General features: G+C 44.0%; 1 protein-coding gene across 2 annotated transcripts; it reads left to right on the plus strand.

Moving 5' to 3' along the window:
* The first annotated feature begins 30694 nt into the window (after positions 1–30694).
* Positions 30695–60140, plus strand: RPS27A (ribosomal protein S27a). Of its 2 annotated transcripts, none has more exons than XM_085612604.1 (7): positions 30695–31103; positions 31700–31796; positions 31877–31938; positions 51596–51650; positions 53076–53161; positions 59659–59790; positions 59958–60140. In XM_085612604.1, exons 3-7 carry the CDS (start codon positions 31891–31893, stop codon positions 60105–60107), a joined length of 471 nt encoding a protein of 156 aa, XP_085468730.1. In that variant the 5' UTR covers positions 30695–31103; positions 31700–31796; positions 31877–31890; the 3' UTR covers positions 60108–60140. The 2 variants fall into 2 exon arrangements, with proteins under 2 accessions (XP_085468730.1, XP_085468729.1); XM_085612603.1 differs by lacking the exon at positions 30695–31103 and adding an exon at positions 31480–31549.
* Positions 60141–61103: the final 963 nt, after the last annotated feature.

The following is a 61103-nucleotide window of genomic DNA, read 5'->3' on the forward strand; positions in this document are numbered from 1 at the left end:
TTGTAGGATTTTTGAGTTTACCACCGTAGTGACATTTAAAAATAAAATATTTATAATCTGATGGTAAACAAATTCAGGGTTCAGTCCTGTGCGAAAATGTGTTCACAAAGGCAACACGGAGCGTGGTTGGAAATGGTTGAGCCCCACGTCTGTGGCTCGCTCGCCTTATTTTTCATGAATTGGTCTAGACATGACGTGGTTGCTTGTTGTGCGATGGAGGTGGACCTGGCGAGCAGGGCGCCGCGCTTGTCCTGATCAAACTTCAGCGCTATACAAAACATCTTATATTTTGACACTGCTGTTTTGGGAGGAGAAAACTGACAGCAAAGGCAGATGTCCATACATCATTGATGACAAGGCTTGTGGCGATCAGTAAACAATGTTTGGTGTTGCTGGGAATCAGCAGAAGGGCTTCAGAGGGCCTGAGATGTGAAGAAGAAGAAGCTACGGAGGAAGAGAAGGAACAGTGTAAAATATATGGGTGTCAGGATGCAACAGGATGTTGGATAGATCTGTCAGGAAAGCACAGATGAATGCTTCCAAATTGTTATGTGAATGTTGTTGTTACCATGGCCCACAGTTCAGCCCACATCAGTGCTAAAGGAATAGTGGCCATGTCAGATCATGTATGGTTCAATAATCTGATTCCCAGGGTGGCAGAGTTCTATGACCAGAGGTGCATGATGTGCCATACTTATAGCACAGGAAAAGGTACTCCATTTCAACAGGATATTTTGCACCCCCAGATCTGCCGTTCGAGGTCTTGCAACCAGTTGAGGTGGTTATGTGGAGGCCGGCAAATGTATAGGGTGTACCAAGATCAAGGACAATCTGACTTTACCTTTCTTGTTGATTACTGTGTTGACTAAAGATTTGCATTTGATCCATTCACAGGTGAAGGCCAGTCTCTCTCCCAGTCTCAAAAGTCCAGGTCACAAGTTGAGGCCTATAGACTGTGTCTTTACCCAACAGTTTCAGAGGAATTCCAGCCTTGAGCCATGCTAGAAGGGTCCAGTGCAAGTTCTCTTCACCACTCAGACTGCTGTTAAGTGCACAGGGCACAGACACTGGATCCATGCCAGTGATGTGGAGAATGAAATTGGGGGAAGATTCAATATGGTGTATCAGAGGCTGGAATCTGGACTAACTTTTTACAACATACATTGTGCCTCTGACACCATTGATCACACCGTTTATTTTATCAGCTAGTCTGTTTAATGACTGCGATCTGAAAAATGTTTTTTTCTTTGACTTATCAATTTTTTGGCTGGATCAACACTACTCATTGGTCATACACTTATTTTATACATAATACAGTGACATATATTTACATTTGTACAGTGACTTCATAACATGTCAAAAATAATACTGCAAGAAATTTTGAAAGCAATCAAAAAAGCCTATTTTGGCGTGACAGTAATCATTTGTCCGATACTTTTTGACTTAAAGAACTTAAGCCGGTTGGCTCCTATAGTTCTAGCTATTGTTGCGGTCCTGGGCAGAGTCGGATACTTGTGGCTATAAAGAGTTCAACCAAGCATGTAGGTTATGATCCTTCTGTGTGTTTGCTTGTGTGGAAGAGCTGGTTCTCAATTTGTCTCTCACAGAGGTGTTCACGATCTCTGCTCGTTCGCCGACGCGTTTCGACCTGTGTAGCTAGGGACCTGTGTGATGTTTATGAGGTCGTCTTCAGGGCTGATGTGAAGTTGTGATCGGACTTCTATTCCTGTAATTTAATTACAATAGTGTCTATTTAATTTTTGTGCCGTATTTACAGGATGTGAATGAAAAAAGAGTCATGTGTCAACTTACGCTCGCTCCGCGACAAGATGGCTTGTCTTCTTTTTGCCGTGTTTTATATGGTGCCAACTCTCAGGAAACGACTTGCCTCGTATAAGTCTTGCTCGTTTCTTTCTGGGGGACAAGAAGTTAAAGAGATTGGCATCTCCATCCTAGTGTTGGCGCTGATGCTGTGAAATTGGAAGTGTCAAGAATCACTATGTAATTTCTACATTCGTGGTAATTATTTGCATGGTTTTACTGCTGGTGCACTTTGAATAATCGTTTTCCTTCGTGTTTGTTACTCGTAGCTTTCATTAATTGCACATGCCTTGGAAGTGGTGTTTAGACTGTGGAGCGTGACTCGCCTCTATCGCCTTGCTTAGAAATGCCTTGAATGACATTGTGCCTGTCGGGTTTAAACATCTTAAATTGACCGTTTGTGCATGAAAAATCTCGCATGCATGGACCGGTACCTAGCGTGGCGCTGGGGCGGTTTTTTTCTTTTGCGCGTCTTGCTATTTTCTAGGAGCCCATGTGGGCTTACTGTTTCATACCTCTTTGTTTGTAGATCTTCTAATCTGCTTTTTCGGTGCTCCGTGGTCTCCTCTCTCCTTTCCGGCTGCTGGCACTCTTCTGGCGTTCTCGAAGTACTTAGAAGCGCTCTTAGCATTGGTTGATTTATGTGAATGACGGCGCGTTTGCGTGCTCCGTAATCCTGTATGTCCGTAATCCTGTATGTCACTGTATTATGTATAAAATAAGTGTATGACCAATGAGTAGTGTTGATCCAGCCAAAAAATTGATAAGTCAAAGAAAAAACCATTTTTCAGATCGCAGTCATTAAACAGACTAGCTGATAAAATAAACGGTGTGATCAATGGTGTCAGAGGCACAATGTATGTTGTAAAAAGTTAGTCCAGATTCCAGCCTCTGATACACCATATTGAATCTTCCCCCAATTTCATATCCACGTTTAGAGTGCGCACCAGGCACACGAGGGTAAAGAGGTAGATTAATACTACCTGAGAAAACAAAAATCCCAGTACCTAGAATAAATAAATCTAGGTTCTCAAATTTGACTGAACACTACTCCTTGAAGCACATTAGTCAGATTCACAATACCACAAACAACAAAGCAACAGTCAACCTTACGCTCTCATACCTCAAGATCATACCATTTACGTGTCAACAGTGGAGCAAGCTCATACCAATGACAGAACCCAAAACCTTAAGCTTCAGAGAGGAAGACATCGAAGAACTCCTAAAAAGACCGTCGACGCTTAACCTAGGAAAGAACTCTACCAGTTTTGCCCAGCAAACAGACTTGGAAAGAATAACGAGACTGAAGAAAAAACAGATAAGGACAGCCCTACACGGAGAAGCCCTATTAGAACATCTAAGAGCGGGCACAATACCAACAGGCCTACAAGTTAAGAACATACCCGTGATATTTACAGACCAACCAGAGTACCTCGAAGGTTTCAGCCATATCGGAACAAAATGCTCAAGAGATTGGATGTTCCATTCCATCAAAACTGCTGAACGCTTGAGTATAAAAGAACTGGAACTAATACAAGAGCTGGAAGAAGCCTTCGTAAACAACACAGCAGTAGAGGACGCTAAGAACATCTTATCCAAATTGGAAAAAGAAAATACGACCTTCAAAAAGAACACTGAAGAAGCCAAAAGATTCAAACTACAGAAGGACATAATAAACTTCTCAATATCCAAAGCTTATCCCTATTTGGAAAAAGAATATTACAGCCAGCCCCAAAACACTGGAATACTAAAGGCTTACGGAGGCAGAAGCAAGCGAAGGTTTCTCACCTTCTCAGAACCCTCTTCTTCATCTGGGACATCTAGCGACAGCGAAGGCGCAACAGATACTAGAAACATTCAACAAAGGCCGTTCTACCAGCAGGCACCTTTTTTAGACAGAGGCAACAGCCGACCGAGAGGCCGTCCACGAGCCAACAGATGGTACAACCCTCAATCGAACCAATACCAGGGAGAGATTACAACCAGGAGGAATGTATACCGGTGGTAAGGGAAGAAATTGGCTCCATATACAATCTTTCTAACGAAGTCCTCCTTCCAGCTGAAATCACAGTACTCCAAAAAGGCCTATCATTCATCCCCACGGCAAGACCAGACTTAACCCAAATGAAAATGGAAATAATTCAACTCTTCAGAAAAATGAGACTTAAAGTTTTCTTCCAAGATAGAGAAGAAATTACTTCTCGGAATTTCTCAGGTCTGAAAAACCCATCTTCTTTTTTTCCAAACGCACAAAATATGCCCGTAGAACTCCTAACATTTGAGAAGAACGTCTTAAGAGACCTTGACAACTTAGACAGGAAGAAACCTTTCATGAAATGGAACCTGTCAAAACAAGAAACGGAAGCCTTGGACCACCTGTCACACAACAAAAATCTCATAATCAAACCGGCGGACAAGGGCGGAGGAATAGTCATCTGGCCGAGGGACAAATACGAAGCTGAAGTACAGCGCCAACTAATGGACAAAAAATATTACAGAAAAACCAACGATGACTGGAACTCGAAAATAAAAAGTAAACTTCTTCCCATCATCAACATAGGCAAAGAAGAAGGTTGGCTGACAACAAAGGAATCACACTATTTGATCAACGATAACCCCAGGACACCCATCATGTATGTCCTCCCAAAAGTGCACAAAGACTCCAGGAATCCCCCAGGGAGGCCCATAATTTCAGGAGTTAACTCGATACTGGAGAGACCAGCAAAATATGTGGACACTTTTCTAAAACCATTGATCAAAGATACTCCAAGTTATGTGAAAGACACAATGCAGGCCATCATCATGCTTGAAAATTTTCCCTTCGACAAAGATAATGAATTCCTTGTAACTTTGGACATTGTCAGCCTATATTCAAATATCCCACAAGAAGAAGGCCTAGAAGCGATACAAGCTTTCCTTGATAAAAGAGTTCGACCACACACTGTTCCAACAAACCATCTTGTCCAATTAGCAGAAATTTGTCTCAAAAACAACTTTTTTTCCTTCAACGATACCCAATATCTACAGGTCACGGGAACCGCGATGGGATGTCCCTTCGCCCCAGAAATGGCCATTATGTTTATGGCCTTATACGAAGAAAAATGGGTGTATAACAACAACCCATACGACGGCCACATAAAAATGTGGCGTCGTTACATCGATGATGTTTTCCTACTGTGGAGAGATGAGATACAAGATCTAGAAGCGTTTGTGACATGGCTGAACAACAGGAGTCCAAATATTCAATTTACCATGAACCATCACAGAACTGAAATGAATTTTCTGGACCTCCTCATCAGACACGAGGAGGGTCATCTATATACAACACTGTATACCAAAAAAACTGACAGAAACACATTTCTTCATTTCTCAAGTTTCCACCAACGGAACCTACGTGAAAATCTCCCATACAGTCAATTCCTGAGAATTAGGAGAAACTGTACAAAAAAAGAAGATTATTTCGAGAACGCTTATTCATTAATGGAAAAACTGCTAAAAAGGAATTACCCCAAAAAACTGCTGAAGAGAGCATTAAAAAGGGCATGGTATACGCCCAGAGATTCTCTCCTATCTTCAAGACCAGACAAAACAAATCCGAAAATGGTATGCGTCACAACTTTTTCAAGTAGAACAACTGAAATGCAAAAGATCATCCGGAAAAATTGGGATACAGTAAAAGGGATTCCATCATTCGCACAGATACCAATTTTCGCTCTTAAAAAAAACACCAGCATAAAAGAAAAATTGGTACGCGCAAATACAAACTACAAACAACCGGCAACATCATTGAGGTCCATGCTTTCACTACCTCCCATAAAAGGCCACAAAAAATGCGGCACATGCGTATCAAAGTTTGTGTATGGGCAAAAATACATGATCCATGAGAATTTCACCAACTGCAATACACACAACGTCATCTATTGCGTTTTATGCCCTTGCCCACTGGCCTACATCGGAAAAACGACACAACCCGTGAAAAATCGCATCTCGCAACACCGATCAAGAATCAAATGCAAAATCCAAAATGCACCAATGGTTTCCCACTGTATTGAGAAAAACCACAGCCCAAATGAACTTAAGTGGACAGTTCTACGCCATATTCAAGGCAAAAATGTAGACGCAATTCTTTCAAAAGTGGAAGCCAAAACGATAATGTTCCTAGGGACCATAGAAAATGGATTAAACGAAATGACGGAAATATCTAACATCACTTGATAGGGGCCTGACATGTCATCCCCTCCGAAAGCCTTTTTTCTGCAACACAACTTCGAGTTTATAAATTATATACGAGTAACTACACCAGCTCAAAAGTGCAAGCGCACCCAATGCCTCTTTATACATTCAGTATTCTGCTCAGTTAACAAATACCTTTGAAATATGACTACCTCATGTTTCAGTAACGCACATAAAAATGAAGCTTCTTTTCATGGAATTTAGTAGACTTCAACAACAGAGTGTCAACTAAAGACACACCCATTCCAAGGTTCACGTGTTTGAATACAAATCAAAGCGTGAGATCGACATCCCAACAACCTAATGGAGAGCAACTACATGACATTTAAACACCCTCATGCACCAAAAAAAAAACCAACTTGCCAGCCAGTAGGCGCGGACCAATAAAGTTTCATCCCGGCAGAGACCACAACCATCGCAATCCGGGAGGAGGACTAACAATCGACATCGCGTGGGATGTCACTGAACGTGTAGCGGCGAAATAAAGCTACATTCAAATCGGTGACTCTGGAAGTGACACTGAACATGTAGCGGCGAAATAAAGTTTTATTCAAATCGGCGTTTTTTGGAAGTGACAACAACCGGGTCACCATGACTACAAGACACACTTTTAAGTCAAAACAGCTGCAACCAGGATTACGGAGCACGCAAACGCGCCGTCTTTCACATACATCAACCAATGCTAAGAGCGCTTCTAAGTACTTCGAGAACGCCACAAGAGTGCCAGCAGCCGGAAAGGAGAGAGGAGACCACGGAGCACCGAAAAAGCAGATTAGAAGATCTACAAACAAAGAGGTATGAAACAGTAAGCCCACATGGGCTCCTAGAAAATAGCAAGACGCGCAAAAGAAAAAAACCGCCCCAGCGCCACGCTAGGAACCGGTCCATGCATGCGAGATTTTTCATGCACAAACGGTCAATTTAAGATGTTTAAACCCGACAGGCACAATGTCATTCAAGGCATTTCTAAGCAAGGCGATAGAGGCGAAGTCACGCTCCACAGTCTAAACACCACTTCCAAGGCATGTGCAATTAATGAAAGCTACGAGTAACAAACACGAAGGAAAACGATTATTCAAAGTGCACCAGCAGTAAAACCATGCAAAAAATTACCACGAATGTAGAAATTACATAGTGATTCTTGACACTTCCAATTTCACAGCATCAGCGCCAACACTAGGATGGAGATGCCAATCTCTTTAACTTCTTGTCCCCCAGAAAGAAACGAGCAAGACTTATACGAGGCAAGTCGTTTCCTGAGAGCTGGCACCATATACAACACGGCAAAAAGAAGACAAGCCATCTTGTCGCGGAGCGAGCGTAAGTTGACACATGACTCTTTTTTCATTCACATCCTGTAAATACGACACAAAAATTAAATAGACACTATTGTAATTAAATTACAGGAATAGAAGTCCGATCACAACTTCACATCAGCCCTGAAGACGACCTCATAAACATCACACAGGTCCCTAGCTACACAGGTCGAAACGCGTCGGCGAACGAGCAGAGATCGTGAACACCTCTGTGAGAGACAAATTGAGAACCAGCTCTTCCACACAAGCAAACACACAGAAGGATCATAACCTACATGCTTGGTTGAACTCTTTATAGCCACAAGTATCCGACTCTGCCCAGGACCGTAACAATAGCTAGAACTATAGGAGCCAACCGGCTTAAGTTCTTTAAGTCAAAAAGTATCGGACAAATGATTACTGTCACGCCAAAATAGGCTTTTTTGATTGCTTTCAAAATTTCTTGCAGTATTATTTTTGACATGTTATGAAGTCACTGTACAAATGTAAATATATGTCACTGTATTATGTATAAAATAAGTGTATGACCAATGAGTAGTGTTGATCCAGCCAAAAAATTGATAAGTCAAAGAAAAAACCATTTTTCAGATCGCAGTCATTAAACAGACTAGCTGATAAAATAAACGGTGTGATCAATGGTGTCAGAGGCACAATGTATGTTGTAAAAAGTGATGTGGAGAAAGCAAGCGCCACTCCCTTTGCCATATGATCAGTGGATAACAAGAGGAATATCTGATTTTGAATATGATCTGATCTCTCAGCAAGTGCCTTTTGGGGATGGTGATCTTTTTGAAACATGGTGAAGTGGTGTCATTGGAACAATAACTTGCTGCCATCATGCCTGACCCAGATGGACAGATTCTGTTTGAACATTCTGACATTGTCCAGCCCTGATACAAAATGCCGCCAAGGGCGGAAAAGAACTATAGACTTTGATTGAAGAAACTATCTCTGGAGAGGTAGCAACCCATGCCGGTGGTCAAGACCGCCAACGTCCGGACCAGTACATAAGGTTGCCAGTGAGGCTTTGAAGCAAAGGACACTTGGGACTTAATGCTCTCTGATAGTGTAGTGAGGGAATTTTGGGAGAATTGAGATTACATTGCTCTGTTTCTTGCTGATCGTTACGCTACTCTTTGTTACCTTGGCAATCAAACAACAAATACTACAGTATGAGGAAGGAAGGTTGAGAAACATACAGGTTGAATATAAAAGATCAGTATAGGGAATAGTGTAAGGTGTTCTTCTGAAATAGGTATTTGTATATAGCTTAGGTTGAAATGGGTTGTCAATCTGCCATTAAGACTCTTTGGGAAGGTGTTTTTATTAGAAGGAATAGAAGTACTTGCCCCGAATGCCCCCGCTAAAAGCTGAAAGTTTTGGATTATAAGGAGAAAAATAGGGATATTTGTATGTTTTCTATTGTTAGTATTGGGATTTTTGGGTCTATTTTGGAGGCTTGAACCATATTACCCTATTCCTAGCCTAGTTCCCCCTACTCCTACCGCATCTGAACATTATCACTTCAACTTGTCCTCTTTTAAGAATTCACACTGCCAAATATATAAACACAATACATTTGTTCAATATTTACATAAAACACCCTTAATGTTAATTAAGCCACACAAAAGCTTCACCAAATAGCTGCAGAAATACATCAGGAAAAAGGAACATGGACTTGGTCAGAATGGTTTTGGGGTATGTTTTCTACTTTGGGCGGGAACATATTGATGGGCATAGTAATTATAGGAGCCATCTTTCTAACTTGCTGCTGCTCCATTCAATGTGCCCCTATGATATGCACCACTTGTATAAATTTTTGCAGTAGTATTAAACCCACCCCAATCAATGTTCATGAATTAAATAGAGAAATGATTATGCACACTGAAATTCATGAATTAATGAATATTAATGTATGCGATTAATACATGTACCCCTTTAGAATAGAATCAGCACAGCTGAAAAGGGAGGACTGTTAAAATGTCAAATCTGAATTCTCTCATCTTTTAATTAAGCTGTGCTTCATCCATTTTCACCCCAGTCCTGTTTACAGCCTGGCTCTATCTGTATAAACATTGGTAAAGAATCTAGGTTGGGGCATTGTAGACTGTGTAAGCATGCAGAGTCAGCGCAAAAGAACAGACTGGCAATCTGCTCGAGGGTTTTCAGGCAACGGTTAATCCTCAAGTAAAGTCTACTCAGATAGCATATCCTGTTGTTCAGCCTTAGAACGTAGCAATTGCACAAGACACTGAGGCTGTCGATTCTTGTCGTTTCCTCATTTGTGTGTTTTTCCCAAACCTCTATTTACCTCTGGGCGTCCCTTGTTTGTGATCTCTTGCTATAAAAACCTACATAACCATCGTTCAGTATGCTCTCTCCTTGGGTATCTTGATGGTACTTGTCGGATGGAGGCCCATTGATGAATGCTTAATAAATGACCTATGGCAGTGGTTCCCAAACTGGGGTCCGCGGACCCACAGGGGTCCTTGACACTTTCCCAGGGGGTCTGCAGGCAGCAGTTTTAAAAGCACTGCAAAGTTCCTTCTATAATCAGCAGTTTTTGGGCAGCAATAGAAGTGTCAAGATAACTCCGGTGATTAATGTACCTGCTGGAGAGAGATGGGGATTTGACCAGTGGCAGCTTTGACTCATCTAAGGAAGCACAGATGGTTAATATGCCTGCTGCAAAAAATGTCTACAATGCATTTCTTTTTAACTGTATTTTGTTTTGTGCATAGCTCAGTGGGTTCCTGCTTTTGCCACAGAGATTATTTTGTTATTGTTCAGTTCACAAGTTCCAATCGCAATATAGTACAGTGAGCTATGAACTGCCACCAAAGAGCTGCATGCAAACTGCATGGTACAAGTTAGTAAGTTATGCTTTTTCTAGTCTTTTATTTTCCAGATGCTGCTAAAAAGGTTTGTTTGGGTAGAAATATATCCTTATTATTAAAGTCAACGCTAACCCCTATGTTATGTTCTGAATCCTGAGTTAGTGCTTCTCCAGACCAAGCACTCTTAAAAAATGCCTACCAGTGTGAATGATATGTGAATCCTACACCTTGTAGTCCTCTTTGCCTTATGGAACATTTTCTATTCACTGATTTACACAGGTATGATTAATTATCTCTGTATGTGTGAGATGTAAAGTGCTCAGACACCCTACAGTGGTATGAGAGGTACTATAAAACAAATTAAATACATGTGACAATGGGGCTATGGAGAGATGAGAGGCACTGTGGGAGGGTAGTAGTGAGGGAATCATTGAAGATTGGCAAAAGACTGTTGAATCCTGGTGCATAATAAGGTCATTATTTACTAAGCTTTAAAAGCAAATACAATTCAATATAGAATGACAAATGTGTCGTCATATGCACCACTTTCCCCCAAATTGTCTTGAGGAAGACCTCCAAAACCTCCCTTTGTAGTGGTCAGGCTCACTCGCTGCACTTGGTGTGCACTGTACGGGGACTAGTCTGACAACATTTGCCAGAGTAGCTTTAGGTTCCCAGTCCAGCCTTGGCAGGAGTAGGAGCCTCGGGCTGCGAAATAAAACCAAACAATGAAAAGTTAGTCGCGAGATGCAGCACCAACATTCCCATTAAGATTTTTCGATGTTTGCAAATATTTTTAATATAAAAATACTAAAACCTTTAGTAATTCAAGTATAGTCTTTGTTTGATGTGCACACTTGTGTGTTTATTTTTTTGAATTACAGTTTTAATGTTTGACATTTAAATCATACAAACTGTTTGGGGGTTCCCGGCTTCCAGTAGTGACTCAATGGGGGTCCTCAGGAATGAAAAGTTTGGGAACCACTGACCTATGGTTTGACTTCGCTCCAGTGTCGATTCCTCCTTACTTGTTAGGAAACCGTGGCGAAGTGGTGACCCTGCACCAGCAGATTATTAATTAATCTGTTCCACAACCTGGCCACCAAAACAACTCTCTTACCCTTCTTTTCATGGCTCGCATGCCAATATGTCCTTTGTGGGCAAACTCTACAACTTTTTTCATTAAAGATATAGGGACTACTAACAAATCCAATCTAAGCAGTAGTCCTCCGACTATTGAAAATTCAGATTACATTTTCCTAAAAGCATCAACATCATCATCTTCAAGTTTTCCTATGGGCCAGCCTTCACTGACATATCTCATAACCTTTATTAAGGTAGCATCTTGACTTTAAGCAATTCACCATTCTGACTCTGAAATGGCATTGGTTGTTTTAAAAGTCAACTCACTAACCACTATATCTTCTTAATCCAACACCCTCATGTCTAAATCTTCGTCATTCAAATTCACTGGTTATCTCGACAGTCTGAGTTCCTGATGCAAGTGTAAGCATTTGCTTGCCCCGCCCGCACTGCTGAGGGTGCAAAGAGCTATTTGCTACATTTTTACAGTGTTTTACTGTCAACAATATATAGATTTTCAAATATGATATTCACACATTGTCTCAAAACAATAGTCTTTTTATGGTGGATTCCTTTCCGTAATCATATCATCATACATTATGCAAAAGATAACATATGATCCCTACAAACATCGTATACACAATATTCACAAAAAACAATGTTTCTGTAGTCGTTTTCCCAATGCATTTCGGGATAACCTTATCCCTTTGTCATGGGAACTAAAAATGAAACATAAATGCCAATGTTAGACATACAGGGAGGACATATTACTCATTTGATTACCAAACATTGTGAGCTTGTACTGACATGTTCATGTGCTTGAATATTAGATATAGAGTCCTCACGTGAAAGATGATAATGAATGTGAACCACCCTTGACCAAAGTATGTGGTCTTCATTGCATGCTGCCAGATGCTTAGCCAAACTCAATGCCAAACTAAAATGCAAAAAGTTAAATCCGCAATGATTTGCACTTTGTCTAGTGCTCGCAGCACTCCTGAATTCTGTCTGTAGGACGACAACCTAAACACATAGAATAAATGCTTACAAACACACTGAACCAACGCACGGTCTGAACATGCACATCTACAATGCTAAAAACCAAAGAATACCTTGAACTTGAGCAGTACACCAGGTATTAAGTGCTGTAATGTCCTGCGCATGAACAGTGACATACTCAGTGAGCTGTAAAACAAATTTGTAATGATGACTAACCAACCGCGTCACAACTGTAAAAGGACCTTCTGGAAAAACACTAGCATCTTACCTAGAGATTCGGATGGTGACGATAGCGTACTCCGTATCAACCGCAACCGGAAGTGAAACTTCCCGGGAACTCAATGTCATTTAAATCCGTCCATGTAACAAAAATCAAAGACGGAGGTATTCAAAAAATGTGAGGCAGTATCCTGCTGACATCGCAGCCATCTTAAGTTGGTCATAGTACAAACTAGTGTGATGCGCAACTAAGTGACCACAATCCGAGTATAAACACCTATAAACTAAAGAAGGCATTCTTGAATGCTAACTAAAATAAAAACTGTCCAGAGCTGAAAACTCCCCGAACCACAATGAAAAAAAATCCTCATTCATGTTTGAACAATAACGAATATTGAATGATGATAATGCATGCTTCTAGTCACAATATGGTAGTCACGTAGTGCGGATAAAAGTGTAAGTAAACTGACCAACTCAGTCACCATAATATAGTAGCTGATTGCAAATAAAAAATGCTGGTATAGAGGCATGAGGTATAGAGGTATTAGTAGTGTGAAAAGAGATAAAAGAATACTGTGACAACTCGTGTCGTTTGTACATGTAACCAAACCATATTTGAGAAATGACATACACATAGACTGAATGTCTAAACAATGCACACAAAATTACTATTGACATCATGTAGATTGAAATTGCCCCATTGAGTTATAATCTGAATGTTGGTATTGAAATGTGAGCTTGATTCTATGAAAGTGGGAATGAAAAAAGGGGAGGAGCAATAATGTCTGTGATCATGTTCGGTAAGAAAACGAGTTCCAATGAAAGAACACATTACAGGTAACAACCCATGTCAATCTTGTCATTTAATCCAACAGGCAACATGGTGTTCAAAAACTTTATCCACAATATTTCTGTTTGTGATAATCACTCTGTGTTATCGTGTTCTGGAATTAGATTTATCTTCTCCAGTACCAGAAATCTCAATTGTGGTATGGTATGGTTAAATTCTGACCAGTGGGTTGCTAGATTGGAGTTGGGATTCTTGTTGCGTATGAGACTTTTGTGCTCGGTGATCTGAATCTTGATTTTTCTTTCCGTTTTGCCCACGTACATTTTGCCGCAGGGACATTTAATACAATAGATGACAAACATACAGTTGCAATCAGCCAAGACACGCAATGTGATGGTCTTTCCAGTTTGGAGATGTGAAATGGTTGTGCCCACCATTATGTTATTACAATGCATGCAATTGTAACATTTTCTTGTGCCAGTTGCCACAGGAACGATGTGTGATGATCTTTTAGTTATTAATTCCTTTAAATTTCTGCTCCTCGTGTATGCAAATAAGGGTCTTTTATCAAACAAGCCTTGGAAATCAGTCTCACATTGAAGCAATTCCCATCAATGGTTCAAGATCTTCTTGATTTGATCAGATTTTGTGGGAAATGTAGACACAAAAAACATCCTGTCCTGGTCTGTTTTGGTTTTCGTTTGTAACAATCCATTTCTGGCTATGTTATTGGCTCTCAACTCAGCTGCAGCAATTACTTGCGGAGGATATGCGCGTGCCAGAAATTTCTTATTTTGTTGATCCATTTCTGTAGAGAGTGCTTGTGGTGATGATGATATACGTTTAGATCTCAACATTTGTAAGGTAAATTGTGCAGAAGAGCCGGTGAGTGGAAACTGGTGTAAAACAAGAAGTTGTTGGAGTCGGTAGGTCTGTGATACACAGAAGTGTCTAATCTGCCTTGTGTGTTAGTAATCAATACATCCAAAAAGAGATATGATCTCTATCTATCTGATAGGTGAAATGGATACGTGGATCTTTTTGATTCAACTCAGAAATGTTATTGATTAATTCCTCTCCAGTGTTAGACCAAATTAGAAAAATTTCATCAATGAAGCGTTGGTAGAATAGTAAATTCTTGTTCCAGCCTGGATCAGTGAGAATGTAGTCATTTTCAAATTTAGCCATGTATGTATTGGCATACACTGGGGCTCCAGAAAAACCCATGGATGTCCCACTGCTTTGCAGATAAAATTCCTTATTCCATTTGAAATATGAATGCTGCAGACAGAATTGCAGTAACTCCAGAATGAGCACTTTATTGGCTGCTACATTGGTTTGTGTTAATATTGCCAATTCACAGGCCTCCATGCCGTCAGCCAATTATATGGATGTGTAAAGTGCTGTCATGTCGCTCGTACACAGAATCATATTGAAAGTGTCTGTATTCTCAATTTGTTTTAACAATTGCAAAGAATGTGTCATGTCCTGAATATACATTGTCCATTGCTGAACAAAGGGTTGCAAAAATCGATCAATAAACTTTCCCAATGGTTCGAATATAGACCCGCATCCGCTCTCTATAGGTCTAACAGGTGGGTTTGTCAATTTTTTGTGAACTTTGGGAAGCATATATAGCTTTAGGCATCTGGGATGATCAGTGGATCGATATTTAATAGTGTAGTTATTAATCCATTTCATTTCAAAGGCATTCTTCAAGATGATGTCCAAACTCTTCTTGATGTCATTGATCAGATCCTGTGTTAGTTTCACATAGGTCGTCTGATCACTCACGTTTTCTTGTACTCTCATTGTGTAGAAGGTGGTGTCCATGACAACCAGTGCTCCTCCCTTATCCACCATTTGAAAAGTTAATGATGTGTCGTCTGCCCGGTCTGCAATTATAAGTTGTTCATGCTTGTTTAAATTGGTTTTGGCTGAAATTCAATTTGTTCAAATCTTGCTTGACCAAAATTTCAAAAACATCAAGTATCTTGTGGGAAATGGGAGCCATAAATGTACTGCAAGGTTTAAACTCTTGGTATTCCTGTGCATCCCTGATCTCTGCTTGAAGGTTACTGTCAGGCAAGGTCGGAACAATGTTGCTGAAGAAATGGCGTAGTCTTAAGTTGCGCATAAATTTGAACACACAAATTTCTGTTTCAATTTTATTGCTGTGGTATGTGGGTACGAAAGAGGTTCCTTTGTTAAGGACATGCAGTTGTTGAGTGTTTAATGTTTTGGATGAAATGTTGATGACTAAGGTTTGGTTTTGCTCCTGAGATTCTGACTGATAGTATCTCTGGCCTTGACGTTTTTTTTTTAGCTGCTTATGTCTGGTGGTCTGTCAGTTGATGGTCTCCTCTCTAAAAAACCTGGTTGTTGTTGGTTCGATGTACCAGGTGTGGCTGAACTTTCTGCGGTTGTTGATTGAGCAGTTTGAGTAGAATCCACATTGATTGGCTGTCTGGTTGATGATAAATCTTGATCCGAGACAACACTTTCCTGGAATGAGGTTGCAAGTTTCAGTGGAGGTACCCTTTGTGTGTACACCTCCGCCCAGGTGTACACTTCATTGAGTTTATAATCGATTGTGTCTCGTTTATATTTGCATAATTTGCATTCTTGTGTGTCTTTTCCGTATCGGTCCAATTTCTCATTTAAATCCTTTAAGGTGATTTGCCAAAATTCCGCTTCACATCTCCTGCCTAAATCTGTTTTGATGGTATCAATTTCTTCTTCCAATTCTTTTATTGTCTTGGATAATTCCTCCACTAGTAACAAGATCAAATCAAGTAAGCATTTATTTAAAATGGCATGCCATTTTTCCATAAAATGTTTGTTGAATTGGAAACAGAATAGCATGGGCTTGATTGGAAGACGTAGTCCGCTCGGAATTCTCTGTACTTTGTGGTACTCGATTAAAGTGGACGCATGGAGTCTTTGATTCAGAGCTCTTCTCGATAAAAATTCCAGTTGTTGTGTAATAGATCCTCCTTGTGTGCTAAACGTTTGAGTCTCCTGTATTAAAGAATACATGTCATTTGCTTGTGCAGAGGTGTAAGTACCGAACATGATCATAGACATTATTGCCCCTCCCCTTTTTTCATTCCCACTTTCATAAAATCAAGCTCACATTTCAATACCAACATTCAGATTATAACTCAATGGGGCGATTTCAATCTACGTGATGTCAGTAGTAATATTGTTTACATTGTTAAGACATTCCATCTATGTGTATGTTATTTCTCATATATTGTTTGATCACATGTACAAACGACACGAGTTGTCACAGTATTCTTTTATCTCTTTTCACACTACTAATACCTCTATACCTCACGAGGTTGTTGTCTACCAGCCTTTTTTATTTAAAATCAGCTACTATATTATGGTGACTGAGTTGGTCAGTTTACCTAGACTTTAATCCCCACTACATGACGACCATATTGTGACTAGAAGCATGCATTATCATCATTCAATAATCGCTATGGTTCAAACGCGAATGAGGTATCTTTTTCATTGTGGTTCGGGGAGTTTTCAGCTCTGGGCAGTTTTTAATTTTAGTTAGCATTCAAGAATGCGTTCTTTAGTTTATACTCGGATCATGGTCACTCAGTCGCGCATCACACTAGTTTGTACAATGAACATCTTAAGATGGCTGCCATGTCAGCAGGATATGGCCTCACATTTTTTTAATACCTCCGTCTTTGATTTTTGTTACATGGACGGATTTAAATAACATTGAGTTCCTGGGAAAATTCCCTTCCGGTTGATGCGGAGTACGCGGCCGTCACCGTCCGAATCTCTAGGTAAGAGGCTAGTGTTTTTCCCGAAGGTACTTTTACAGTTGTGATGCGGTTGGTTAGTCATCGTTACAAATTTGTTTTACAGCTCACTGAGTATGTCACTGTTCATGCGCAGGACATCACAGCACGTAATACCTGGTGTACCACTCTAGTTCAAGGTATTCTTTGGTATTTAGCATTGTAGATGTGCATGTTCAGACCGTGTGTTGGTTCAGTGTGTTTGTAAGCATTAATTCTATGCGTTTAGGTTGTCGTCCTACAGACAGGATTCAAGAGTGCTGCGGGCACTAGACAAAGTGCAAATCATTGCGGCTGTAAGTTTTTGCATTTTAGTTTGCCATTGAGTTTGGCTAAGCGTCTGGCAGCATGCAATTAAGACCATTCACTTTGGTGAAGGGTGGTTCACATTCATTATCATCTTGCACGTGAGGACTCTATATCTAATATTCAAGCACATGATCATGTTGGTACAAGCTCACAATATTTGGTAATCTGGGGCCTCATGTAGGTAGCCAAATACCGGTCGGTAACGGCCGATTTTCGGTAATTATACCGTTTCCGACCGGTATTTAGGCTTTTGGTATGTAGGGGGACAATTTCTGTATTCGGAATTTACCGAATCGGTAAAATTACCGAATCGGTAATTTTACCGAATCGGTAATTTTACCGATTCGGTAAATTCCGAATACAGAAATGAGATGTAGGGGGAGTGTGTGGGTGATGTTTAGAGTCGGTATTTACCACCAACTAATAGTTGGTGGTAAATGAAGAATGGATGTGGAAATGCATTACAAAGCGCCAATGTGCCAAAGCGCCAATGTGGCAGACATACATGCCCTTAGGGCATGTATGTGTGCCACATGTGCACACATGGCCGTTTCAGGGGTGCAACAGGGTGTCATTGTGACACCCTGTCACCCTTGCATGTGTTCCCCCCATTACCGAATCGGTATTTACCGAATCGGTAATGAGGCATACCTTCCCATCAATGGGAAGGTATGCCTCATTACCGAATCGGTAAATACCGATTCGGTAATTACCGAATTTTACCGAATCGGTAATAATTACCGACTCATTACCTACATAGCATTTACCACTTCATAAATACCGAATCGGTATGATTCGGTATTTATGAAGTGGTAAATGCAAGCCCACCTACATAAGGCCCCAAATGAGTAATTTTTCCTCCCTGTATGTCTAACATTGGCATTTATGTTTCATTTTTAGTTCCCCTGACGTAGGGATAAGGTTATCCCGAAATGCATTGGGAAAACGACTACAAAAACTATTGTTTTTTGTGAATATTGTGTATACGATGTTTGTAGGGATCATATGTTATGTTTTGCATATCTTTATGATGATATGATTACAGAAAGGGATCTGTAATAAAAAGACTAATGTTTTGAGACAATGTCTGAATATCATATTTGAAAATCTATATATTGTTGACAGTAAAACACTGTAAAACTTTAGCAAATAGCTCTTTGCACCCTCAGCAGTGCGGGAGGGGCAAGTGAATGCGTACAATTCCATCAGGAACTCAGTTGACAAACAGGGTTTGGCTACCTCTTTCCCACCCAGCACGCTTAATCAATTGACATAGAGTACACAGGATAAATTGGTTTATACACAGAGAGGAGTGCGTGGTCCCACCCATCACTAATGACTATCTCGACAGTCTGTCGTAGCATTCTTTATGACAGGAATGTACTCTATCTTGTAGAAATATTCTTGCATTCTATATTGCCATTTGGATATTCTAGGGTTTGCTTTACCAGCTCCCTTTGTGGTAAACATGTTAATAAGAGGTTTATAAACAACTCTCACAACAAACTCAGTTCCCCATGAATATTGTCGGAAATGGTTTACACTACACCAGCAAGCCAAAGCTTCATGATCCACCACCGAATAAGAGACCTCTGCACCCCCTAAGACCATGACTGGCAAATGCTACCACTTCTCTCCCATTCCGTTTTTGCAGTAACACCGCTCCCAAACCATACTGACAGGCATTAGTTATGCCTATGCTGGGATCCTTAGAGTAAAAAGGTTTGAGGGGAATGGAATTAGCTATCTCTCTTTTCACATCCTCAAACTCCTGCCTACACAAATCACTCCATACTTACTTTTCATTTTTGAACACTGATACATAGGTAAGTTCTTTCAGCTCAATGGGGAATGAAATTGACATAAAAATTCATTAGTCCCATAAATTATCTCAGCTGATCCTTCACTTGGGAAACCGGTGCTTCAACAATCACCTTGACTAAACTCCCTTTGGGTTCTATTCCAAAAACAGATTAAGTTATGGTCCAAATAGTTGACTTCAGTAACACCAAATATACATGTGTCTGCTTTAAGGATGACCCCCTTTTGTTCCAAAACACTCAATATCAGCACTAATCTTCTGTCATGGTTGACTTTATCATTATAAAACACCAACACAGCATCCTGAAAGTATAAAACACCCTCAACATCTTTGAATAAAACTTCCATGAGCCGTTCTAAAACAGCAGACGCAGAGGTCAGTCTGAATGGCATTCTTTTAAAACAAAAAGCTCCCTCTGGAGTAATAAAAAAAGTCAGGTGACACAATTCTGCATGCAAAACTATTTGGTGGTACGCAGAAGCCATATCAAGGGTGGAAAAGCACTTTGCTCCCTTGACTAATGATAAAATTCCCATATTAGGAAGAGGGTGACGATCCACCCAGATCCTGGAATTTAAGTTCCTATAGACGACTCACATTCTCAAACTCCCATTTGATTTCCATGCTATAACAACCGGAGACAACCATTCAGAACTCTCAATAGGCTCTATGATGTCCAGGCTTTGTAACTTATCTAATTCTGTTTGCAATTCTGCTCTTATGGCAAGGAGTACTCTAATCACTTTGTGAACTGCAGGAGCCCCTCCTATCTAAATAGAATCCTGTGTTTGAATCCCACTAACTTTCCAAGATTATCAGTAAACACTTTAGGGAATATCACCTCCCACTCAGAAAATTGGAGCATACACACTTCAGAATATTCCCTTTTAAGCGGAACCTGCGCAGTGCTACTGGGATACAAAATGATCTCCAAATTTCAATGGTCTAACCACCCCAACAACGATGTCTTGCAACATACACCACAGCAGGAGTTGCCTTTAAAAAGATTTGTCTCAAATTCACCCAGGCGCGCAACGCCCATTGGGCTCAAAGGGCTTCAGCCACCCCATCGTGTGTGGCAGCCCGGGCTGAGACAGCTTCCGGGCACACACACAGCTGCACCTGTACTTCACAGGTCTTTAACCCCTTGTGTGCCCATGACGAGCTGGACTCGTCATGGAGCACAGTCGCGCTGTGCCCATGACGAGTCCAGCTCGTCATGAGGCATTCCCTGGGGAATCCCTCTGGTGCGGGCACCAGAGGGATTCCCTTTTACTGCAAATAGCCTCGGGAGCTGGGGAAGAGCTTCCCCAGCTCCCGAGGCCCCCCCCCCCCACACCCCCTTTCACTGTAATGACGATCGGCGCGCACGTCGCGCCGACGTCATTACAGTGAAAGTGAAACTGAAATGAGCCAAGAGGCTCATTTCAGGTTTCACTTTGTACGTGCTCAGGGGGCTATCTCAGCCCCAAGAGCACGTAGAAAGACGGGAGAGGTATCGTTGGAAAGGGGAGAATCTCCCCTTTCCAATGGTACCCCTCCCCAGTGGATCCTTGCTTGGGGATCGCCACAGGAGGGCGATCCCCAAGCAGGGATCCACCCACTAGACACCAGGGAGGGGGGAGCGGCCCCTTGGGCAAGGGCCTTTGCTCCACCCAAATAATTTGGCATTATTTAGTCTTTTTCCCCCCCTGGGGGGCAGATGGGGGCAGTAGCCCCCAATCTGCCCCCCCGGAGGGGCAAAAAGCCCACTAGACACCAGGGAATTTTCAAAAAAATAAAAATAGGGGTGGGGGCTGCCCAAACGGCCCATGCCCCCACCCCACCCCCCAATAATCACAGTCTTTCTGCCCCCCGGGGGGGCAGATGTGGCATTGGCCCCTAATCTGCCCCTTCGGGGGGGCAGAAAGCCCACTATACACCAGGGATTTATTTTCAGTTTTTTTAAGGGTGGGGGCTGCCCGAAAAGGGCACGCCAATGCTCCCGCCCACCCACCACCATTACAGCCTTTCTGCCACCCCTGGGGGGCAGATGGGGCATTGGCCCCCAATCTGCCCCCCCCCCCGGGGGGGGCAAAAAGACCACTAGTCACCAGGGAATTTAAAAAAAACAAAATAGGGGTGGGGGCTGCCCAAAACGGGCAGGCCCATGCCCCCACCCCACCCCCCAATAATCACAGTCTTTCTGCCCCCCCGGGGGGGCAGATGTGGCATTCGCCCCTAATCTGCCCCTTCGGGGGGCAGAAAGCCCACTATACACCAGGGATTTGCTTTCAGGTTTTTTTTAGGGTGGAGGCTGCCCGAAACGGGCACGCCAATGCCCCCACCCACCCGCCACCATTACAGCCTTTCTGCCCCCTCTGCGGGGCAGATGGGGCATTGGCCCCCAATCTGCCCCCCCCGGGGGGGGCAAAAAGACCACTAGTCACCAGGGAATTGTAAAAAAAAACAAAAATAGGGGTGGGGGCTGCCCAAAACGGGCAGGCCCATGCCCCCCCCGGGGGGCAGATGGTGCATTCGCCCCTAATCTGCCCCTTCGGGGGGCAGAAAGCCCACTATACACACCAGGGATTTGTTTTCAGGTTTTTTTAGGGTGGAGGCTGCCCGAAACGGGCACGCCAATGCCCCCACACACCCGCCACCATTACAGCCTTTCTGCCCCCTCTGCGGGGCAGATGGGGCATTGGCCCCCAATCTGCCCCCCGGGGGCAAAAAGACCACTAGACACCAGGCAATTGTAAAAAAAAAACAATAGGCGGCCCAAAACGGGCTGGCCCATGCCGCCACCCCACCCCCCAATTATTACAGTCTTTCTGCCCCCCCGGGGGGCAGATGGGGCATTGGCCCCTAATCTGGCAGAAAGCCCACTAAACACCAGGGATTTTATTTGCGCAATTGTTTTTAGGGTTTGGGCTGCCCGAAACGAGCACGCCAATGCCCCCACCCTCCCCCCAACAAAAATGACAGTCTTTCTGTCCCCCAGGAGGCAGATGGGAGCTGTAGCCCCCAATCTGGCCCCTCCTGGGGGCGCAGAATGCCCACTAGAAACCATGGATTTTCTTGTTTTACTAGTGATGGGGTAGGGGCTCCCCAAAATGGGCATGACAATACCCCACCCCACCCCCAGAGAAATTCCAGTCTTTCTGCCCCCCCCGGGAGGGCAGATGGTGGCAGTGGCCCCTGATTTGAGGTTTGCAGGGCATTCTGGGTAAGGAAACGTTGGGGGATCCACGCAAGCCATACCTCCCTGGAATCCCCCGGGTGTCTAGTTTTCAGAAATGTGTGGGTTTGGTAGGTTCCCCTAGGTGGCCGCCGAGCACCGGGCCAAAAACCCAGGTGACCCCCCTTGCAAAACCACGTCGTTTTGAGGTAAGCAATTTTCATGTCGCCTCACTACGTTGTGGGCCCTTGCCTATCGCGGGTACTTGGGCCTCCCACACGAGTGATGCACCGTTTTTATCGGGAGACCCGGGGGCACGCTGGGTGGTAGGAAATTTGTGTCAGCCCGGTGATTTTTTTTTTTTAACTCTTTTTATTGGCATTTCTGGTAAAAACATTGCATACATTGTCACAGTCGGAATTACAGTAGATATGAGCCCTTGAACCGGAGTGTACAGACGCTGCTTTTTTAGTCAGCGGAGCTTGCAGGCTTATAGTGTTGTGGTCCCTGCCTTGTCTCTGAGTTAGAAACCGGCTATCGAAGCCTATCTCTGGGCCCATCCCACTAATGTGCGCTGTGGATGCCTCACCATGCGGGGGCTGCTACATGTATCCATATCCCCTGTGTGAGTTGTCACATAGGTCGGTGAATTGCAGCCACCTGATTACTATTAACGAACTGGGGATATGAAAACTGGGGAATGCACCATATCGGGGAATAGAAGCATTGTGAGTCTAACGTCGGATAGCAGCGTCCTTGCCTGTCGCAGTGTTAGGGTTTCGCAGGCGCGGGGAAGGGTCGGGGGAGGGGGTGAAGGCGGGAGCATTGGTCCTGTTCCGTGCATGGGCCCAATAGGGTAACAGTTACAGTCTGCATTTAGGAACCGCCGGGTGCCCGGGACTCCTGCTTGCCGCCCTGTGCGGACTCCTGAGTCGCGGAGACCTCCTGAGAGCCGACCGCTCGCGGGCACTCCCCCGGTAATGTTTCCTGTGCGAAGGAGTGCATCAGCATCGCCCAGGGCAGGGAAATCGGGTGTTTGCGGTGTCCCCGGGCCTCCTCCGTTCGAAGTAACGTTTCCTCCGCTTTCCCCCACTTCTTAAGTGCCCCCACCCATGCCGCCAGGGGAGGTCCCTCCGGCGCCTTCCAGTGCATAGTAATGCATCGTTTGGCCAGGATGAGCCTCAGGAAAGCAAAACGCCTCTTCACCTTCTTATTCTTGTGCCGCCCATGTATGCCCAGGGCGCTGGCCTCCCATGTGTATAGGTCCTGCAACCCCGTGACTGCACGAATGGCAATATGTATCGCTCTCCAGTAATTGTGAAGTGTTGGACACTCCCAGAGCATGTGTAGGAAAGAGGCCGCCGGCTCTAGACACCTAGGGCAAGCGAACGTTTTAATAGGAAAGTATTTCTGTAGCTTTTCAGGAGTGAGGTACGCCCTATGTAGGATGTGTAACTGTATATTCTTGAAGCGGTAGTTACGGGACACTTTTTTCGTATATTCAAGGGCCCTGATCCATTCCCTGTCGTGTAGTGGCCTGCGAAACTCATGTTCCCAGTGTTCCCTCAGGGGTGCAAGTGTGGGCTGCCTCAGGGTCCGTACGGCCCTGTATATCCAAGTAACTAGGTGTCGCCCGGGCCCCATCTGTAAGATCGCGTGAATGACCGGGAGCGTGGGGGGTTCCATATCACTCACGCACCACTGTTTGCGACAATCAGTGAGAAGCTGTCTATGTCTTAGGAACTGTCCCCTGGGAAGCCTGAAATCGCCCACCAGTGCGTCAAATGTCTGTAGGCGCCCTTCAAAATATAACATCCCCACCTCCGTCACGGCGTGATCTGTCCAGACTTGTAACATGCTCTCCGTATAATGTGCTTGGCCCCTGGGGAACCCCACCAGCGGCAGAAGCGGAGAATACGGGGGTGCATCCCGGTCCATGCGATGGATACGAGCCAAGCAGGTGCGCGCCGTGTTGACTTGTAGGGGCCCAGCCGGAATCGGCGCTGCACCTGGCAGCAGCATGCGGTGAACCGTGGGAGTGTGTATACGCCCTGTATTGGTGGTCAGCTCTCCCCGTGCCCGGTCCGCTGTCCAGCGTGACACCCATTGCAGCTGGGCGGCCAGGAAATACGCCTCAAATGACGGGGCCGCTAGCCCACCCTGGTCGAGGGGCAGCTGTAATTTTGCCAAAGCAATACGTCTGCGACCAGTGCCCCATATGAGGGACCCTAACAGGGTATCGAGCTCGCAAAAAAAGGAACGTGGGGGAACCACCGGGAGGTTGGAGAAAAGATATAACAGACGCGGCACCAGAATCATTTTCGCGACCGCTATCTTCCCCGTGACCGCCAATGATAAATCTTGCCAAAAGTGAACAGAAGATCGAATGCCGGCCATCACTTTTCGGTAGTTCCCCTCGTATATATCCTTCGGTGTATGGTATAGTCGAACTCCTAAATAGAGTACCGCCTGGGGGCTCCAGGAGAGATCCGCACTCCCCATTCGTACGCGGCATGGGGCCACTGCTTGTGTTAGGGGATAGACCGCGGATTTAGACCAATTGACCCTGAGGCCCGCCACCCCCGCGAAGTCATGCAGGATGCGTGATATTGGAGTCAAGTCGGCTGTGATATCCCGGACCTATATGAGTACATCATCAGCGTAGAGTGATTCCGAGTGGATGGAGTCTCCTATTGGGATGCCCCACTCCTCACCCGCTACACGGAGCGCGGCTGCCAGCGGTTCCATTGCCATAGCGAAGAGCAAGGGGAAGAGTGGGCATCCCTGTCTGGTGCCGCGACGGATCGGGAAAGATTCTGAAATCATGGGACCTATCCGCACTCTAGAACTGGGCGCAGAATATGCAAGCCGAGTATAAGCCTGCAGTCTATGCCCTATGCCCATACGTCACAGGACCTGAAACAAGTAAGCCCATGAAAGAGTGTCGAACGCTTTCTCGAGGTCTAACACCAGACTGTGTCAGCCCGGTGATGCCACAGCTTTCCCACACAAAAATGTGTGAAAAAGGTGATTTTTTCAGCTAAATTTGAGGTTTGCAGGGCATTCTGGGCAAGGAAACGTTGGGGGATCCACGCAAACCATACCTCCCTGGAATCCCCCGGGTGTCTAGTTTTCAGAAATGTGTGGGTTTGGTATGTTCCCCTAGTTGGCCGCCGAGCACCGGGCCAAAAACCCAGGTGACCCCCTTGCAAAACCAGGTCGTTTTGAGGTAGGCAATTTTCATGTCGCCTCACTACGTTGTGGGCCCTTGTGGGCCCTTGCCTGTCGGGGGTACTTGGGCCTCCCACACGAGTGAGGCACCGTTTTTAATCGGGAGACCCGGGGGAACGCTGGGTGGTAGGAAATTTGTGTCAGCCCGGTGATGCCACAACTTTCCCACACAAAAATGTGTGAAAAAGGTGATATTTTCAGCTAAATTTGAGGTTTGCATGGCATTCTGCGTAAGGAAACGTTGGGGGATCCACGCAAACCATACCTCCCTGGAATCCCCCGGGTGTCTAGTTTTCAGAAATGTGTGGGTTTGGTAGGTTCCCCTAGGTGGCCGCCGAGCACCGGGCCAAAAACCCAGGTGACCCCCCTTGCAAAACCAGGTCGTTTTGAGGTAGCCAATTTTCATGTCGCCTCAATACGTTTTGGGCCCTTGCCTGTCGCGGGTACTTGGGCCTCCCACACGAGTGAGGCACCGTTTTTATCGGGAGACACGGGGGAACACTGGGTGGTAGGAAATTTGTGTCAGCCCGGTGATGCCACAACTTTCCCACACAAAAATGTGTGAAAAACGTGATTTTTTCAGCTAAATTTGAGGTTTGCAGGGCATTCTGGGTAGGGAAACGTTGGGGGATCCACGCAAGCCATACCTCCCTGGAATCCACGGGTGTCTAGTTTTCAGAAATGTGTGGGTTTGGTAGGTTCCCCTAGGTGGCCGCCGAGCACCGGGCCAAAAACCCAGGTGACCCCCCTTGCAAAACCAGGTCGTTTTGAGGTAGGCAATTTTCATGTTGCCTCAATACGTTTTGGGCCCTTGCCTGTCGCAGGTACTTGGGCCTCCCACACGAGTGAGGCACCGTTTTTATCGGGAGACACGGGGGAACGCTGGGTGGTAGGAAATTTGTGTCAGCCCGGTGATGCCACAACTTTCCCACACAAAAATGTGTGAAAAACGTGATTTTTTCAGCTAAATTTGAGGTTTGCAGGGCATTCTGGGTAGGGAAACGTTGGGGGATCCACGCAAGCCATACCTCCCTGGAATCCCCGGGTGTCTAATTTTCAGAAATGTGTGGGTTTGATAGGTTCCCCTAGGTGGCCGCTGAGCACAGGGCCAAAAACCCAGGTGACCCCCCCTTGCAAAACCAGGTCGTTTTGAGGTAGGCAATTTTCATGTCGCCTCAATACGTTTTGGGCCCTTGCCTGTCGCAGGTACTTGGGCCTCCCACACGAGTGAGGCACCGTTTTTATCGGGAGACACGGGGGAACGCTGGGTGGTAGGAAATTTGTGTCAGCCCGGTGATGCCACAACTTTCCCACACAAAAATGTGTGAAAAAGGGGAATTTTTTGCCTAAATTTGAGGTTTGCAGGGCATTCTGGGTAAGGAAACGTTGGGGGATCCACGCAAGCCATACCTCCCTGGAATCCCCCGGGTGTCTAGTTTTCAGAAATGTGTGGGTTTGGTTGGTTCCCCTAGGTGGCCGCCGAGCACCGGGCCAAAAACCCAGGTGACCCCCCTTGCAAAACCAGGTCGTTTTGATGTAGGCAATTTTCATGTTGCCTCAATACGTTTTGGGCCCTTGCCTGTCGCGGGTACTTGGGCCTCCCACCCGACTGAGGCACCATTTTTATCGGGAGACCCGGGGGAACGCTGGGTGGTAGGAAATTTGTGTCAGCCCGGTGATGCCACAACTTTCCCACACAAAAATGTGTGAAAAACGTGACTTTTTCAGCTAAATTTGAGGTTTGCAGGGCATTCTGGGTAAGGAAACGTTGGGGGATCCACGCAAGCCATACCTCCATGGAATCCCCCGGGTGTCTACTTTTCAGAAATGTGTGGGTTTGGTAGGTTTCCCTAGGTGCCGGCAGAGCTAGGGTTCAAAAACTACAGCTAGGCACTTTGACAAAAAGGTTCATTATTCACTGCGAAATTGAGGTGTGTCCACGATGCGTTTTGCGCCGTTTCCTGTCGCGGGCACTAGGCCGACCCACACAAGTGAGGTACCATTTTTATTGGAAGACTTTGGGGAACACGGGGTGGGTGGAAATTTGTGGATCCACGCAGATTCCAGAACTTTCCACCACAGAAATGTGGGGAAAATGTGTTTTTTTTGGCAATTGTTTAGGCTTGCAAGGGATTCTGGGTAGCAGAACCTGGTGGGAGGCAGTCAAGTCACCCCATCCCGGATTCCCCTGGGTGTCTAGTTTTCAAAAATGTATAGGTTTGCTAGGTTTCCCTAGGTGCCGGCAGAGCTATGGTTCAAAAACTACAGCTAGGCACTTTGCCAAAAAAGGGTCATTTTTCACAGCGAAATTGAGGTGTCTCCACGTTGCGTTTCGCGCCGTTTCCTGTTGCGGGCACTAGGCCGACCCACACAAGTGAGGTACCATTTTTCTCGGAAGACTTTGGGGAATGTGGGGTGGGTGGAAATTTGTGGATCCACGCAGATTCCAGAACTTTCCACCACAGAAATGTGGGGAAAATGTGGTTTTTTTGGCAATTGTTTAGGCTTGCAAGGGATTCTGGGTAGCAGAACCTGGTGGGAGGCAGTCAAGTCACCCCATCCTGGATTCCCCTGGGTGTCTAGTTTTCAAAAATGTATAGGTTTGCTAGGTTTCCCTAGGTGCCGGCAGAGCTATGGTTCAAAAACTACAGCTAGGTACTTTGCCTAAAAAGGGTCATTTTTCGCTACAAAATTGCGGTGTGTCCACGTTACGTTTTGCGCCGTTTCCTGTCACGGGCACTAGGCTGACCCACACAAGTGAGGTACCATTTTTCTCGGAAGACTTTGGGGAATGCGGGGTGGGTGGAAATTTGTGGATTCACGCAGATTCCTGAACTTTCCACCAGAGAAATGTGGGGGAAAAGTCATTTTTTTGGCAATTGTTTAGGTTTGCAAGGGATTCTGGGTAACAGAACCTGGTGGGAGGCAGTCAAGTCACCCCATCCTGGATTCCCCTGGGTGTCTAGTTTTCAAAAATGTATAGGTTTGCTAGGTTTCCCTAGGTGCCGGCAGAGCTATGGTTCAAAAACTACAGCTAGGTACTTTGGCTAAAAAGGGTCATTTTTCGCTACAAAATTGAGGTGTGTCCACGTTACGTTTTGCGCCGTTTCCTGTCGCGACCACTAGGCTGACCCACACAAGTGAGGTACCATTTTTCTCGGAAGACTTTGGGGAACGCGGGGTGGGTGGAAATTTGTGGATCCACGCAGATTCCAGAACTTTCCACCAGAGAAATGTGGGGAAAATTCCTTTTTTTGGCAATTCTTTAGGTTTGCAAGGGATTCTGGGTAACAGAACCTGGTGGGAGGCAGTCAAGTCACCCCATCCTGGATTCCCCTGGGTGTCTAGTTTTCAAAAATGTATAGGTTTGCTAGGTTTCCCTAGGTGACGGCAGAGCTATGGTTCAAAAACTACAGCTAGGCACTTTGCCAAAAAAGGGTCATTTTTCACAGCGAAATTGAGGTGTGCCCACGTTGCGTTTTGCGCCGTTTCCTGTCGCGGGCACTAGGCTGACCCACACAAGTGAGGTACCATTTTTCTCGGAAGACTTTGGGGAACGTGGGGTGGGTGGAAATTTGTGGATCCATGCAGATTCCAGAACTGTCCACCAGAGAAATGTGGGGAAAAAGTGGTTTTTTTGGCAATTTTTTAGGTTTGCAAGGGATTCTGGGTAACAGAACCTGGTGGGAGGCAGTTAAGTCACCCCATCCTGGATTCCCCTGGGTGTCTAGTTTTCAAAAATGTATAGGTGTGCTTGGTGTCCCTAGGTGCCGGCAGAGCTAGGGTTAAAAAACTACAGCTAGGCACTTTGCAAAAAAAGGGTAATTTTGCATTGTGAAAATGTGGTGTGTTCACGTTGGGTTTTGAGCCATTTCCTGTCGTGGGCACTATGCCTACCCCTACAAGTGAGGTACCATTTTTATCGGGAGACTTAGGGTAATTCAGATTTGTAAAGGAACTGTTATTACCTATTGACTTTCGATGCATTTCTGCCTTCCAAATGAAAGACAGTGTGTAAAAAAGAAGTCATTCTAAAAAATAACTGATAAATCTCATGCTAGTATGAGTATTCCCAAATTCGGAAATGTGCAAATATCTACTGTTTCTAAACTCTATATTTTGTTCCCATTTCAGAAATACATAGGTGTCTTTCATACCGATTTTTCCATGTACACATTTTTACAGAATAATTACTATATACCCGGTACATAATAAAAAACCATTGCAAGTTGCTGCTCAGTTTTTGGCTCTGGGTTCGTCGGGTTCTTGGTGAATACAAGTCCTATATATCCCCACAACCAGAAATGTCCAGCGGATGTAACGGTACATTGCTTTCAAAGAGCTGTCATAATTACAAGAAGTTACAGGTGAAAACGTTGACACAAAAGGCGCTTTTTTTCAACAAATTTTCAATTTATCCTATATTTAACTGTTAATTTCTATAAAGAAACCTTGATGGATCTACACAAATGACCCCTTGCTGAATTCAGAATTTTGTCTACTTCTCTAAAATGTATAGCTTTCCAGGATCCATTATTGCTTTTGTACCCATTTCTACCATTAACTGGAAGGAGGTCGAAAGCACAAAAAATAGCAAAAATAGGCTATGTCCCAGAAAAATGTGTAAAAAATGTTGGGTTTCTGACAAAAGTCTGGTATCCCCTAAAAGCTGGGAAAATGTTCATTTCAGCCCCACAAACCCTTTTTTGATAACACTTGCAGGGAAAACCTCAGAAGCTTTCATTTGCAGTACGTTTTTCCCATTTTCCCCCAAAAACCCTAAATTTTGCTGTATTTTGGCTCATTTCTGTGACCCCTCCAGGGGAATCCACAAACCCTGAGTACCTTCAGAATCCCCATGATGTTGGAAGAAAAGGACGCAAATTTGGCGTGGATACCTTATGTGGTCAAAAAGTTACAGGGGCCTCAGCGCACAATACCCCAAATAGCCAAAAAAGGGCGTGGCACAGGAGGGGAAAAGGCCTGGCAGGGAAGGGGTTAAAAGAACATTTGCTTGTTAATGAGGCTTTGTTGTTTGTTCACCCCTTCTTAGAGCCTCCGCATCTCGACTCTGCCTATCGCTGGAAGAATTAGCCACTGCCCCCACGGAATTTTGTTTAGCTATACCCCCCTCCTGCCCCCCGAAATGTGGCTCTAGTTGCGCCTCTGAATTCACCTATTACTTCAATAGCTTTACTCCCATACGCCAGAGGTCTATGGCTGATTTTTTGAGTTCCACTTACTGAAGCTTTTCCAATCATCCAAACCAATTAACATAAATGGAGATTCTAACGGAACCCAACACTGCTTGGTAGCTCTGTCTGGATATTCAGAGCAAACAACGTGTGCCCCGAAGCCATCAAGAACAATTCCCAGTATGCACCTTTGTTGAAAACTTTCTACGGCGCAGTTCTTTCGACCACTGAGTTTAATGATTGAACCGCCAGCCTCCACCGTAGGTATTAGCCTTGATTACAGGGTTGGCCTTGACATTTGGTAGCCATCTTGGAATGAGGTCCTTTCCCTTAATTCTAAGTTTAGGGTAAGGTAAGATAATGAGTTTTTAGTTGTCTTCTAAGTTTTAAGGGGAGGGGCAACAAATAACTATGAAAAGCTTTTTCCAATTATTAGAGGGACGGGCATTTTAAAATTTTAGCCCATGGACGCAAAAGAAAATGAAAGGGAAATCATTGGGTTGGAAATACTTATTAAAATATATGCAGGGGATCTTGCTAATGAATATTCACAAATATTCCATCTACTTTTGAATTATACCGTTGAAAAGCCAATGTCTATTGAGTGTTTCTCAAAAAACAAGGGGTTCTGCTTAGCATCCGAAATGGTCACTGTGTTGGCTGCTATTCAGTGGGTCCTGTAGGGCCGTGTGCTTCCGTTTTATAATTTGGTAGGCATTTCCATAAACCATTATTTTACGTTAATTAAGTACCTAAACCACTCCAAAGGCTCCGCGGGATAACACTTCCCACGCAGCTGCCGAGGAAGAGTATTTTGAACTAATTTCTTTCATATTTTGAACTAATTTCTTTCCTTGCAGGCAGTGCGCAGGTCGCCTGTGCACCCTGCGCTGGCGTCAGGAAAACCCCGTAGCGTGCGCAAGAGGTCCTTTTCTCGCCGTCCGCCATTGGGAGGAGGTGAGTGCTGTTGTGCTCCTGGTTTTGGAAACAACTGAGAGGGGTCGTCTACTTACTAATCTTTCGGTGTTACTCCGCAGGTGGAGCCGCCGCCATGCAGATCTTCGTGAAGACCCTGACGGGCAAAACAATCACCCTAGAGGTGAGTGACCGGGGGCCTCCGGTACTAATGCGGGCTTGTGTTCGGGACCGGTAGAATGTAACTGGGGGCCTGGCTCTGAAGATCATGTGCTCGACTTGCCCTACCTAGTTATTTTTTTTCTTTATCTCAGCCAGACTTGTGGCTTGAGTCCCTGTTTCGAAGCCTTTAGTTCGGTGGGACCAAGTCTTTGAAACAACACGTGCGTGGCCGAGCCTACTTGCTTCCGCCACCCTTTATCCACTGAATGGCATTTCATGATTTGGGGTTATTTTACCTTACTGTATTCTTTGCGCACTCTTACCCAGTATTTTGTTGAGCCTAAGGTTTGTCACTTGTTCGAAGTGTGGTACCACGTCACGATCAGTGTCGAGACCTGTGCTTATCTGTCCTTTTTGCAATGAAATTCTTTCATATTGGGTTTCACGAGCCCTTGCTTGACCTCTGTGACATCAGGCTGACTGTAACCTGTATCCTCTGCTGCTTTTGCTCATTTATAATCTGCCCCACCTGTAGTATGTAGGTATTTTTTTAAGAATATCTAACTGGCTGTCATGCAAAATAATTATGGGGTCTATAGCGATGACGTGGAGCGCATTTATCTGCCTTTTTATTGAGTGAAAGTTGTGTATATTTTGCAAGAATTGGACTTGGTCAGTTGTCTCAGAAAATTGTATGCAAGATCCATCCTCGCTATTGCAAGTATGTGCTCGGGGAAGAAAAATGATTTTAATTTGTACAGATTAAAGATTGGTTCGCGGTGATATACAGCTCCAGTTGTGATCTATCTAATATGCCGTTTAACTTTTTAGCGTTGTACATAATCACGTGCTTTACGAGGCAGTTTAGCAAAAGTACTCCTATTTGGATTTGAAGTTTGTTTGGAAAGAGATCTTGCATCTGATAGTTCAACAGCAGTTCTGAGGTTAGTATTTGTGTTGCTTTCATTTTTACCGGACAAGCCACTGTAGCATGCTCGTTAGTATTATCTTGCTCGCGTCAGAAAACAAGAGTTCATTTCTGCACCGAAATCTGATGGTGTAGAACATTTTGGCTGCTATGCAAAGTCTTCGGACTTATTTTGTGTTGTAGCAAACTGTTAGACAGGCTATCGCTTTTTTGGGCAAGTGCTCAGGGTTGATGGTAGAATTGTTGGCAGACATGGTACGTTACTAAAACTTGTTTTAACTACTTTAGCCAGTAACTACGTAAATTCCCCCCACAATGCGTTGTCAATGAAGTGTGTTATTGTCTAGATTACCAAACACAGACCTTCAGGTGCCGTTTAAAAAAAACAAAAAAAAAAAACATGAAAATCAATGCCTCCTTACACTCCCCCCACAATGCGTTGTCAATGAAGTGTGTTATTGTCTAGATTACCAAACGCAGACCTTCAGGTGCCGTTTAAAAAAAACAAAAAAAAAAAACATGAAAATCAATGCCTCCTTACACTCTACGTTTGCCTTCCCAAGCCTTCATTTTTCCAGCAGTTGGTTTGTCAGCTGCGGGCGTTGTGAAAAAGGTATTTTATATTTTGTATGGCACCCAACTGCCAGTGGCTTTAGTAGTAATGTATTATTTATAAGGTACAGTAGAACTGAAACAACTGGGCGAAAATGGCCATGTCTACCGTGCCTTATGCGCACGGCGATCTTTGATTAGATTCCTAAGGGGTAGGTATACGCTGTCATGCTGCAATGCACATTTTAGTTGCTGTTACTAGGCATGCTGGTGACACCGATGTGCATTTGTGTTATAGGTTGCATGCCTTTCATTGTACACACGTACAAGATATATCTGAATAGGCTGACCACCTACTTCCAGGTCATTGCAGACACTTATTTCCAGTCCTGGACTTGAGTGACAACCTAATACATTCTGGATTTTGTAGCTGCTTTTGCTTTCATTGAACTAATTAGACTAATCCTTGTGTAATCAATGATTCATATGTGAAAAGTTAAGGGATGGAGACTATCATGACATGGAGTGAGGTGGGCACCCAGTTATGAGTCCGAAATAATAGAACTGTAATGGATTTGGTATTGAGGTCAGTGACTCAAGCTGCTTTGAGGAAAGAAGGGCAGCGGCTATGAGGTAAAAGGAAGCAACCAAGGACCGTAAGATCTCCTGAATGAGTACTGATCGGCTGATGGTTGGAGAGAGCTTTGGAAGGCAGAGATGCCGTATGTTGTGGGCAGGAACTTGTCTGAAACGTCCCAGTCAGAGCACGCCAGATGTGCAAAGTAAAGGCAGTTTACAGTAAACTCAGTACTGGCACTGTCCTTCCCACCAAGATTTGGCATGTTTCTTTTTGTTACACTCGGGTGATAATGTGTGAAGTGCTGTAAATTGTTGGGGCAGCACGGAGAGTTTTGCAGAGGTACCGCATGGTCAGGTGCTTAAGGGTCCATTTGGAACCTAAGTCGTCCTAATGTGCTTTTTAAGGGTAAACTAGCAGCTAAGAAGAGCTAGCTGCCATTAAAGGTTAAAATTATATTGTTGTGTATATACTCATGGATCACTGTAAACTTTGGAAAGAAACCAGGGAGGACATACACCAATTGGTGGCCGTTTATTACTGCAAGGAAGTGTTATTCCCCACTGTTACTATATGAGGTGCTACGGTGTGATTTTATAACTTTAAAGGGTGGTCTTGCCTGCATTTCATGGCTTCTCTCTCAATCAGTAGATTTCCAGTTTCCAATGAACGTTCTTGTAACGTAAAGCCAACTCGTGTTTCGTCTGAGGCAGACTTTTTCAAGTCTATAATATATACATAATACAGTCATTCAAAACTTTATTCATTCTATCATTTCAGACTGCTTTTGTATCCTAGAACCCGAATGCCTTCCCCCATGTGTCAACCAATTAGTCAAAGAATGTAAGTAGTTGTACCAAATGTAGTGTACCCCTTGTGTTAAGGAGAGATTATACATTTGCTGTCAGTCTATTTAAAAATAACGAGGTATGAATACATACCAACAGCACACCCTTGTAAGACATTGATTATTATTATTTTTTTTATTTACAGAGCTTTATATAGCACGAACTTGACCCGAATCAGGTATCCGAGCGTTTTACATAGCACCAGTTTCATTACATGAGGACACGTTAATTTTTTAGGTCTCGCCTGAGCCAGCGAATGCGCTGGTCTGGCGAGACATTTAGTGTGTAGGCTTTAGAAATCCAACCACAAGCTTTTGTTGGCCTAGGGCGTGTGGTTACGCGCACAGTAACGCTTTCCTCGCATCGCTCGATCAGGCTCCCATGTGGCTTTCCTCTCGCTTGATCTCCCAAGAGTGCGCTTCAACGCTCCTCCCGCTGGCTGCTGCTGCTCCTGGCGCCATCTAGCAATCACTTTAACGGCCGCGCGGCCAATACTTGTGATATATTTCATGCGCTGCAGCGTACCATCACCGTCTGCCATATTGCGTGCTGCATAGACTTTTATCTATGTATGGAACGTCTAGTTTATACGGCAGCCCATTCCTCATCAGGTTTCATCTAAATGTGGCAAACTAATTTTGCGTTTTATAATGACGTGACATGTGGGCTGTAGCGTACCTTCATTGTTTGCCATAAACGCGTGCTGCATATATTACTTTCTAGGGACAGAATGTTCAGTATTCATGGCGGCCCATTTCTCCTTATTAGGCTTTCACTTAACACGGATAACTACTTATGGACTTAATAATGATGCGACGTGCGTCAAGATAATTATTTGGCTTCTTCCACTGGGGCACTGGATTTCTAAGCTCCTCCCCTACGGGCAGTTCGGGCTGGACTGTTCCCATGAGGCACAGGGTCAAGACGGATTTGCATATAGCCAGGTCTAAACTGGGGTGGCATGGTGAGCAAAAGAATGATGGATTTAACCCAGATCTCTTGACTGGAGGTGAATGTTTTGATTTGTTCTGCATTCCGTCCATCAATTGTGTGTCTTTTGCTTTCTCCCCTACGGGCAGCATAACAAGGGGGAACTGGTAGAGGTTAGTTTCCATCCCATTAGGAGTGTCTTGAGACAGAGTTCAAATCCCTTGGTGACTGACTTAATGTCTGGTATGCGCCTTCACGCATCTATTTCTCTTCTCTCCTCTTCCCCCCCCTCTCTTCCCCACCCCTAAGTGGCAGCCAGAGCCTGATAGCACTGCTTGTCCTTATAAAAAAAAAAGAAACAACAACAAAAAAACATTGGCATAGCCAATAGGTCTTGCCTTTGGGGCCTTATAAGTGTTTAACCATGCAACAGTTAATGTTGTTGCACCAAGGATATTGTGCTGCATACCTAAATACTTATAAGGTCCCAAAAGCGAGACCTATTGGCTATGCCAGTGCTTGTTTTGTAAGGCATTGATAACACCACACCAGTGTCCTACTGCATGATCCTGTTGAATAATCATAAAATGGAAACAAAGGTCACGAAGACCTATATTGTACATGATAAAAAATTCTAAGAGTATCCAATTAGTCACGCAGTATCGTCTGGTTAAAAAAAATTGAATTAATATACATCCAAAGCACGTATTCATTGTGCTTCCCAAGTAGTAAAGACTCGGTGAGTATGTGCTTCTAAAAGTCTTTAACGGGGTGTTAATAGTCTACGCAATTATGTTCATGCTAGACCAGCTAGCAGTGAAGCCATGATAAAGTAAAAATGAAGTGGACAAAAAGCTCCATGTTGTATCCACTCTAAAGAGAAGAGTATATAATAACACTATCCAAGAACCAAATCTGACCCTATCCAAGAACCAAATCTGACCCATGCATCAAAATGTAGACCCCCCCCCAACGCCAAAGTGCTTCGTGCGTATAAACTCTGAAATAGCATGGTCCTTGAAAATGAAGAAAGGACTCTTACGGATGCAACACCATTTTATAGTGGAACCGGCAAGTACAAAGCGATATAGGTGCAAAGAATAATCGTTGTAAATGTGCACCACCACATCGGCCAGAAGAACTCCATCCGCCCCTTGGTTCTCGGAACCACTCAGATTACTTAGGCAGGGATTACGGCGACAGGAGCGTCGTTGGCGGTCCAGTGGGTATGTGTGTGAGAGGGACAGACATAAAACTATGTTGAGGCTATATAAGAAGGAGGTAATAAAAACCAAACAAGAATATTTTACCTCTCTTACTGCCTCACTTTCCTCACCTAAAGATCTTTTTAAAATCGTAGACACGCTTACCTCACTAAAGATGCCAGACCCGGTGGTGAGCTCACAACAGCTGTGCAATGATATTGCACAATTCTTCAACACCAAGATTGTGGATATTTATTCAGCTCTGGAGCTACAAAGGGTGACTCTATCTATCCCCTTAGACTGTGTTCCGCCATCTTTATCTGAGGAGGTGCCCTCTGGAAGTTTGTCTAGTTTTCCCTCTCTTTCCCTACTGGATCTTGAAGGCCTCTTGACCAAGGTTAGGTCGGGTTCCCCATTAGACCCCTGCCCCCTTAAACTCCTCAAACAGTGTAAAGACTGTCTTCTTCCACCATTACTGGGTGTGATGAATGGGGCAATTAAGGAAGGGACCTTCCCCCTTCAGTGGAAGAAAGCGGTGGTCAAGCCTCTTTTAAAAAAACCCTCTCTTGACCCGGGTGTGCTTAAGAACTTCCGCCCTATCTCGTTGCTTCCAGCTCCTGCCAAGATGCTGGAAATCCATCTAAATAAGCATCTTGTTGATTTTCTGGAAGCCCATGATAAGCTGGACCACTCGCAGCACGGCTTCAGGAGAGAACACAGTACCGAGTCTGCCCTTACTATCGTGCTCGACACCATTCGCACTAGGGTTGATAAGGGACTGACTACTCTCCTCATCCTCTTGGATCTCTCGGCTGCTTTTGATACCCTGTCTCCCTCAGTATTAACATCAAGGCTGAGGGAGATCGGGGTCAAGGGCACAGCACTTAGTTTGCTGACATCCTTTCTTAATCAGAGGGAACAGAGGGTAAAGCTGGGGGATTTTCTGTCTCCATCCCTTCCTGTGCTTTGTGGGGTCCCTCAGGGGTCGGCTTTAAGTCCGACCCTCTTTAACATCTATGTTACCCCACTGGCCAGGCTTATTAGATCCTTTGGGATGGAGGTTATCTCCTATGCTGATGACACACAGATTCTGCTGTCCTTTACCCAACCCACTATCCAGGCTGCCTCCAATTTTAAAAACTGTTTGAAGGCAGTCGCTCAATGGATGGTGGGTAATTCATTGAAATTCAATGGGGATAAGACAGAGTTTCTGGTGTTCGGGGGAAAGGAGGATTTCTGGTCAGCTGATTGGTGGCCGCCCTCTATGGGGGTGTGCCCTACACCGTCGACCCTGGCCAAAAAATCTGGGCGTTTTGATCGATCCCCTTTTGAGGATGGATCAACAGGTAAGCAGGACCATCTCCACCTGCTGGGGACTGATAAACATCTTACGGAGGATCAGGCACTATCTGTCTTTCCAGGCCAGGAAACAAATTGTCCTGGCATTGATTGGGTCCAGACTTGATTATTGCAATGCTCTTTATTTGGGCATCAATAAGGGCTTGGTGACCCGTCTACAGATGGTGCAGAACGCTGCCGCTAGACTGGTCCTGGACCTGCCTAAACGGGCCAAGACTCATCAGGCAAGAAGGACCCTGCATTGGCTCCCTATTGAGTCCAGGATATCCTTTAAGTCCCTGACTTTGATTTATAGAGCCTTGGCAACCAATCGGTCTGGGGGTATGAAGGATTTGCTGGTCCCCTACATTCCCCCCAGAACTCTCCGGTCGTCAAATAAACTTCTGCTTTCAGTGCCCAGGATACGTAAGGCTAGGTGGGGAGGTAGAGCTTTTTCAACTCTTGCTCCCAGGCAGTGGAATTCCCTGCCTTTGGAGATAAGATCTCTTCCATCGGCTCTGGCTTTTAGGAAGGCCCTTAAGACCTGGCTTTTTGCCAAGGCCTACGCTTAGATACGATCTGCCTCTTTTTCGAACTGTTTTGTTTAGGCGCCTTGATGCCTTCGGGCTAAGTAGCGCGATTACAAGTTTCCATTCATTCATTCACAAAATGTTAAAGGATGTCTGTTTTGTGTGTCTGGGCGGGGTGGTGGTGTCGTCTTGTAGGTACTCCGTGTACAAAGACGAGGGGGTCCTGGGTACAGGTTTTGACATACCACAAAGTCCGTCTATGGGTTATAGCCTGCCTTCTAGACGGCTAAGCTGCATTCCGACGACTCTCTGGTCCAGCAGACATTGCAACTTCCAACCGTCGGGTCCTTGGTCCTACACAGTTGCAGGGATCTGGGCTACCATCCAACCTTAGCAGGCTTCTTCGGCCGCTGTGTTCCTGTGCTGCGAAAATGAGGGCAGTCGGCTGACCCATGGAGTCTCTTTGCTTTGGCTGGGCTCTGGTGACTTCTTCTTGCGCAGGAAACAGCAGGCACAGTCCCTCTTCTTTGTTACCCAGCAGGTGCAGTCCATGTCAGTGCAGCCTCTCTTTGCTGGGAACTTGGTGCAGCTGGGCAGACCTCCAGTCCATCCAGAGTTCTGGGCGCCCTATTAATGCTGCAAAATGGTCTTTGGGTAAGTTGTGGTTGGTAGGCAATGGGCTGCCAGGTTCCCTCCCTCCTGATGACCACTTTCTGAGAAGTATGGCATCAGGCAATCCCTAAATGCTCTTTCTGCCCACTCCCAACATGGCAAAGCCCCTCTTGATGCCCAGAGCTCCCTAGCCCAACCTAGAGATGTCCACCAAGCGGGCTACATGCCCCTGGAAAACCAGTTTAACAACTGACTTTCTCTTCCTTTCTACCTAATGACTAGTGCAGCCTCTTTCCCAGTTGTTCCCCATTTGCCCTTCAAAGGTAGCTTCAATTTCTTGAAGCTCCCATTTCCGCCTAACACCTGGTGATAACCTTTCCAGTGGCAGACATTTATTATGTTTCCTGGGTGTTGTCGGCACGTCGCCCCAGGAGGGAAGAATGCGGTCTGCTGCACAGACCCAGAGCCCAGCAGTAAAAAGACACTGTAAATCTTGGGCCACTTATGAGCCAAACTCTAAAGTTGCACTTTGTCCTTCATTGTCATTAAATTCGATTTAACCATTCAGATGTAATGCACTGGTTCTTATGATACCTTATAGTACCAACTTTAACCCCTTCGGTGCTCATGACGGAACGGTTCCGTCATGAGCCACGGTTGAGCTGTGCTCATGACGGAACCGTTCCGTCATGACCACGCCCGCGCAAGATTCCGTCAGCACAGCGGCGGAATCTGCGCAGCATGGAAGGGGTTAATAGTCCCGTTCAGCTCAGAAGTGAGCAGGGCTGCAGTGTCAGCCTGTAACTCTGTACTTGCCAATGGGGCTACTAGACTTAGAACAGTAAAGACGATGTAGGGGTTTTATTGCTGGAACATTTAAAAGTAAATGTTCCACTTTTTTAACATACAGCACCCTACCTTAGGGGTGACGTGCATATATTAACACGCATTTGCAATACAATAGGTCTTGCATTACTGAAAGTTTGAACTATTGGCGTTGCTAATAATAATGCAATGCCCATAGCGCAAACTTTCAGTATTGCGATACCTATTGTATTGCAAATGCTAAATGCTTTTTTCCCTATTTATCTACTTTTGTGGAAATCGCGGCACCGGTGCTTCAACTTAAGAGGCTTAAAGCTAAAGCGCGGGTGCTGCCATTTCGACAAAAGTAAACCAATACAAAGCAATGATGGCCACTTTTTTTTCAATTTTTTTTTTTTTTTTTTTTTTTTTACTTTTGTTACAATAGCACACCCTACTTTAGCTGTAAACATTTTAAACGCAGGTGCTGCGATTGTTTTAAAAACGGAAAGGGGCATGGTGCTGCTTTTTTATTTTTGTTTACTTTTGAAGAAATCGTAGCACCCGTGAGTGAGCGTAAGCTGTTTAGAGCTAAAACGCGCGTGCCGCCATTGTAACACAATTTTAAAAAAAGGGGATGGGAGGCGTTTGGCCGAGATCGGTGGGCCACAAATAAGAAAGGGGCGCAGCTGCCAATATTGCAGCAGTCTTGCTGCGCTGGTTACTAAAAAAAATGGGCATGGGGAGAGTGTGTCCTGCCTGGAGGAAGTGCTTTATGGAAAAAAAAGTGCTCTCGGGCTGTATTTAAAACATGTAGAGCAACAAAACATGTAACCGGGTAAGTCCTCATGGGAGGTTACAACAGGAGAAAAAGGCGGTACTAAGAAGGGATTACTGAGCCTATTGACGAATCAATAGCCACCGTTTACAAAGGACAGTAACGGGGGCCAATTGAAAAGATGGGCAGAGCTTAAAGGGAGAAGTGTGGCTCAATGGTTAGAGCGGCAGACCCTGATGCAGAGGTCTGGCCCGGACCAGGGTTCAAGTCCCGCCTCGGCGGGTCTTGGGCTCAATTTCCCCAGACCCGATAATTCTCGCCTCGGTGCCTCTTCTAATCATGGGTCCCACTCTGCAACTCTGGGCAATAGCTTGCTTAATCTCCATAACGGCCCCAACAGCGCTAGGATGCCTGGCTTCACCTTGGGGGTGCCCAGGAGTGGGCACTTCACAGGGAAAGGCCAGGAAGGGTTCCACAGCGGTATGTGCACAGCGCCTGAGAGACCCTTTCGGGGTGTGCGGAGCGCTGTATAAATGCACTACATTTACATTTAAAGTCCAGACCTGAATACAGCATGACTCGGAGAGTCATTGCAAGCATTGTCTAGACGACATCTAAAAAGGGAGGTTTGGGCTCTGTCGTTAACCTAACTGTGAAAGTTGTTAGTTTAGAACTGCCCTTCCAGTTTGCAGGGGCATATTAGGAGCCATTTTTACCTTGTCCCATACAGGGTGGCAAAACAAGTGTGGCAGCCCTAGGGGAACCCTAATTTACAGGCCCTGTTTACCCCTGGTACCATATACTACCGACTTGCATGTAAATTGGGCTATGCCAATTGGGTACAAGCCAATTAAATAGGTACCATTTTAAGGGTCCAACACATGCACTGAATCTGGTTTAGCAGGGCTCGGGGCATTTTAAAGCCATTGCACCACTACCTCTTAGTCAAAATGGGGGCAAAAAGTGATGGGGTAAACCTGTAAAAAGCCTGTTTCCTTTCTCATCTGAGGAAAGGTAAGGTGCCCCACATGTAACAACGGCGCACATTGACATGCAGGTGGTACAATAAACATGATTATGCAGTACAACTGACATTTGTGTAGTCTTTCTTACACCGGTGTTTTTTTTTGGCATGTATCCGTGCCTCGTTATTTTTATTTAAATTGTCTGATGGCACACATTCGCTTAACACAGGGATGCACTACATTTGGTACAATTACTTGTTTTCTTTGGTTCAAATTGGTTGACTCGTGGAGATGGTATCCGGGTTCTATGTTTACATAGTCTGGATTGAGTGACATTATGTACACATTACAGCAGTGAAAGTCTGGATCAGACGAAACGCGTGTCACATGTATGTGGAATGGATTTTCTTTGAAAACTGGAAATCTACTGATTGACCGTAGTATATTCTCATAAATCACTGGAAACTTTGGGATTAAACCAGAAAGGTGTACACATCGTTCGACTGTTTATTACTACAAGGAAGTGCTATTCCCTGCTGTTACTAATTAGAGGTGTACTGGTGAGATTTTATAGCTATAGTTTGATCGTAACATAATCTGGGCTATGACATGTGACACTAGTTGGGTAGCAGGGTGTTGGACATTTTATGTAGTACTCGTTACCAATTACGGGCTGTTTAAATAATTTTGGGCAGACTAACCATGCAATTTTCTTGAGTATGTGTTTTTGTTTTATTTCAGGTACCTTTCCTAAATTTGTTGATAACTACCCTTTACAGTGTGTTTCAGTTCAAAACCAGCTCCGCTGTTAGACTCAGTTTGTCTTGTTCATCATTTCCTTTGGTTGATGGGCCTTTGGAGACGCCATTATGCTTCCTTGGGCTACTATAAGCCCGTTCCCTACATCCCCCTTCAAGTCTTTTGTTACTGTGTGAAGCCAGTCGTGTTATATCCATTCTTCTGCTGCTAAACTGAAAGTTTGCGATGGCCTCCGCCCATAAGAGAAGGCATGCTTCTCTTCTGGTAAACCCAGAACATGGCAGGCGTAGTCATTCATTGCGTTCTGTGGGAATACTAAATGACCACATCAAAATTGTGTGTGGTTTTGGGGAAGGGGCTGCTGCCTGTGAATTGTTTTGATATTGAGTTAATTAATTTAGTGTCTAAAATCACAATTGCAGCAGTGGTTTAGTATTGTGGGTGGTGACAGCATAAATTGCAGGGCTGTTTAGCACTCATCCTTTACAAATACTTTCTCACATCTTCGAGTGTTAAGAGGAGGCAAGTAAAGTCATAATCCGAAAATCAGTACTCTGTAGCGGGAATTGTGTGGCCAAGATACATCTTTGCGTAAGGTCGTTTTCTGCGACTTTTTGTTAAATCGAGTCTCCTTCAGCGCCCATCACTAGTTTTTCGTGTGTCTGAAGCCAGAGCAGTATTTTGAGTGGGCCGTTTAGCAGTCCAACACCAGCTCATTTGGGGCATAACTAGTGGGCTAACCTTATGAACGGCCATTAGTCAGTAATCCAAAACTATATTTCATACTGTAATGTTTAGGCAGCATAACTCTGACCGCCATTTAGGTGGGATGTTTTCATCCACTCTGGTTTGAAGATGTTTTTTTAGCAGTCATTTACATTTTTAAAAAGATCCTATTTTTTTGTAGAAGAGTGATTTGGCTGTTTTGTATCCTCAAGATTGCTGCCCTTGGGTCTCTCCTATGGTCCACTTTCATGAACAATGCCCATAAAATGGGCTTGGAGCCAACCAATTGCTTACCATTGGTTGGATTTGTTACTCTTATTTACATGTTATTTATTCAGCGACTTCCTTCTTGTTTGTCCCTTCCATAGAGCATATTTTATTTTTATAAAACAATTTTTATTGCGTCAAATTACGAACACAATGCAGAGCTCTCTACCCCAGAGTCTAACTGCCACCTCTTACAATACTAAATATAAACTCTTGACATTTAATATACATATTTTGCAAAAAGCAATAGAGAGATTAACAAAACGTCCCCCCATGCACTCTACACCATATAGTAAGCAACAAGTACCCACTCACTGCACCACTGACTAATCCCACTTAAACCCTTAGATCCCTACACCACTGCCTCACCTTATTAACCCAAAATAGCCGCATCTCCCATAGAGATGGGCTTAATGTAGAGGCCTCTATAGTCCGCCCATCTCTTCCAGATCTTAAAATGCTTTGTCGGACACCCCCAGGCTTTAAAAATGGGAGTCTCCAGGCCAATATTAAAATCATGGCCATTTTTCCATGCTGATACCGAGGGCCTGCCAGTACCGTGCTATGCCAAGTTTGGCAAGTGTGAAACTCAAGAACATCAGATGGCGCGTATAAATATTCTCCTCCCCCCCCCCCCCCCCCCCTTCCATTATATATAGCAATACCAGTTTAGGGGAAGATGGAAGCTCCCACCCCAAAACCTCAGCTAGGCATGACAGCACCCCCCCTAAACCCCCCCCCCGCCTGAACTTTGCTAGTGCCGCGCACTGCTAGACTATGAAACAGAGTACCATCCTCCTGACCGCATCTCAAGCAAAGCAGGGATGCTATCAAACCCGCCCTCCACAGTCTGACCCGAGTGTAGTATACCCAGTGCAGATAACTGAATTGGATCAGTCTGAAGCGCATTGCTATTTCCACACCTTGGAGACAAGCCAGTGCCTCCGACCAGTCGTCCCCTTCCAGTGGACCCAAATCTTCTGAGTTTATCCAGTGTAGTGGGGCAGTTCGTCACCAAGGACTGGTAGATCTTAGATATCTTACGGTCCTGTAAGTCGCCCACAAACAATTTAGCCTCAGTGGGACTAAATTCTGGAAGGGACTCTTTAAGTCCTGAACACTGGGAAGGACAGCGTGCCTGAACTGCAAATAGCTGTATAATTATGTTTGGGCATCTGGAAATCGCACTGAAGATCCTGGAAAGATTTAAGGACCGTGCCACACTTAACATCCCCCAGGGTAGAAATCCCAATATTGTCCCAGTCTCGCAAAGCCCGCCAGACCGGCAAGTTGCGGCAGCCGACCATTGGAAAATAGGGGAGTCTCCTTCGTCAGCCTGCCCCACCACCCCATCCCCTGCAGAGCCTGTCTCCACACCTGAAAAACCTTCCTGGTGGCAGATGGCAAGGCCTTGCGTGTAGAAGCCGAAAATAGGATGGTATGAAGAGTGTGCCTGCTTATGTGCCACTGCTCCACCGCATAAGCTGGGTCTGATCTATCTCTGTACCACCAGTCGTTTAGTATCAATAACTGCAAGGCCTTATAATAGGAGTGGACATCCGAGGTGGCCAACCCTCTACAATAGGTGGACTGAAAACATGTCCGCAGCGCTACCCTATGTGCCCTACCCGCCCAGAGAATTTGCCCCAGGACGAATCATCCAGGCAAAACCAGGAAGGGAGGACGGGGAAGGGATAGTTCTGTAATGGTTAGAGGAGCCGTGGCAGCGAAACCATCTTAAAAATGGCTGGCCGACCGATCAGGGAGAGAGAGGCATATGAGACCAGGCTCTCAATTAGTCTTGCACACGCGCCCACACCGGCAGAATGTTATGTTCCCAGGACGTGTCCGAGGAGTTTGACAAAAAAACACCCCAATACTTTATACCTACTGTAGTAACCTGCACAGCGGAGGCACAGGCTCCAAGTACCATCCGGCTCCTAAGCGTCCATAAGATGGATTTACTCTGGTTCATAAACAAGCCTGACGACTCACCAAAGATTTCCATAATCAGAAGCAGTCGTGGTCCTGTTCTATTAACATGTGAAAAAAATAAACTGAACATCTCGTACAATGCGATACGGTCCGATAGTCCCTGGGCCCACTCAAAGCCGGCCACCTGTGCTACTATTCGCACCCATGCCGCCAAAGGCTCCATCGCTATGACAACAGCGGGTACCCTGTCCCACAAGGAAACTGCCCCCCCCCCCCCCCAAAAGAACGAAGCCGTAATGTCCATATATAACAGCTTTAAGTAGGACAAATAGCGTGGACCCATATTCAGGCGATCCAGATGGGCAAAGAGATACGTCCAGCTAAGGGAGTCGAATGCCCTATCCATGTCTGCCAGCAGGAGTGCGGCTGGCACCCCCAGCCCCCGAATAGGGTCTATGGCAATGTGTGCCTGTCTGATGTTGTCGCGACGCCCTCTGAGATTGGGAGGCAGTTGGCCAGAACCTTGACAAAAATCCTAGCCTCCACGTTCAATAAGGAGATAGGGCGATATGATGCGGGATGGTCCGGGGGGCGGCCCGGCTCATGAAATAAAACCACTTCAGCATGTCTCCAATCCTGCGGGATACGTCCACGCTCCCGAGCCGCCTCCACCACCCAGAGGAGATGAGGTCTCAATGTCGTAAGGTACCTCTTGAAAAATGTGCATGGGTAACCATTAGGACCCGGGGCCTTCCCTGAATTAAGATCACCAAGAGCTGAGCTCCTCCTCCGTGAGCAGGAGATCCAGCTCTGCACGAGCCGCATCCGGGGTGGGAGATCCCATGGAAACACCTGGATTTGAACATGTAACCTTCATGTTTGAGTCAGATACCTCAACCACTAGGCCCCTATCTCCCATGAGCATAGTTCCTTTACCAGCCTTCTGGTTTGTGTACATGTTCCCTTACACTGCCTATGTTCAGGGGATTACTCCCCCACCCAATTTACGCATTCTGTGCATGTGCAGTGTTTTGTTGCTCTCCCGTGTGTGATGCTTCCCCCACTTCAATTGGTTATGCCCCTCAGCCAGTCTAGTACTACCTCGACTCCTCTACTTTTTTAAAACTCCTCTCCTCTTCCCCCATGCTTGCTTGATGGACAACCATGTGCTGCCACTCCTGAGCATAGGATTGTAAAGGAGGGGGAATGAGGAGGTGGAAATTTACTTTATTGGTGGAAATAAGGATTAGAGCCCACACCCGTAGTCCTCGTCTTTTGTCCCCCAATTGCAGAGCTCGTCTGCATTGGAGCTCCCAGAACAAGGTACCAGAACATACAACATAAAGTAAAGTACAAACCATTCCATAGTGAGAGGTTTTTAACTAAAGTTTACAAAAATAAAGGACTAAAGGTAATGCAAACATACACTATAAGGATGTTGCTTGTGACAGACTTTAAGTAAGGGGGGCTGGGGATAGAATATCTTGAATGCTTAATAAATGTTTTCTACTATTTGGGTAAGCCATCGAAATGACCAGCTTGAGAAACTTTCCCTGCTCAAATATGGATGTAGTTTATTAGCTGCATAGTTGTGTAACAAATTCAACCCAGATTTGGTAACTGAAATAGTCCACCTAAGCGACTTAAATTGGCAATTTGTCGGTTGCATTCTTTTGTGAGTTGTCAATTTGTGTGATGTGGCATCTAGCGGAGAACTATACAGTTTTGCCTCGGGCCTTCTCTTTTTGAGGACTTCTCAGTGTACAGAAGTGCTCTTACATTTTTTTTTTTATTATTATTTATTTTTTTACAAAAGTTATACAGGCTTTTAGATTTGAAGCCTACCAAATAGCGCAGCGGTCTGGTTTGCTAACGACATCATTGGGACATTCAGGAAGCTTCCCCAGAAGTGCATTCTGCCTGTTAATCATTGGCTTTGTAGCTCGCGTTTGCTTGCTTTCGTTTTGCTGTCTCTATTTGTTTTAGGCTATCCAGCTCGTTTGTCCCCTCCTATTTACTGTATTCATCAATCAGTGCTAGATTTCTGTTAACAGGCCTCTAAAATCTTGTTTTATTCTTGGCACTTCTAGAGTGTACGGCTACCTAACGGGCTTCCCAGTGCTAAACTATCTATCATACCAGTTTCAGAATCCTTAGCCCTTAAGTGAATAATGCGGTTTCCTAAAGCCAAGTTAATCCTTATTCATTCTTAATGCTGCCGGTGGGGTGGGTGTTCCATGTTTTAGGAGCTAAATAGGGCAAAGTGTCCTCCGCTCCTAGCTTTTTTTTAATCTTGGGGGGGGGGGGGGGGGGGGGGGGGCAAACCAGTGTAGAGTAGCCAGTTCACTGAAAACATAATTTCGTTTAGGTATTTTTAGTGGTATCCATGCAGCTGCATTTTGTATCACTTGAAGTCTTATGACAACAGATTGAGAGACATCTTTTAGAGGGTATGATTTTGAGTAGAAAAGCTCCTCGTAAACTTGGAGGCTTCTGTTATTCAGTAAAGAAGCAAGTCATTCAAGAGCTAAACCTGTAATTCCAGCCTCTCCTAATGTCCAAAGTAGAATGGAGTGGGACTCGGTATGAAAGGCTGCACTCAAATTCAGTAATATCACTGCGGCTAATCCGCCCTGATAATTTTTTTTCGACTCTTCTATAACTGCTAAAAGTGCTGTTTCCATACTGCTTCCAGGGTGGAATCCAATTTGAGTAGGATGTAATTTATAATTCTCCAAAAATAAGGAGAGATGCCTGTAAACACATTTTTCTAGTATATCAGACTCCTGGAAGTAGTGAAATTAGCCTGTAATTTTCAGATAATGTGGGTTGTAGCATTGTTTTCTTTAGCAGAGGTCTCGCAATCGCACCTTTCTAAGAGGGTAGTCTTGGGTGACAAATTAAAACTATAAATTAGGACCTGGTAGATTGCGTCTTCCCCTTTCATCTGTAAGGCAGGAGGTTCCGGGTCAAGCTTGTATCCGGATTTTACGGTTTTCATAAGCTGATCAATATCTTCCTTACTATCATCCAGGAAGGCTGAATATTGTTCCTTGACCATATGGATCTGAGGGGGTCCATTAACCGAATCATGCTCTATATTCCCTACCAAGGAGGTGTAAATTAACTTTTTCAAGAAAGTAATTTGCCAACATATTGTATCGAGATTCAGATGGCGAAAGCAGTGTTTCTTGGCAGGTTTCATGAAAGAATTGACTATTTTGAATAGTTCTTTTGACAGTCGCTGGCTTTTCTTATAGCATAATGGTAATTTGTTTACTGATGTTTTGTAATGTAATTTACTAGTTGTATCATTTTTTTTCTTCACTTCCCTTCCAATCTTTTGTTATGCTAGTTGCTTATTAATGCAAGGGGCCTGCCACTATGATCTGCCTGTCTTGCACCATCTGATGGGAATGAGTTTATCAAGCAACTCCTTTACCCAAACCCCAAACTTTTAAGATAATTTCCGATATTTCACCCTTTATCTCCGGGATAACATTTTTAAGAGGGTGGTTCCCAGCTAGCCGCAGCCAATTTCGACCAACAGCAACCTCATTATAACTGTTTTACAGGTGAGCTTTTCCTGTTGTCTCTGAGGGTAAAACAGAACAATGTAATGATCTGACCAGCATACTGGAAGAGGCGTCTTTCTCATTTTGAGTATGTTAGTAAAGATGGGATCAAGGAGATGGCCTTTTTGTGTGTAGGGCCCATTACCAGTTGTGTGAGCTGAATCGCAAATTCATCTTGTATTAAATTCCTTGCGCTTTGTCATCTACTATCCTTGAAGTGTAGGTTTAAATCCCACAGCAGATTGAAATTAGCCTTCTGTAGGCTCTGTTTAGCCAAGATATCAGACAAGGCTTGCATAAATAGAGTAGCCGTTCTTATCTTGTCAAGTTTGGTGTGCATTCAAAGACACAGACCAAATGTCAGGCTCTCTCCCAGGGAGGTTGTTGTTTACTTTTCTTTCTCTGACTTCAAAGTGAGAGGATTTATGTGACAAGCATGCTAGCTTCAGGGGAGTGCTTGAGGAAGGTGGTATGTGGTTTTTAAACTATCAAATCAGTAAACTAGGTTGACATTCCACACATCGTTTGTCCGCTGTATACTTATATCAGTGAAACGGTCTTTAAATGTAATGGTGATTTCAATTGAATGTGTTGGCTGTAATGGTAGTGTGCTACCACACCATGCATATACCACTTCACTATATGCTGCTTCGTGCCACTGCACTGAACTCTGCACCACTCCGCGCTGTGACATTCTTGCCCCGCTCCACCACTTTCTTTAAAACAATTTTCGTTTGCATACAACTTACAATAACTGTCTAGACATGGCACAGCAAAGGTATTAAGCATTCCATACACATTATTAAAGTAGAAAAAAGGATGGCAACAGGTCACCATGTATCATCTGAGTGCATAATATAGCATATTGGAAGTCCTGTCCAGCGAATGATCAGTAATCCCTACCTCCTCTGTTTAGCCCTTGCCATGCTGTTAAAAACAGTTCTGTACTGGACATCAACGTTCTGAAATCTCCCCTGCATGTTCGGTGCCTCCCCAAGGCATCAGGTGTAGGTTGGGGGTGCTAGGCTGCTACTCCATAATTAAATCCCAGCTGATAGCGGCTGCCCACTCTTTGCTGCTATAATGTTACCCACTGTACCTTGCACTCTACTCTGCACCGCTCTCTGCAGCATTTTTATAATGTTCACATGACCCTTGTGTTGAAAACCAAAATCTTTAATTCATCACAAAATAGGTTATCCTGTATGGTGACCAAATGAGGAAACCAATATAATCTTGATCTCATCTACCAGTCGCTCGCCCTCCTCGATATTCCAATAGAAGAAGTTTTAAGAACTAAGATAATTGGAACTTTTACAAAAAATGTTAAATGAGCGCAGTTATAATAGCCTTTAAATCTAGTCTAATGTGGAGGTAGCATTTACATTGAATTGGGAAAAGCTATGTCACCATTCACTTGCCCATTCCATGCAACGTACCTCATCTCCACTAGTGAACACAATAACCGTGTATCTCTAACATTTGACTTTTCAATAGCCGGCAAAATCTCATGAATATTCATTCATCTTAGTAAACCCAGAGATCTGTTTGAAACCTTGGTATTCAAGTCGCCAGCAATCAGTAAATTAGAAGTTGTGTTTTACAGAAGTCTGAGATTAGCTGCCAATTTCTCTCGGTAGGAAGTGATACGAGAAGGACTTTCAAGGTATATTATATATCCTCTATAAAGAATTTTTAAAAATGCTAACCTAGGAACACTTGACAAACCAGAAGGAAAGCAATTTGCACCATGTTCCAGAGAAATTGTTCATTTATAATTTGGGTCCCTACTAAAAACTGTCCCCTGTTCAAGTTGGAAATCCTGATTTATGCTGTCTCAATGGCAGTTTGATGCGGTGTGGTGCCGCGGCCAGGGTGACTGATCCCCGGCTGCAGATTAGCCCAGCACCGTGTGACTCTGGGCAATAGCTTGCTTAATCTTCCCAACGGCCCCCAGCGCCTAGAGACCCTTACGGGTGATTGTTTGCGCTTTACAAATGTGGATGATTATTATTATTCTCCAAGCAAATTGAGCAAATTGGTCTTGTGCGGAACATCTGCACCTCCATGGTCTGTCCGGCTGTTTGAAAGATTTGCTTACCTACGTTTATTTCTATATTAATTTATTGATGTGTCACTGAATATCAATATGTTGCCATAACTTTGCTTCGATTTGATAGTTATGTAGCGAGCTTGGTATGTAGTTTTTTATTTAAAGGCTTGTGAACTAGACCTTTTGAGCAACAGTCTCATATTTTGCTGTTTAACACCATAATCGTTTAGTTAATTTGAGAATGTGACCTAGCTTGCTACAGTTCATCTTTAATAGCTCAACTGTTTTGTTTCTTAGGTTGAACCTTCTGATACAATCGAAAATGTGAAGGCTAAAATTCAGGATAAGGAAGGTATGTTAACATCCCCTTTCAATGCTTGTGTGGTCCATATTCTTGCAAACTTGTTCCTTTTTGCCTGATTTAACTACATAATGTCCTGTGAAGCACTAAAGGAACAGATCATGTCTTTGATTTCCGTGTTTGTGCTAAGTTTTAAGTCCTGTTTCTCAGTTTATTTCTGTGGTAAGCATCATTGGCCTGCATGTTCTATATTGTTGGTCGGAGCATTTGGTTAAGAACCAGTTTGTATAGTGGTAAAACCTTTGTGTGATGGGCCCTGTAAAATGTTGTCTATTAGTCATGCCATTCTTTAGCCGGTCATGGGGAGGGATGTGGACATTTCTTTTCTATGGAACATAAAACCCTCCTTGTGACCATCTGCATGCCCCTTCATTTGGCCATAAGAACTTTCAACCCAGAGTTAGGTTGTGAAGGTACATTTATAGGTTTATACGATTTGCCACTTCAGGCTACAAGAATATAAGCGGAAACACATAACTTCACAGGGGCCCTAAGGTGTCAGCTTTTTGCACTTACCTGTGATCAGCCCAACTGAAAGTGTTCTCAGCAGCGACAAAGGGATGGGCCTCCCCTAAAGGTACACACCCCTTACCTCTATCATCTAACACATGGCAGTGCTTTGGGAAGTCTAATTAGCAGCTGTTTAGTCTTACATTTCTAAAGGGAGCCTTTGACCACCCTGGTGATTAGATCTCCAACCATACCATGTAGGTATGCATTTCCAAGGTCTAGGGAAGCTCTCCTTGCCCTCCATTTTGGTCAGTGTCAACCCAGAGGCATTTAACATTTTATAAAGCCAGGATTATGTGAAGTTTCATGGGATTCTGTGCTGCAGGACAACTTTACATTGAATGTTTCTACAGTCTTGCATCCCCCAATTGTATACATTTCAAAAAGCATCCTATATATTTTTACGATCCAGCATGAGAACGGACAGTTAACCAACACTTGAGGGTGGATTACAAGCATCCAAGTCACATGCATGTTTACCGTAATCTTAAAGTATTTCAGAAAATTATTCAGAATTTAAAACACATAACCTCTTCAATGAAAGTCATGCCCCTGGAACCTGGGAATACCTTCTCTTTAGCTCATCTATTAAGCCCACTAACAATCTTCATGAACGCCTAGACCCCTGGCCACACTAATGATCACACCTAACTCTTATTCAATCTACCACAGATAAACTGGAGTGAATGCATGGAATGGTTTAAGTGCACAAGACATTAACCAGTGAACGTGGATTTACCTCGAACCTTGGGTTAAGGATCAACAGGCTGTCTAGGGTAAAGCGCATCAAAAAATCCACAGACAAATTGTGTAGCATAACTTGAAAGTCAAGTACACTACTTCAATGTATATTTGTTAGAATTTCTCTTAAATACTAGTGTTAATATATGCTTTTCATTTAAATAGGAATTCCTCCTGATCAGCAGCGACTGATTTTTGCTGGCAAACAGCTAGAAGACGGACGCACTTTGTCTGATTACAACATTCAAAAGGTGTGTTTTTAATGTGATATGTTGTGCACCTGCTCTGCAAACGTTTCCCTGATACCATCTAATGTAAATTGTGCTCTTTGTTCCCATCCATTTCCCAAAATTGGTATTTATACTCTTTTCTTTCCATCAGTGCTAATTGGCTAAGTGCAAAAAATAGACTGGAGTGTGCAGGTCTCTTAAAGAGGTTTCCAATTGGTAAATTACTGCTGGTGAAATTCGATGCCTCTCTTGAATTGTATCTTATGGCACAAGTCTGTTTTTTTTTTTTTTTTTGGTGTGTGTGGGAGTATTGAAACGTAAGGGAATAAAAATGTTGTATTAAATTTGGTATAGTGTGCAGTAGCCTCTGCAGCACCTAGGCTCTGTAAAATGGACCTGTTTAATGTACGAAAAAGCAGTGTAGGGTAGAGTTGCATTACTAAAAAAACGTTAAATAACATTTACCACTGACTGGACAGCCAGCATGAATGGATTTATTTTAAACGTTCCGAAATGTAGCAGATAGTAATAACTTTGTTCCAAGGTTTCTCAGAGGCTGTAGAAAGTGACTGAGCTTGAAGTAGAAATAACACTCACTTGTAGGACATGTGCCCTCTCCATCGAGCACATGCTGGGTTGCGGTATTGGTGAAAGATCATCAACCCAGATTGGTCAGACTGAAGAAATTAAGCTGAGCATACCAATTCACTGCACAACTCTTAGAGATGAAGCAACCAGGTATTGCCTTGTAATATGACGTATGTTAGTCAAATGTGGACTTCCTTGTAAAGAGTAAAATCTGGCCTCTTTTCAGGAAGGCTGCCATGTATAAAATTGGTTTAGATTGGAGGCAGCTTTAGCTGTTTAGCTAAACATGTTTTCCAAAACCGCCGTAACAAAAAATACATATCTGCTTTCAGGCAGCCTGGTTTATCGATTGGCCTGTTACGGAGGCATTTGTATTTTACCTGTGCACACCGCTGTAGGTCCGTTGTTGGCTCTTGAGTGAGGGATTGCATTTTGCTTGCAAACATTAACACTTCTGTCTAAAAAATGGCTCACTTCAGTGCTAGGGCTGATAGGCCAATTTATTAGTTTTAAATCTTGAATGCATGTTCCATGTGTTTGCAAAAATATCTAACAAATCATAGGCTTGTCAAGGCCAGACTTGCTTTGCCAGTGAAGCAGGAGGGAGGCGTGAATTTCATTGCAGTGGAAAGCATCAATATATACAGGGTGCCCAGAAAAATGAAAGAATTGCCAAAAAGTTATCCTGCATATCACTCGAATTTTCAACTATCCTAGTTCAGAAAGCGTGTAGATTTATGATAAATATTTGACAGTAGCTTGCACTGCTCAGGAAAAGTAAACCTAGTTTAGTTTTCCTTTGGCAAAATACTCTGTGGGTGGAATATAGTAAAGTTAACTGAGCAAGTGCTGAATGAGTGGGCTTTACGTCATATACAAATGGCTTGTGGTAGTGTTTAAAGCAATCTAAAGCCGAAGGAGCTGATGGGCTAATTTTGGTAATGTTGTCCTGAAGAAAGGTAACTTCCTTCACAATCCCAGAAGCCAAAGGGAGCATGTTGAGGATAAAGCGTTTTCGGGAAACTACCTTAGTTAGTAGAAGCTATAGGCTTCCGTTTTCAGGTAATCGGTTCATCTTGGAAGGTCTCTGAAAAGAGGGTTGACCACTTCATTAGGAATGGAGAAATTGAATTCTTAATATGAGAGGAATTGTTAGGCAATAGGTTAAAGTGACTGCAAGTTTACTAGAAATAAGATTGAAAATGTTTGAGTGTTGGGCCAGTGACAATTTGCAGCAAATTAGTTATTAAAGGCTATGCATCATCGAGCTAAATTTATCAGGCATTTCAGCAAATCTCCACATAATTTGCAAATCAAAAATGGAATTCCCGGTAGCCGACTTGACAGGTGAGGGATTCTACAACTAATGTAGGTAAAGCAAAATATTTTGAATAAAGGACAGCAGCGTTATTCAATTTAACACGCAGAAAGACGAGCAACCAAGTTGAATGTGAGGTAATGCTTGTATAATACAGATTATGGTAGGATGGAGCATAACTATGTGAAGTACCACTGTTGCTGTTGACATTTGCTAAAGGTAGTTACACTAAAATTCTTTATGGTTGAAATCACAATAGTAACAATCGTATATGTAACTGATTTACCTGAAGAGCTAGGAAGTAACTGAATACTGACAGAACCGTGATATACGATTTCTCGTAGTTTTGGTTGTAGCTGAATATTGAGATGGGTTGGCTGTAGTGAGGGGTTATCGCTTGCAAAGACTTCACTTTTCGGAATTATAATATTTGATTTTACAGATTGTGTGATAATGTAGACACCCTGCCTTGTGGTTTTCTTTGTTGTGAGGTCTGTAGATGTCCGGGTCTGGTGCAGTCTTTCTGAGAGCGTAAATTTCTCCACCAGGCTTGCCCTTTCTGATGCTTTGTATGTGATTCAGTTGGGCTTGAAGCTAGACTTGGAGAGGTAGCCAATATAGTTCATTCAGTATGGAAAATTTTCAGTCTGAACACATTTGTCATTTTTGTTATAGGCAGTAAATAAGCATGTTGCACAAATAGTACTTGGCCTGTGGGTCTTTCACTGCTACAGTCAGCCTGAGGTCTCAAAGCTGCAGGCTCTGCCAAAGGAGACCAGATTGTGAACATACTTGCCTGTCTGGCTCTCTAGCAGTAATGTTGTCTCTTATTGACAGTTGAGGCAGCTGCTGACTGTTTTGCAAAGGAGTAGGGTGCTGGTTATTAGCCTCTGCCTGCTTAGCTATTACTCAGCATCTTTTTATTGACTGTGTAGAACTTGTCCCTGTACTTTGAGAAACCGGTTTGTAGTTGTCACTGAAATATGGAAATGTACTAATGAGATCAAGCAGAAAGGCAAAGGATTGACAGCGAGTTTTGTGATAGTTTTTTTTTTTTTTTTTAATAGTTCACCCTTCGCCAGCTAGTGTGCATCATGGCATTTTTGGGTTTATCGGCTCCCTACCATTGGTGATTTTTCAGAATTATTGTGGTAGTGAGGATACCCTTGGTGAGGATTTGGAGAGCCTGGGAGTTGAGGAGGTACCTAGGGTTTCAGTCTCCCATTTCGGCCTCGTGAGTGACCTAATTTTAAGGCTTGAAGGTTTTTCCTCTGGTGATCCCCTATTTGGGTGAGATGGGGTGCATTACTTGCATATGTGTGGCTGTCTCAAGTACTTTAGGGGATAAGACAGCCAGGGGTATGGCCCACTTCCTTTAAATGATGGTGTTATCGAAGGAACTTCATTGGAGTTTGTCTTGCTGCCTTCCTTAACTGTATCAGCTGTGGTGTAGGAAGCTGGCTCTTTATATAGCGGACCAAAACGAGGTACACTGAGTAAAGAGTCCAGTAACCCATATTGGTTTACACAGGCAAAAATGATAACCCCAAAATGCTCTCTTGTGGTAGACTGGCCGAGCAGTTTAGTTAGATCAGGGGGTAGTTCCAAGCATTTGTTGTACTCCTAAATCGGAGTTCAAGTTAGAAAAAGTTGTACATTTTTATACCTAGAACTTTGTAATCAAGTAAGTACTTTTTTAAATATGAATGTTTACAGGTAAAATGTTCACTTGAATGAGTCTACTCAGCAGTGCTTCTGGGAGTGGGTGGCCATATGTTGCATATCATTATTTATGGTTTGTTTCTGGGAGACTCCTTTGGGACTTGGTTCGAGGCTTAGATCCGACCTTCAGGGGCACAGGTACCTTTTCCGGGGGGGGGCTGGCCCAGGAGCGGCAACTTGGTGGATCGAACTTTGAGTCTTCTGTGCCTGCAGACTGGAGAGGAGTGGCTCCTCTACTCCAAGGGAGATGGCTGGCAATCTCCTGGGGTTTTTGGAAGATGCTTAGCTGCAGGACGAGTCACTGGTTACGATTATGGAGACTGGTGCTGGCAGGATTTGGTGCCAAATGACCACAGCAAGTCTTAAATTATTGCTTTTCTTGCAGCGTTGTCCTCTTCTGGATCTATCTGATCCGGAGTTCCTGGCATCAGGGCTGCTTCCTAAATACAATATTTAGGATTGTTTTAGGGGAGTGACAGGTAGTAGCCCATGGAGTATTTACCATTAGAGTGTCTACATCCTCTATATGACCACATCCTGTCGGAATTGGGCATAATCCTGACCAGTGAGCCTAATTCCGCCGCAGCCAAGATGGTTGAATCCTAAGTTGAGTCCAGTGATGGATTTATTAATACGAGATGTTTAATACTAAGCATCTAGTTTCAATGAAGCCATCATGTAACTGGGAAACTCGTAAATATCAGTGTTCAGCACATGTTCTCAAAATGGCTTCCCTGTTCACTTGTAATATCCAAGAATCGACTTGGAAATCACAGGGGCATATCTGTTCATGCATATATCTCCCATACCTGTAATATAGTGCACCCGTCCTTAGGGCTGTAATGCCTTCTGTAGGGGTGGCTTACCTGTACTGCATTCAGTGTCTGCAGGCATGTCGCACAGGAGGTGTGCCGTGTCCTGTCTACTTTTCTCTGCACCATGGCACCCAGCCTGCAATGGCAGTTTGCATGTTGGTGCAGAAGGGTCCCTTAGGGTGGCATAATACATGCTGATGCCCTTGGGGGCCCTCTTTCTCCTCCTTGACCTAGGTACCAGGGGTACTATGTACTAGGGATTTGCAGAAAGTACTAAAGGTACTGCCAACTGGGGGAACAATTGTACAGTTTTAGGGAAAGATCTGGCACTGGGGACCCGGATTGCAGAACCAGTGCACTTCTGTCAAAATTGCATCCGAATCTAGGAAAAAAGTGGGGTGTCTCCGTCAAAGTGGCACTTTCCTCCATATTGCAGTAAGTATTATTGGAGTTTTGTGCTCTTCATAACCATTTTGGAACTATATCAATATCCACTGCAGTGTGCTGTTTTTGCTTGTCTGGGTTATTCTGTGCTTGGCTCTGACATTTGCCTAACAACTTGTAATTGGGATGGATCTGTTCCTTTACGTTTTGTTATTATTGAGGTTTACTCTTCTTTCTCTAACCTCAAAGTGAGAAGCTTTATTTGGCAATCGCCGGGGGGGGGGGGGGGGGGGGGGGGGGTGAAAGGAAAGGCTGTTTCTTCTAGGACATAGCAAAATGTAAACGTCCTTTAAATAAACTGCAAATATATCCATACTAGCATGGCCTAAATACAGCACTTATAAAAAACATTTTTAAATAATGCTGAGGTGTGCTGGAAACATATATTTTAATATGGTCTAACCAAATCGGTACACTAGGTGATGCCATTTCCTCACTATAGTTTGTGCGGTCTAGTTTTATCAGTAATTGTATGATCATTTCAATTGAAAATGTCATGTAATGGCAGTGCGTTACCACACATGCATTATCCACTCTAAGCTGCTCGGTGTACAAAATGGCTAAAGCATATTGGCAAAGTCAATACCCAGGGCCACTGAAATTATGCGATTGTGTGGCCGCTGTTTTTTTCATGATTATGGATTTGTCACTCAATTCATTCTCTGCTGCATAGTCTGCAGACTTCCACAAAATTGTTTCTATCTGAAATGGTTAGAGTTACTAAATAGCAATTGCATGTATCCGCGTAGTGGTAGGCCCTTTGTAAAGGTTGACTGGTCACCTGTCAGTTGCTTCTTGCTATATTTGTGTTAAACCGGTACTGATGATGTGCAGCCTATACCGAGATATTCTCAAGCGTAAAAATGAGAAAATAATGAAGTATTAATATACAGGATATGCTGAACGACTGCATGATTTGCCTTTTCTTGCTGCATATTGGTCATACCTGCCACATAATTTGGCCCTCCCCTGCCACATAATTCCAGTGGCCCGGTCAGTAGCTCTTGCATGGACCAGACCTATTGGCTTTGACAAGGCTTGTTCAATGTTTTACTTGGGTGTTGTACAGCTTTACTGTCCTAGAGGAGAAGGCTCTTATCCCCAATAGATGTCTGCTTATCTTCAGATTCTCTGATACCATTTACAGCTGTTCAATGCTAGTTTACAAACTACAGTATGAATAACATAACCTGCTTATCAAACAAAGGGTCTGTGCCTTAGCCCAGGATTATATTCAGCTGAAAGATGCTGTATTTTAACGTTTGCTTCATCACAAGTTGTTTGGGACAAACCGAATGAAGTGAACTAATGAAAGGAACACTTGCAGGAAAAGTGACATCATTTAGGGCTCCTTATAATTGTCATTATTGATGGTCTTGCTCTATCTGTTACCCGCAGTGCGTATTGGTGCTTATTTTTGAATAAATTTAGTGAATTTGCAAAAGGGCACCTTAAAGCGTTCTTGGCATTGCTATAGCCGGACTTAAAGGGAGAAGAACATTAAACCGCTGTAGCGAGCTACTGCTGCGTTGGAGACTCATAGTATGGCATGCTTGGGGTGTATTCGCAAGTCTTTTCTCTAAACCGTTCATAGTTGTAGATTTTTCATGAGTCCTCATTCCATTTTACAGGAATCTACTCTTCATCTTGTACTAAGACTTCGTGGTGGTGCAAAGAAAAGAAAGAAGAAGTCTTACACCACTCCCAAAAAGAACAAGCATAAGAGAAAGAAGGTTAAACTTGCTGTGCTTAAATATTACAAGGTGGGTTTTCATTTCAGTTCTAAATCCCATATTCGTTGCAGCAGTGAGTACTTCTCAGTTCTGCAAGTCCTGTCAAAACCATTTGCAAGCATATTGGATTTGCTGAATCAAAAATGTTAATTGGCAGACAAGTGTAAGACTGTACTAATACTTGCGTTTTCTTGCAGGTTGACGAGAATGGAAAGATTCACCGTCTGCGCCGCGAGTGTCCATCTGAAGAGTGTGGTGCTGGAGTTTTCATGGCCAGCCACTTCGATAGACATTACTGTGGCAAGTGTTGTCTGACCTACTGTTTCAATAAGCCAGAAGACAAGTAAATGTATTTGTAAATAAAAAATCATTGCTAAGAATTCAGGGTGTTTTTGTTATCCTTTTCATGCCAATCTCCTCAACAATTGTCCGTATGGCACATTGTTTTTTTGCCAACACCAGTATAAATTGTGCTGCCTTTTCCCATGGTTCACTTTGAAAGGTGCAGTATCAAAGTAGGCACAAGGTGACTGTCTCCAAGTCACTCCACTCACATGATCTTCATAAAATGCAGCTACTTGCGTCCAGTAGGAAGATAACGCTGGACATAAAAGCAGTATTGACAAAGACAATAGTGTGTCTTTGCTTGCCAGTGTTTTGGCTTTGTCAGTGCTTACTTTGTAATAGTGGGGGAGGAGATGGCACTTGAGGGATCTACTTCTGTGTGCTCCTTGTAAAAACAAAGAATGCAGTCACTCACAATGACGTTTGCGGAAGGCCCAGAAGATTCTGGAGGAGGAAAGGTCCCTACCCATTTCTTGACCTGGGGACCAAAGCCTAATCTTCTAGGACTGCAAACCTAATTACATTCGAATGTCCAATGCAAACGTGGCATCCAGAGACATTACTAGTGCTTGCTCCTGTATACCAACATTCACAAAGGGGAAGGGGGTCCTTTGGGGCCCCTTCCCTTTTGTCAACGTTGAGTTGGTGGTAAAATGCAATGTTTTGTGACAGCATTGTAGTCGCAAAACATTCACACATACCACTGTGGGTCAGTATTAGGAAGGGACGCCCTAAACACACCCCTTCCTAATACCGCATCGCAAACCATCTTTGCGATTAGGTAATAGATTACTGAGTCGAAAACAGGGCTTGGTACACAGAAGATTGCGCTTTTTTGTTGTTGTTAAACAGCCCGACTGCGAATCGGACCATTAGTGACCGAAAAATAGCTTTGTAGATCTGGGCCCTTATGCTTAGTTCCATGGTCAATCCATTAGGCTGTACAGCCTTCCCGGATTACAAGTCCCTAATTACTCGGAATCTCACCAGGTTCAGTT

This window comes from Triturus cristatus, chromosome 6 (assembly GCF_964204655.1).
Source record: "Triturus cristatus chromosome 6, aTriCri1.1, whole genome shotgun sequence".
Lineage (NCBI taxonomy): Eukaryota > Metazoa > Chordata > Amphibia > Caudata > Salamandridae > Triturus > Triturus cristatus.

Bases quoted from the DNA above. Each gene is read 5' to 3' on its own strand.
- RPS27A (XM_085612604.1), top strand. From the start codon at position 31,891: ATGCAGATCTTCGTGAAGACCCTGACGGGCAAAACAATCACCCTAGAG. The intron at 31,939-51,595 runs GTGAGTGACCGG...TTTGTTTCTTAG, and splicing joins GCAAAACAATCACCCTAGAG to GTTGAACCTTCTGATACAAT. The intron at 53,162-59,658 runs GTGTGTTTTTAA...TCCATTTTACAG, and splicing joins CTGATTACAACATTCAAAAG to GAATCTACTCTTCATCTTGT.